Genomic DNA, 72,089 nt, shown 5'->3' with positions numbered 1-72,089 from the left:
AAGCTAGGCAGGAGAAAAATCCTGGTGAGTGAAGCCAGGTGAAAGACCTAGTGAGTGAAGCTAGGCAATTGGGAAAGTCCTGGTGAGTGAAGCCAGGCAAGAGAAATCCAGATGGGTCAAGGTTGACCAGACATCTGGTGAGAGTCCAAGTAGGTCAAAGGGATTGACCGGATACTTGGCACGAGGAAGAAAAGTCCAAGTAGGTCTTAGGGAGTGACCGGATACTTGACAAGAAGAGAAAAGTCCAAGTGGGTCAAAGGGATTGACCAGACACTTGGTGAGAGAGTCCTAGCTGGTCAAGGGTGACCGGATGCTAGATCTTACGTACCAACAAGTCATGGTTGACTAGATGTTGGTTTAGGGGGCTTTGGGCTTGGTTTTGGGCAAAAACCAAGATCTGGATTGATCGGATTGATCTAGCGGGTTTGGATTGATCCGTGGATTGATCCGGCAAGTTTGGATTGATCCGTGGATTGATCCGAGAGGTTTGGATCGATCCGTGGATCGATCCAGATCTGGATCGATCCACCGATCGATCCGGTGAGTCCTCGTAAGCCCTGGATCGATCCGTGGATCGATCGAGAGGTCAATCGATCGATGGATCGATTGGGGAGCCGTGCGATAAGCGCTGGATCGATCGTGGATCGATCCGGGCATTTTGACAGGGTGCTGCGGATCGATCCGTGGATCGATCCAAAGCCTCCCGATCGATTGGGAGCAATCCATCGATTAGGATTCGACCGTTGGCGTCGTTTATAGGCATTGGCGTGCGATTTCTTCGATAGAACTTGATTGATTTTCCACCTCCTCCCAGCCTCTCTAAGCTCCTCACCGGTTCTTGAAGGTTCTTGGAGGTTCATCCAAGTCAAGAGGCGAGTTGCAACGAGAAGAAGAAGAAGCTAGGGTTTTTACTACATCTCTTGTAAGCTTTTGCTTATTCTTTACTACCCTTTCTTCTACTTGTATTGAGAGTCTTGTAGGGCTTCTCCGCCTTCGGTAGTTACCGAAAAGGAGTGTTTATTAGTGGAGGTGTGTGTGTGTGCGTGGATCCTTGGACTAGTCACCTCTTGTGAGGTGGTACCAAGTAAAATCCTATTGTTAGCATTGTTGTAGTTTGTTTCTTTGTATTCCGCTGTGCATCACTTTGAAGAAACAAGCACGCGAAGCTATTCACCCCCCCCCCCCTCTAGCTACTTTTCGGTCCTAACAAGTGGTATCAGAGCGAGGCCACTCTTCACCGGAATCATCGCCGGAAGGGTCAAGCATAACAAGAAGAGCTAGAGGGTGAAGAAGTTGAAGCAAAGTTGTCAAAGTCAAAGAAATTCAAAAGCTCAACTTCTACAATGGAATTCCGAGATGGGCTCGGATTCGACACAAGGGTGGCTCCACCATATACTTCCACGAGCTTCGATTCTTGGAAATCAAGAATCAAAAATTTTCTTATGATGGAGATAGAGCAATGGTTTGCTCTTATGGAAGGCTTCAAGACTCCAACAAACTCAAAGGGCAATGTTCTCAAGAGGAGCAAGTGGAGCCAAGAGCAAATCCAAAGGTGCGAGGCCAATGACAAAGTGACCAAGCTTTTGGTCAATTTATTGCCAAGCACCATCCTTTGCAAAATTGGAGAATTTGAAGATGCAAAGGAATTGTGGAACAAATTGATCAAGCTCCATGAAGAGATCCCCTTCACTGTACAAGATCAAGAAAAATCCAAAGAGGGCGACTCATTGGAGCAAGATCAAGAGGAGGACTCCGAGGTTGAGAGATGCTCAACCTCTGAAGATGAAGTCCAAGAAGAAGCCTCATCTTCAAGGGAAAGCAATGAAGAGAACAAGGAGGGAGCATACTCCTTGTTCCATGAACAAGATGAAGATGAGGAAGCCTCCACCTCTAGGATTGAGGGGGAGAGATCTTCTTTGACCCCGGAGCAAGAAGAAGTATCCACATCCGGGTCAAGAGAAGAAGAGGATGAAGAAGCTTTCAACTCCACAAGTCAAGCCAAATCAAATGGAGAAGCTTCCACATCCGGAGCTAGTGCCATCCCTACACAAGAAGGTATAAATGTTTCAATTAAAAATAAAAATCATATAATATGTTTTGAGTGTAGGGAAAGTGGGCACTACAAGAGCAAGTGTCCCAACTTGGCCAAGAAGAAGGGTCAAGTGACACAAATGGGCAAGGAGAAGCCCAAGGAGACCACCCCCGGGACAAAGAAGAGCAAGGAGCACATTGTGTGCTTCTTGTGTCAACAAAAAGGGCATTACCGAAGTCAATGCCCCAAGGGGAAGAAGATGGTCAAGGCTCAAGGAGGCACTAGTCAAGGGGGACCCTCCAAGGTAAAGAAGAAGGTAACATTTATTGAGCCTACCCCTTTACGTTATGGTGAAAAGCATGATAGTTCAAATTTTTATCATTTTAATGCTATTTACCATAAGAATAGAGAGCATGGTAAAATTAAGGAAAATAATGTAGCTTACCATGCTAAAACTACCACACCTAGGATTAGGAAGGTAGATAAAAATCTAGGCAATCACACTAAGGACCTTAGCTACAAGTCTAGAAATAAAAATGCTCATAAATTTAATGGAAAACCAAAAACTAAGGACTTAGTGATAGAAAATCAAGTCTTGAGGTCAAGGCTTGATAAAATGGAAAAGACCCTAAAAAGGATGAAAAATATCCTAAAAGGGCAAAATGAGCATAGTCTAGGTCTAGGAGCACAAAGGTCATCTAATGGCCATAGGGGTTTGGGATACAAACCAAAGGCTAAGAAGGATGTAATCTCTTACCATAGGGTTCCATATAGTTATGGAACCAACCCTAGGTCTAGAGGTCAAGTCAAGGATACAAGGGAAGATATCCCTAGAAGTATCTTTGCAACCAAAGTGACTAAGACTTCTAAGAAGTCTAAGAAAGTCACTAACAAGGTCACAAGGGAGGCTATCCCTAGAGTTGACCTAGAAAATGTGACCAAGGCTTCTAAGAAGCCCAACAAGGTCACTAGGAAGGTATCTAGGGAAGTTATCCCTACTGAATACCTAGAGCATCCAAGGAGCACCAATAGGTGTTGGGTTCCTAGGAGCATTTTCTCTACCCCATAAATGGGTTAGAGAGTGTCAACTCTAAGTGAAAGGGTAGTTAACCCAATCATGAAGAAATTGACACTCAAGGAGCATTTTCAAGGTTTTTGTTAACCTTTGAAAATGAAATTGAATTATTATTTACTCCTTGAAAGAGTAAAATGTGCCTAATGGTGAAAAATTGATTTTATCTTAAAATGGCATAAATTGGGAAAACCTAGAGAAATACCAAGTTGGGATTTTGGATTCTCTTAGAAATTTAAGGCAATCCGGGCCTTGATTTATGTGATTATTCTTGAGGAAAAATGGAATATGCCAACATTTGAGGATATGCTTAATTTTAAGTGGCATAAACAAATCAAGAGAAATAGAAATGTCAATTTAGGTTTTGGCATTTCTTTGAAGCATTTAGGGCAATCTAGGTTTAACACTTTAAGTTAAAACAAGTGATATATTTTGGGTTAGCTAAGTGGTTAAGGATACTTAGATAGGTAATCTAAGTATATTTTATTTATGCTAAACCTTGCCATGATTATTTGCCCATCATATGTCATGACATCATGTCTATTTTTACATTTATGTTTTATTATGAAAAATCCAAAAATACCATGTCATGACATTCATACATCAAGTAGTTATAGGATATTTTCTTTTGAAAATTATTTCATCTTGATGTATGCCATAACATAATCATGCATTAAGTTTAAATTCCTTGAAATTAAGAACAAATGGCATTTAACATCACTTATTAACAAGTGACATCCTAGGTGGATGTTTAATATCTTTAAAATGCCTAGATAGATATGCATGATCCCTAGAATAGGGTAAAACCAAAATCTCACATCTCACAAGGACTATAAGGTGACTTGTATGTGTTTAAGTGCACATTAGATATAAGTGAGATGTTAGGAAGATGAACAAAACTCAAGATGTTGATTTAGTGCATTCTTCTGAGTTTTAGGTTCATCAAAACCCATAGTTATGTGTTTTCCCATCATTGGGAAAGCTAATGTACAAGTCATGTGCATTAAGCCCAAGGAACATGGTGGGATATTGGTTCTGAAAATGTTTTTAAAATGATTTTGGAAAACCTTAGTGAAGGCTATCTTTTGATAGTAATCACCATTGAATAGTTAGACACAAACTTGAAGAAAACACTAAAGTTTTTGCAAGTTCTCAAGTTTGTGTCAATCTTTGAAAAATATGATGTATTTTCATAGAAAACTATTTTTCCATGATAAATTATACCCTAAATAATGTTTACACAAATTTTTACGATTTTTGGAATTTTGTAGAATTTTCTAGGGGTTTCTGAAATTGGCTGAAATTGAATTTCAGCAATTTCAGGCCTCCAATCGATCAGTGGATCGATTGGAGTGCCTCAATCGATCAGCCGATCGATTGAGAAGGCATTTCTCGTGAGCAGAAGCTCGCTGGATCGATCAGCCGATCGATCCAAGAAGATTGAATCGATCAGTGGATCGATTCAGAAGGGTTCAATCGATTGGAACCCAACTCCAATCGATTGAAGATGCTGATTTTGGCTGGGAAAGCTTATTTTCAGCATTTTGAACCTATTTTAGTCTAGGTAACCATTCCAAACCCCTGAAAATACATTTGTATACATAAAAAGGGTGTTTTCGTGTGGAAAACAAGGATGGATTGGTTAAGGAAGGCTAAGTTGAAGTTTAGGTTGAGGTTTGTTTCAAATTTTGAATATTTGAACCTCAAAACTTCTAAAATTGGGTTTCCTAAAGTTTTGGGGATTCCAAGTCATTGTTGGTGCAATGACAGAAGTTACCACCATGTCTTTAGGGGGAGGGACTCTTTAAAGACATAAAAATTATTTTTCATGAACCTTGGAAGGTGGTTGACCTTCCGTTAAGAATATGCTCAAGGTTGAGCAGTTGAACTTTAATGGGGAGTGGATATCCTCATTGTTCAAGTGGTTTCAAGTGGATAATGCTCAAGGATGGGCATTTGCCTACATTAGGGGAGAATGTAGGGTTAAGGATAAATGAAGGGTATGGGACCTTCATTATCGTGTTGATCACAACGAGTGAAGTTGTGAACAACGATGAACAACTCTTCAGGGGAGAGTTTTCAACAAGTGAATTTGTTGATGTGTGCCCAAAAATGGGGCATGGTTTGATGTGTGCCAATAGGGGGAGAATGAAAGGGAGTAAGTTAGGCGTTTATTACCTAGAGGGAGTTTGCTCTCTTAGGGGGAGAATGAAGGGTTTAACTTATGTATTTATTACCTAGTGGCATGAAGAAGGTTTAGGCTATGGGATTAGCCTAACTTACATGTGGTATTGTAAGTGATAGTGTTGGTATTGTCAAACATCAAAAAGGGGGAGATTGTTGGTGCAACATTCCTTAGGTCAAGGTTGACCTGGTTGACCAAGCTTGAGTCTTGGTTTGGATTTCGATGTTTGACAATGCAAGGTTGATTGAAGAAGAGTCAAGTAGGTCAAGGATGACCGGATACTTGACTGGGAAGTCCTAACTGGGATGTTAGGCAGGAGGAAAATCCTGGTGAGTGAAGCCAGGTGAAAGACCTAGTGAGTGAAGCTAGGCAATTGGGAAGTCTAGTGGTGAAGAGGCAGGAAAATCCTGGTGAGTGAAGCCGGTGAAAGACCTAGTGAGTGAAGCTAGGCAATTGGGAAAGTCTGGTGAGTGAAGCCGGGCAAGAAATCCGGATGGGTCAAGGTTGACCGGACATCGGTGAGAGTCAAGTAGGTCGAAAGGATTGTGGGATACTTGCACGAGGAAGAAAAGTCCAAGTAGGTCTTAGGGAGTGACCGGATACTTGACAAGAAGAGAAAAGTCCAAGTGGGTCAAAGGGATTGACCAGACACTTGGTGAGAGAGTCCTAGCTGGTCAAGGGTGACCGGATGCTAGGTCTTACGTACCAACAAGTCATGGTTGACTAGATGTTGGTTTAGGGGCTTTGGGCTTGGTTTGGGCAAAACCAAGATCTGGATTGATTAGCCGATTGATCCGGGTTTGGATTGATCCGTGGATTGATCCGAGGGTTTGGATTGATCCGTGGATTGATCCGGAATATCGGATCGATCCACCGATCGATCCGGTGAGTCCCCACAGAACCCTTTGGATCGATCCGTGGATCGATCAGAGGTCCCAATCGATCAATGGATCGATTGGGGCGATGCGCGATAAGCGTGGATCGATCCGTAGATCGATCCGCAGTTTCGAGCAGAGGCGCTGCGGATCGATCCGTGGATCGATCCAAAGCCTCCCGATCGATTGGGAGCAATCCAATCGATTGGGATTCGGCCGTTAGCGTCGTTTATAGCCGGCGTCTTCTTCAGCAGAACTTCACCGATTGATTTCAGATTCATCACAGCTCCTCCCCAGCACTCTCTAAGCTCCTCACCGCCAGTTCTTGAAGGTTCTTGGAGGTTCATCCAAGTCAAGAGGCGAGTTGCAACGAGAAGAAGAAGAAGCTAGGGTTTTTACTGCATCTCTTGTAAGCTTTTGCTTATTCTTTACTACCCTTTCTTCTACTTGTATTGAGAGTCTTGTAGGGCTTCTCCGCCTTCGGTAGTTACCGAAAAGGAGTGTTTATTAGTGGAGGTGTGTGTGTGTGCGTGGATCCTTGGACTAGTCACCTCTTGTGAGGTGGATACCAAGTAAAATCCTATTGTTAGCATTGTTGTAGTTTGTTTCTTTGTATTCCGCTGCGCATCACTTTGAAGAAACAAGCAACGAAGCACGACGAGCACACGCGAAGCTATTCACCCCCCCTCTAGCTACTTTTCGGTCCTAACACATTCTAATTTTTAAACTTTTTTAGAGTTATGTGAAACACTCAAAGCCTTCCAAGAAAGTCCTTCCCTAAGGAAGACTATTGTTTATGAAGCTAAATTCAATCTAAATTTAAAATGCCAAAAGCTAAGCCTAACTTGTGCTAATTCTGCCAAGTATGGATGTCAATGTAAGCTACTCTATGTAAGTACTCTGAGTTAAGTTTTGATGTGATCAACAAAGTTATGTTAGGCTCTGTATTTTTGATGTCTTGTGTCTAAGTGTGCAGGGACTTAGGAACACAAGAAGTCGAGCGGAAGACACAGGTAACAAAAAAAGATGGCACAGGAAGCAAGTCGACGGGCTTAATGCATCCGAGAGACAAGGTGCTACGGAAGAGTACACCGACGGATGAGAAGGATGCGAGCAATGCTTCCGAGGGATAAGAAGACGGAGAGGAAGATTATCCGAGGAGAAGGCCGGAGTTGAATTTGGATGAGATCAACTCTGGACAACCGGAAGATCATCCTATTGGTTGATACTCGGAATATCGTACCAGTTCCCCTGTACAAAAATTTTGTACAAGTCCTGAACCATTCCTAACAACCTATTGTGTTCTTTAGAAATTAAATTTGGAATCATAAACGGAACTTAACATTATTGATTCCAAATTCAATCTATCTGTTCTTAGTGATTTAGACTTGGATCGTAAACTATGCTTAACATTATTGATCCAAATCCACCCATGTTACAAATTCAATTAAATATTAATTTTAGAGATCAGCTTCCAGATTAAACATGGCGAGGCACTAGGCCTTCTTGGGTATGGGAGCATCCATCACTTCTTAGACAAAGCCTTTCAACGAAATTTAATATTTAATTTCCTTATAGTAACCCTAGGTTTAACCAAAAAGAACAATCGAATCACAAGTTCGAAAAACAAAAGAAGCACAAAATCGAAAACATAAATTCGATTACCTAGATTCATTAGCTTCTTGTGTTTGGTATTTCATGATCTAAATAAAAGGATGAACTAGTTATGATGTAGAAACTAATAACTAGTTATACCTTTTATAGGTTATAGACCTCACAATCTTCTGATGTATTCCTCTTCTTATCTCGGACATCATGTGAGCAATAATCTACCGAGACGAGAATCCACCCAAGCCTCCTTCTTCTCCTTACAAGTTTCGGCCACCAAGAATCTCCTAGAGATGAAGGTCTTCGGCCACCAACCAAGCTCCAAGGGATGCAAAGAAACAAAGCCTCCTTTCTCTACTTCTTCTCCAAGCAAAATCCGACCACCAACAAGCTCCTTGAGAGTTGATGTCGCCGACCACCAAAGAAGAAGAAAAGGAGGAGAGGAAGAAGATGAGGGTCGGCCACCACAAGGAAGAGAAGAGAGGAATACTAGATGTATGTTCTTATGAGGTGAGGCACCTCTACCCTCTCTTTTATATTCCTTGGTCTTGTCAAATAAGGAAAGTTTTAATAAAAACTTCCTTATTTTCCTTGCCATTAAAAAGGAAAATTTTAACTAATTAAAAAATTCCTTTTCTCTATCAATATGGTCGGTCATATCTAATCCTCCAAGGAAGGAAAGTTTTAAACACAAAATTAAAACTTCCTAATTTGTTTCCCGAAATTTTTAAATAAAAATTTCTCTTTTAAAAATTCCCTTCATGGTTGGTCATAAAAGGAAAACTTTTATAAATTAAAATATCTCTATTAAAACATGTGGATGATTTACAAAAAGGAAAGTTTTCTCTAAAATTAAAATCTTCCTTTCAATCTACAAATAAGGAAAGATATCAAATCTTTTCTTAATCTTTTGTAGAAACTATAAAAGGAAAGATTTAAATTTTAAAACTCTCTTTTAAAATCATGAGGATGGTTACTGATTCGGTAGTAAGAGCGGGCCCCCCCTGCAAAGTCAACGCCAAGTGGAAGTCACCGGAGCAGCCGCCCATCCGGGGAGAGTGTGGTCCGACCGGACGGACGGCCGTAGACGGCCGGTCCGACCGGACTGCCGGCCGGCCGATGGAATCGAATACCCGGATGGGTCCGGCCGGCTCGCACTTATGGTTGGAAGGCACCCTATCAAATCGGGGTTCCGACGCTCAGTTGAAAATGTCATGGACCGAGCTGACCTTTTGACCGACCAAAGTCATAAAGCACCCCTGTTTATTAGTCTCCACAAAGCACAAGTAAACCGCTGCGGATGTCCGGCCGGATGTTGAGGGAGCTGTCCGCCCGGACGACAAGTTTGGAGCAAGGGAAAAGGACAGGGGACTTCTTTCTCTGACAACCAGTAGGCATGCTCCAAATCTTGTGACAGGGGATTCTGCTGTCCCATCAAGGGCATGCTTTGACTGTAGCGATATGGGTCAGGTAAGCTTTCTGACAGCCGCATACCTAGGAAAGGACAGAGGACACGTATGCACCTTGGTACACGTGCCCAAACCCTTCACAGCTCTATATAAAGAGCCTCAGACTTCGCCGGAGAGAGGATTTTCCAGGTATTCTGAGACTTTGGGAGCCACCTTGTTCATCGTAATTTACCTGACTTGAGCGTCGGAGGGTCGCCGCCGGGAACCCCCTTCCCGGCTCGACTTCTGTGCAGGTTAGCCGGAGCATCGCGCCACCAGTTGGAGATCTACATCAGCGAGTCGGAGAGCGCCACGTGCCCAGCGTCTGTTGACTTCTGGTTCAGACAGGATCAGTTACAAAAAAGGAAAGTTTTATCAAAAATTAAAATCTTCCTTTTAACTACAAATAAGGAAAGATATCACACCTTTCTCTTAATCTTTTGTAGAAAACTATAAAAGGAAATATTTAAATTTTAAACTCTCTTTTAAAACCATGGCTTCCACATAAGAAAGATTTTTAAAAAATAAAATCCTTTTAATTTATTGTGGTCGGCCACCTAAGCTTGGGTTCAAGCTAGGGTCGGCCACACTTCAACCCATCCAAGCCATGTCTTGGTCAGGCCTTGCTTGGGCTCCAAGCTTGGCTTGGCCGGCCACCTAAGGATGGATAAGAAGGTGGGTATAGGTGGGTATAATACTTTATAATTAAGAGACTACAACAGGGACCGAGAGGAGGAATTGGTTTTGGTCTCCCGATGAATTTGAGCTTCCCGTGTTCGCCCCGAACACCCAACTCGAGTTTATCAATAATATCTCATTCCACTAAAGAGTTATTATTGAACTACAGCACTAATCCCATATTAATATATGGGCTCCTTCTTATCACGAGTGTGTTAGTCTCCCTATGTTTAAGATATAGAATGTCCACTAATTAAATGAGCTACTAACAACTCACTTAATTAATATCTAGCTCCAAGAGTAGTACTACTCAACCTTATCGTCATGTCAGACTAAGTCCACCTGCAGGGTTTACATGACAATCCTTATGAGCTCCTCTTAGGGACATCATCAACCTAGATTACTAGGACATAGTTTCATTCTATAATCAATAACATACCATATAAATAATATCATTTCCCAACTTATCGGGCTTATTGATTTATCGAACTAAATCGCACCTTTTGATAAATTAAAGAAATGAATATTGAGTATATGTGCTTGTTATTATATCATGATTAAGAGCACACACTTCCATAATAACAAAGGTCTTGTTCTTTTATGTAGTCAGTATAAAAAGAACTTACCTTAAATGGTCCTGCTCAATACACTCAGAGTGCACTAGTATAATTTTATAGTTAAGATAAACTAATACCAAATTACACTATGACTATTCCAATGATTTGTTCCTTTCCATCTTAGTCGTGAGCTACTGTTTATAATTTATAAGAATTGATAACATGATCTTCTGTATGTGACATCACACACCATGTTATCTACAATATAAATTAATTGAACAACTACACTTAGCATATAAATGTAGTCATTTGACCAATGTGATTCTTTATTTCAAAATAAATGTTTACAAAAAGCTAAGCTTTTAGTATATACTCTAACACATCAAAGCGACCAAACAAGTCAGCACTAAGTTGACTATGTCCAGGCACCTAGACTCTCCCGCACTTCAAGCGCCCGAACCAAGTCCAGGTGCCCGGAGCAGTACCAAAGCCGTTGCGAAGAGGATCAGAGCTGGAGTCCACATCAGTAGACTCCAAGTGCCCAGATTGGGTCCAAGCACCTGGAAACAGATAAGTCATTGATGAAGTGTCATTACGGAGTGGATTGAGGTGACCACATCCAAGTGCCTAGATCGAATCCAAGCACTCAGGAGCTACCACATTAGCAAATGGTTAGTTTGACCAATGGGCTATAAATAGAGTCTTGGTATTCAAAGTTAGCAACAACACACTCGTTTTAATATCTATAATCTTCTATTTAGTTGCTAGTGCTTTCAATATTGTAAGGGATTTCTCCGCTTCCAAGAAAGGAGATCTTTAATGAGCTTTATTCTATCTTGGATTAGCAATCATCTAGATTGCAAACTAAGTAAAACCTCTACCTCTTACCTTTTTTATGAAAATTATCTCTACTTTTTAATTAGTATGTGTCCTTGCTAAAATAATAGCAAAAGAAGTGCTAACTTTAATTGTAGGCTATTCACCCTCCTCTAGATGACCTACACATGTGTAACAATTGGTATCAGAGCAAGATACGCTTTAGAAAGACTAACCGCCAATTGAAGCAATAAGATGGCTGGAGCGAGCATTCATCGACCAAAGTTCAAGGGGGATTTTGCAATCTAGAAAAAGATCATGGAGGTATTCTTTAAAATAGAATTTGATATATTGTTTATGTTAGTGCAGCGGGGCCGGTAAGAGGGGTGAATTGCCTGTAAAACAAGGTATACCCTCCTCAAGACTTTCAACTCAAAAAGATAGCAACAATAATAAAAGAAATAATAAGAAATAAAAGGGAGACTAGAAATTATCTTGCACTACAACAAAATCCCTCATAGACATCAGTGGAACAACAACGGTTTTAGGCTAAAACCGATGTCTTTGAGTATTTTACACCGGTTTTTCTAAAAATCGGTGTCTATGAGCGCAGATTTTAGCTCATAGACATCGATTTTTTAGGTGATGTCTATGACCGCCCTTTTTTTCGTTAATAGACACCGATTTTAACATCGGTTTTTAAAATCTGATGTTAATGAACCAAAATAAAATATTTTAATTTCCCCACAAGCCAAAATTTACAACATTTTACAAAGTTCCCTCCAAACCTAAACCAATATCGCGACCCTTCTCTCACCCTAAACCTAAACCTATACCTCTGCGTTCCAGGCGACGTCTGTTCTTTCTTCTTCTTATTTTCTTGTTAAGGTTTATTTCTGATCTTGTTTTCGCCTCTCACTCGGTTTGATTCGAGTTCCATGGTGAGAAAATTGTCGTTTTGTTTTCCTTCCATTATCGACTTCCTTGATATGACGAGAAGAAACAAACTTACAAATCGCCCCGTTATCGTTTTGATCTGCCTTTCACTCACGCGGTTTCATCGTGTTGATCTGCGTTTGATCTTCGATTGCTCTGTGATTTTTCTGGTAAGAACCCTAATCTGCTCGTGGTTTGTTTGATCTGTGATTTCTCTAGTAAGAATCCTATAATCTGTTAGTGGTTGATCTGCGATTTCTCTGGTAAGAAGCCTATAATCTGTTAGTGGTTGATCTACATCGTGTTGATCCGTTATTTCTTCGCTTGATCTGCGATTCGTGAGCTCACCGTGGTTGATCTGCGATTTCTCAGCGATTTTTTGGGTAAGAACCCTAATCTTTTCGTGGTTTCATCGTGTTAATCTGTGTTTGATCTGCGATTTATGTGATTTGTCTGGTAAGAACCCTCATCTGTTCGTGGTTGATCTGCTATTTCTCTTCGTGATCTGCGACTTCTCTGGTAAGATCTGCGTTTTCTCTGTGTGATTTGCGATTTCTCTGTAAGAATCTAATCTGTTCGTGGTTGATCTTCGATTTCTCTGCGTGATCTTCAATTTATCTGCACGATCTGTGATTTCTCTGGTAAGATCCCTAATCTGTTCAGGTTTCATTGTGTGCGATTTCTCTGTGTGATCTGCGATTTCTCTGGTAAGAACCCTAATATGTTTGTGGTTGATCTGCGTTTGATCTGTGATTGCTCTGGTAATAACCCTAATCTGTTCGTGGTTTCATCGTGTTGATCTGTGTTTGATCTGCGATTTCTCTGCGTGATCTTCGATTTCTCTAGTAAGAACCCTAATCTGTTCGTGGTTTATCTGCGTTTGATCTGCGATTTCTCTCTGTGATATGCGATTTCTCTGGTAAGAACCCTAATCTGTTCATGGTTGGTCTGCGATTTCTCTGCGCGATCTGTGATTCTATGGTAAGAACCCTAATCTCTTCGTGATTTCATTGTGTTGATCTGCCATTTCTCTACGTCATCTGCTATTTCTCTGTTCGTGCACCTTTTGTTATTTGTAAAATAATGGATTCAGAGATCTTGTTTATTTTATTATAGAAACAAGCAATGGGTTGGTGCACACATTGTAATGAGGAATGCGCCGCCATATATCGGGATCCTGACGACAATCATTTGTAAGTTTGTTTTGTATATATTCGTTTGTTTTGATCTTGATATGACTCGAGTTCTGCACATATCTTCAAGATTGTTACTTTGCCTTCTGTGCATCATCATTATCATATGTTCTGCACATGTTGTGTTTGTCAAAATTCCACACTCGTCGGTAACTTTGATTTGCTCTTCAATTAAATCGGATGGATTGTTCATTTAGTCGATGGATTCTTCCCCTTTTTGCCTCATTGGATTGCTAAGGCTCGTAATGTTGTTTTGCGGCATGGGCATTTAGGATTTATGCTCTCATGTTATGATGCTGAAGTTAGCTACGATGGCCGCACTGACACTTTTCTGGCAAGGTATGCGGACAATTGCTCTCATTTGAATTCAAAATATGTTCTCCTTTTGATGAAAAGTTAAGTTGTGTCTGTCAAAGTTATCACACTGGCTTCATATAACATGGCGTGCGTTATTCATTCTTCTCGACTTGTAGATATCCACCACATGGAAGAAGAACTGTGGTCATAGAAGAAGTTGGCCAAAATATATATATACTCTATGATCGTATGTATAAGAGACTTTCTTTAATGTATATGAAAATGCATATTATAAACGTTACTGTAAAATACCGGAAATAGGCGAATATGAATAAGGGAATTTTTCGGAATTTTTGGACATTTTTCGGAGCTCGTACGGACGAGTTGACGGGGATAAAAATGGGGTCCGGAAAAGCCTGTTTAGGTTACCCTGTTTTAATGAGGAAAAGATTTATTTTTCTTTTCCATTTTCTTTTTCTTTTTCTCTTATTTCTTTCCCGTGTCCTCACCCAAATCTCGCCAACTCTTCTTCTCCCCGCGCCTTCTCCCCCTCACGGCGAATTTGCCCTAACCGCAACCGCAAGGAGGCGGTTTCCTCACTTCCTTGCCGTGCCCTAGCCGTGCGCCGCCGACGCCTCCTTCTCACTGCCGCGCCTCCGACAGTCGTTCGTCCCCGCCGTACATCGCGATCTCGACGCCACTGTGCGCCCCTCAACGCCGGCGTCTCCTCGCTGGCACTCAGGCACAGCCGAGCAGAGGTCTTCCTCTACCCGACGCCGACATCTCTCCTTTTCCTCCTGAGCCGAACACCGACGCCTCTGCCTTAGCCATCTCGCGCCGCCACCACAGCCGGTCACCGCGACTCCTCTTGTGGGCTCGTGACACAGCCGACTCCCTGCTGCCGGTGCCCTATTTTGGGTTCACAGTCAGCCGAGCTCTCCTCACAGCAGTGCCGCAGACCTCCATCTCGTGTGCCCTAGGTTTGGATTGTGCCGCCGCTGAGTTTGCTTCGCCGACGCTGTGCCCTAACATTTTCGTCGGCCACAGGTTCGATCCATCACAGATTGTAGGCTCTGTACCCTAGCTTTGATTGGAATTGGGTTATTTTTGGTTGATTTTGGATTTTTTATTTTTCTTGATTTGTGGTCAGTGAAGTAATCAGCAAGGAGTTTGGGTTTGTGGATGATTTTGGGTTCCGGCAGCTATCCCATTTAGCAGCCTACTTAATTGTCAACAGCAACACACTGCGACCGGGAATCAAGAAACTACAGGCTGTGAATTGAGGTAAGGTTTAGGGTTTTGATCTTGTGGTAGATTATTGCTAGTGTGTTAGTAATAATTATTGATTTAGGTTTAGAAGTTGTATAACGGTGTAGTTGGGGTTAATGAAACTAACCCTAACTGGTCAGTGGATTAGAAATTAGTTTAGCTATTTGTTTATAATTAAATTAGCTAAACTGTGCGATTTAACACAGGACTTTGACGCGAGACGAGTATCTCGGAGTCAGATTGGACCTTTCTATTTCGGAGGCGGGTACTTTTGACTTTATGTCTTTGATATGCTTAGTAATGAAATTAACATATTGCATCAATTGTGTTTCTTATCTGTTTCGGTAAATCACTACCCAAATCTTGGTACGTGCTTGATTGATTGATTGATTTGCATCTCATGTATATTTTACCTATTTATACATGCTTATAGGGGGTAGTGATATACCATGCTTCACCATGTTCAGGACCTAGGTTTTTATACCTTCTCTGTACCTTTGATTCGATATGATTCGTTGACCTAGGGTGCACTTTTCTATATATATGGATTAGGTCAGGATGTTTCTATGGTTATTGCCATGCATCATTTGCATGATTGCATGCTGTGCGATAGTCCGCTCCATTATTGTTGAGCACATCGCCAGTTACATGGATCTGCACACACCACCACTCATGGGTTAGTGGTCGATTCAGGTAGAGTGTGTTGCAGCAGGGACTCTGTTAGGCACCGTTGGTCCGCTCATGGGTAGTGTGACACAACGTGTTATCCGGCAGGGATTCCTCCCCGTCATCGTGTACCGGGAGTTGAGAGCATTGCGCTCCCCCATTTATGATTTGGGGTAGGAGGATAGGTGTACTCCGACAACATCCCGTCCACTCGGTCACTCATCAGGAGTAGTGACGACAGAGTGCACGGTTGTCACAGCCCTACCCACTCGGCCTCACTATTGTGTGTGAGATGATCGACTGGCGTCAGGGGTGACCAGGACGCATCATTGGCATCATATGCATGATGCATTTATTGCTTGTGTTTGTGTTTGCTGCATTTATATGCTGCATATTGTTTGGATACCTATGTTTGACATGCATACAGGATTTCCTTATCCCTCGGACTGTTTGACCTTATACTCAGGACCTGGTTAGTACAGTATTCTCCTGTTTACTTCAGATGTATTTTTATCTTTCTTATCAGGAGACTGTACGCATGATTAGTGCTAGGTGTTGTTTCTTTACTTTGCATATCAATTGTACCTGCTGAGTGTTGGACTCACCCCGCCTCCATTGTTGTTATTTTCAGGTTAATGCTGTTCGGAGGGAGTTCCAGTCGCTAGTCCTCACTGCACGTAGTGCTGGTCCCTGCAGACCTCGAGGATATGTTTGGTTTTCTTTGGTTTCTTTTCTGTTCTAGACTGTTTTGAACATGATATGTTTTGGATTATTCTGCTTATGGATATTGTATGGATTTTATTATTGCGATGAATTTGGATTTGGATTTTATTCTACTACATGCCTGCTTGGATGGCAGAAGAGGTGAGTTCGTCCGATTTGAGCTTTACGAGTGTAGTGGAGTAGGGTGGATTTCGAATCAGAGTATTATTTTACTGTTTAATTATCTTAACTGCGTGGTTGTGACAGCCAGAGGCTGAATAGATTATATATAACTGCGTGGTGATGTTTTATTTTGTTGTTATTATTCCAGCCGCCTGTGGCTGAGGTATTTGTGAGATGTAGAAAAGTTTCAGATTGTCCACCGTACAGGGGAGATGCTGCCGAAATTTTCTCGGACAGGGACTCCTCTGGGGCGTGACAGTTACAGTCTTTGTTCAAATTAGTGCCTCTTTTACATTCTCAAAAAGACTCTTTCAGGCACAAGGAAGAAGAAGAGCTTCTGAATCTTTGTTTCTTCCAGGTTCAGACAGCTACAGAATCAGCTTTGGTAACTGCTATGGCTCGCATCATGGGCGAGAATGTGGCAATTCTCATCCGACGCAACAAGAATGTCAAGGAAATAACTGATATTGAAGAGAAGATGGAGAAGCTCAAGGAGTTGTTGCTGATTGTTAACATGGTGATCCAAGATGTCGAGTCCCGCCCTTTCACTTATGATGTGAAGATCTTGTCAAGGAAGCTCAGGTACTTGGTCTACGATCTCGAGGATGTTGTGGATTGCTATGACACTGAAGTCTTGCGCAAGCAGAGATCAAGAGCTTCTTTTAGGTCGGTGAATGATTTCTTCTCTTCTAATAACCAAATTTTGTTTAAGAGTAGGCTAGGCAGCATGATAAAAGCTGTAACAGATAGTCTGGATTCAATTTTACTTCAAAAGTCAAAGCTTTTGAATTTGTCACAAGGCAATTTTGTGATGGAAATCGACATTTAGATCAGTATAGGTTGATAAAACTTGATCAGTATAGGTTGATAAAACTTGAAAATATGGATATTAGTAGTGATATAGTCTTGCATAAATCTCAATGGAGATATAGATCAGTATAGGTTTAGGGTTTAGATACTGTGTTTTTTCACCTTGTTTGTTCGTCTCAAGGAGTTGGAGCTTTTCCCGGAGGTCAAATCATTGGAGAAAATACGACTATTTCATGATGACCTCTGCCACAGTTATTCTGTGAGGGATCAACTTTTGAAGGTACATCTTCTCCTTTTCTTTTCTTGCTAACCAGTTGTTTTATCTTATTCTAACTTGGTATTTCTTTAGTTAAAACGAGCTTATTGTCTTCCTAAAAGGTTTCTTATATGGAGGCATATAGCATCACTGACAAATTATATTTGATTTCATTTCCAATTTAATATGCTGAATGCCAATTAATTTGGATTAAATTATATGTTTTTTTTAGTCTTCGAAACCTTCACAAGAAGTTGATCTCAGGAGAGATTATTGAGAAAAAGATTAATGATATAGGACAGGTGTCTAAAAAAAACTTCTGGGATAATGATCCAGATGTTATTAGTGCGTTTGGATGCTTGTTGACCTGTGCAGCTCCAATGAAGAAAATGTTACGAGTGGAATGCTTGCAGATTTCATATCTCGGGTTAGTGGTGAACTTTTTTTTTTTTTAATTTTTTACCAATGACCTTCAAGATGTTTTAGATCTTCTACAATATGACATTTGACACCTGCTATTTTATAAAAGAAAATAATTGCTGCAGGCTGGTATAGGTGATCCTTGTCATGCTGTCTTTCATTTGCCAACTATGTCTACTGAAAGCCACACCATACATTTTGTTGGTTGATGTAGTTGGACTGATCTCTCTCTCTCTCTCTCCTGGTTGTCTATTTGTTGCTTTCTCCTGTTAGAATCATACAGTTCCATGCTATTAATTGCCCAATGACTTGATGTTGAACTTTGTGCTATTAAATAGTTTCCTGATTGTGAATACTTCATTACTTGTAAATTAACTAGATATACACTTTTCAATTGATCTGTTACAGTAAAAGCCAGCCTGCAGCACAGACACCCTACCAACCTGCTCCAGCAGTCCAGCCATCAAGTGCATTCTCATTTTCAAATTTTGGACAGATACAACCAGGTATATCTGATGAATTTTCCTGTCACATATTTGATTTTTCTAATTGGTTTCCTTGATTTGATTATTTACGTCAAGTTTCTTTTCTTTTCTTTTTCTTTTGAAAATTCAGCCTCTTCCAGTGGCTTTGGTGCTATGCCAAACATCTTCAGTCAAAGCAGCATTGGACATGTCGTATGTTCCTTTTCCTTTTTTGTTGTATTGTCTTTCCACCCGACATTTCTTCTTTTTTATATGCTAATGCTGCCAGCAATATGGTTCCTTGCAATATTCTGCAATCTAATTGTTAAAAGGTGACCTACACAGTTAGTCATCCTGCCATGTCAAAACAACTGAGCTTAGTTTTTATTAAAGAAAAAGGGACTAGATCTAGTACTAATCAATTATCCTAGTTTTTTCTCAGATCCGTGATCTTGTTCTTCTTTAGTCTTTTTTATATTGCAAAATGTAAACATGCTTTTAAGAGACAACAACAACCTCTGCTTGCTTGCAATATTATCATGTAAGACATGATAATATTGTAATAGATGCATCAATCTAATAATGGCATGTTCCATGCTCTATGAAAAGAAATTTTGTCAGCTAAGGAAACTTCTTGATGAATCACATATTGAGGAGTTAATGAGCCAATTGACTTGGAACTTAGTCTAATGGTTTCCATAACTGTTTTAACTTGAAATGATTTTTCTTTACAATAGTCGTTAACCAAGTTATGCCTTATTTAACAATAGTCGTTAACCAAGTTGCTGCAGTTCCACTTAATTAACACTTTCACTGCATATCAACCCACCTTGTGTTTGCCTGCTTCATTGATTGCGTGGTGATGGTGAATTTTATAGCTTTTGCTCCTTATTGTATTATGTCTATTAGCCATTTGTATACAAAGGGCACAGTTGCATTCTTGCTTATGAGATTTGGAAGATGGCATCAGAGGTAGTACAACAAATAGTATATCTCTTCATTTGCTTGTTAACTATGAACATTTTCTTTGTTCTTCTATGCTTCCTTCACTGTTATATTCGTTATCTTCCACAGTAGCCTTTAAAAACTCAGTATTCTATTTTATTTGATACATGCACACATCTGTTTTAGTTATTTGACATATGGTGGATTTATGTGTTTTTACAGTTTACAAATCTCAAGTACTCCAGAGTTGAAATTGATGAAGTGCGGTTCGAGTGGGCTGAATGCATGCTAGATTACATTTGAGACAATTGTACCTTGATGTGTTAACAGAATGTTATACTTTGATTTTGATATCTATTAGTTAGCTTTTGATGTAAAAAGAATGTTTGGGTATTTTATGGATATTGTTGTAAGAAGATTATTTATATAATTTGTGAATATTTGTGTATTTTATGGATATTATTGAATGAAGAATATTTGTACAATTTGTGAATATTTGTGTATTTTTTTTTGTTATTGTCGGTTTTAAAATCAAATCTGTGCTGTTAAAAAATATACATATTACATCGGTTTTCCACCGATGTAAAACCGGTGTTATAAAGTAATATTACATCGGTCATTTACCGCTGCCAAAACTGGTGTTATTAACATACAATATTACATCGGTTTTACACCATTGATGAAACGGTATCGTTAAGTGATACTACACCGGTTAATAACCGATTCGAAGACCGGTGTCGTTAAGTGATACTACACCGGTTTTAACCCGATGTCTAAAATGGCAGACTTTTAACATCGGCTTCATAGACATCGGTCGAAAATCAAATAGACACCGGTGGAAAACCGATGTCTATGAAGGTTTTTATTGTAGTGTTGGTTACAACCCAAGGGGTTGTTAATCCAAGGCGGTGGGAAAGTGCACTAGAAAAGGCTCATTCTCTGAAGGCGGAGAAGCCTTTTACACAATAAGAGAGCATAGAAGTTGCTAGGAAGTTGTTACAGAGTTGATTGATGAATTTCCTAGCTCCAGGGGTCTTTATATAGCTCCTAGAAATCTTATCTCGAGTGTTGAAGGCGCCTCCAAGAGGGTTGAGGGCGCCTCCAAGCAGTTTGACCGGATAAACTCTATCCGATTGCAAATGGTCAAGAAGACTGGATCTGAGGCACCTCCAATGCCCTTGAAGGCGGCTCGGACTGGTTTGAGGCGCCTTCAAGGTGATGGAGGCGCCTCGGACTGGTCTGAGGCGCCTGGGACTGGTCTGAGGCGCCTCGAATTGCATGGTATAAATAGTTTCTAGCTTATCTTTTTCTTCTTCTTCCGAAGCTCCGATCGCTTGGGTGATTTCGGCCAACCGAAATAGGGCTCACCCGAACCCAATTTCCAACCTTCTCCTCGAGCAGGCTTCCGACCCAGCTTCTCATCCCTTGAACACAGCGCACGTTCTTCTTGTCCACCGGTGTACTCTTCCGCAGCTCTTTTGTCCTTCGGACGCACCGAGCCCATCGGCTCCCTTCCCGTGCCGTCCTTCTCGCTAGCTGCGTCTTCCGCTCGACTTCCTGCGTTCCTAAGTTCCTGCACACTTAGACACAGGGATCAAATAACAAGAAGGATCTAACCTAACTTGGTTGATCACATCAAAATATCCACGGGGTCCAACAGTTTACTATTAAATATGATTTGGTAGCATCCATAGATTAGCACAGAGTTGAAAAAGAAGAGCACTTGTGGAGCATGAAGGAGCAAGCCAACTTTGTAGCAAATGATAAAGCATAGTTCCATCTGTTGAGTGTTCTTTCACCCTAAACAGTCAATCGGATCGGCAGCTATGACTCAGCTAAAGAACTTTAGGAGAAATTCCTAGAGCTGCATGAAGAGACCTTAGACTCTAAACTTGCAAGATGCGATCTACTTCGGAACCAACTCAGCAACCTACGGATAGAAAAGGAAGAGATAGTAGCTCATCTACATGAAAGAATCAAGGAGTTTAACACGGAACTAATGAATTTCGGAGAAATGGTAACAAATCAAGATTCACTAAGGTATGTGTTAAATGCGCTCCCGAGAATACTAGAATGGATGTATATGGTGGACTCCTTCTACATTTCTAAGGATCTTAAGGTATGTACTTTAGAGAATTTATTTTCTACTTTTGAATTACACAAATCAAAATGTGCAGATCTAAGAAAAGAAAAAGAGACAAGTCAAAACCTAATATTGAAAGCTAACCATGTAACATATCGGAAATAGGCGAATATTAATAAGGGAATTTTCTAAAATTTTTGGAAATTTTTCGAGAATTTTTCGGAGCTCCTACGGACGAATTAACGGGGATAAAAACGGGCCCTGGGAAAGCCTGTTTAGGCTACCCATTTAATTGAGGAAATGTTTTAATTTCCTTTTTAATTTCTTTTCTTTCTCATTTATTTCTTGTTCCCGTTTCTTTTCCCCCGATCCTCGCCGAACCTGCGCCGCACCCTTGCGGTTGTCTTCTCCCAAGCCAACCCGATCGCCCTTCTCCTTCTACTTCTTCCCTTCTCCTCTGTCCCTGCCCAAGCGCCGGTGAGCACGAGCCACCGCCGGCCGAGCCGCTTCTTTGCCCTAGCGTTGTCCTCCTCCCTCTTGTCTCTGCCCGACGACGCCACCGTGCCCTAGATCTCTCGTCGACGCCTCCGCTTCGGCGACACCCGAGCACTGCCCGATCACCGATGTGTCCTAGTTTCCTTGTCGATGGCGCCGACGCCCACAAAAGCTTCCTCTCCTCTGCCGACAGCCGCCCTCGCGGAGTGATCCCGACGCCACCATCTTGCGCCGAGCAGCAGTGTCGCCGGCCAATTTCTCCTTATCCCTAGCACCGTCGCCGGCTACTTCTCCGAGGAGTACCCTAGCGCCGGCCCTTTTGTTCTCCTTTTCAGAGCACCGGCACACGCGCTTCATTCCAGAGGTGCCCTAGCACCTGATTCGCCGCCATTCTCCCTGCTCGAGCCGTGATTGTGGCTACGAGGCCGAGCACCGATGCCTAAGTGTCGCCCTCTTCCCACACAGAGCAATGCTAACGTTGGTTGTCGCTTACCTACTCTTGGTCGTGGACACCGAGTACTCACAGGGAGCAGAGCCGATCACCTACTCACCACTGGTTATGCTGATATTCTTGCCCGTGGACCATTGTTCCTTTGATTCATTGCCACCACCTCTTTCATCGACCACAACCACAGTTCCTGGCGTACGTTGTCAGGTTAGGGATTATCTTCAACCTCTATGTAGGTAATTTTTCATTGATATGGACTCCAAGTGCGTGTTACTTGATCAGTCCACCTGTGCTCGAAGTTATGTCTGTGAGCAATGAGGTGTTAATTAACTCCTTCGTCTCTGGTTATGCAGGGGTTGGAGACATGAATGTGGTCGTTCGGTGTTTGAAGAAATGTGTAGGACATCCGACAGTCAATCACCTCTGTTCTAGCAATGAGGTAGAGGTAAGAGTAGTTCAATTAAGAAGTTATGACTTCATGATTAGTGTAATTGATTTATGTATGGATTATTATTTTAATGAGTGGATTTGGGATTAGGAAAACTAATTCTAATTAACCGTTAGATTTGATTTAGGTAGGTTGAGGATTATGGTTTAGGGTTTTGCCCTAAATAGTACTTAGGAATTTTATTTAGCTATTTATATAAATTGTAGCTAAATAAAATATATCTATATTGGTGACACAGGACTTTGACGCGAGACGTGTATCTCGACTACCAGTTTGGACTTTTCGATTTGGAGGCGGGTACTTTGACTTATGTCTTTTGATATGCATAATAATGTGTTTAACATATAGCAATGATTGTGTTTCTTCCATTTGTTTCGGTTGGTCACTACATGATCTATTACATGTTTGTTTGTTTACTTATTATGCACTGCATGTTATTATTTACCTGATCATTCATGCTTTTAGGTAGTGACACAACCATATGAGACATTATGTTCAGGACCTAGGGTTTATTTGATACCCTATCTGTTTGTGTACCTTCCATTTGATTCATTGTCTTGTGGTACACATTTTATATTTATGTATGGAGCATGCTATGCTATTCATGATATTGTCATGTTTAGTGTCATGCATCATCTTGCATGATTGCATGCTGTGCGATTGTCTGCTCCATTATTGTTGAGCACATCGCCAGTTACATGTATCTGTACACACCACCACTCATGGGTTAGTGGTATATCGAGCAAGGTGTGTGCAGTTTTGCTTGTCAGGGCTCCGCTGGTCCACTCATGGGTAGCGATGACTGCAGCATGGTAGCGGGCAAGGATCCCTCCTCTTGACTATGACACCGGGAGATGAGAGCTTAGGCTCCTCCACTATGTTTGGGTAGGAGGATATGTGTACTTTGACAGCATCCTGTCTACTCGGTCACTCAGGAGTAGTGATGACAGAGTGCATAGTTGTCATAGCCCTACCCACTCGATCTCACCATCGCATGTGAGGTGGCTGATTGGCGTCAGGGGTGGCCATGTTATTTGCATCTTATGCATGGTTGCATATATTGCTTGTGATTGCTGCATTTTGGATGATGCATTTTGGTGGTTGTATATGATTGATATGCATACAGGAGACATGAGGTATTTGGTCTGACGACCCTTATATCCGTATAGGAGGTCCTGGTGATTACAGTTTCTCGTTATTTACTTTATTATGATATCACCTGACTGTTGGTGTTGGACTCACACCCTCCTCCGCTGATATTTTCGCCGTTCCAGTCGCTAGTCCGCATTGCACGTAGTGCTAGTCCTCTGCTGATCTCGAGTTGTTATTTTTTTTATCTCTATCAGACTATGTCTTAGTCTTGTATTGGTTTTACTTATGGATCTTGTATGGATTCTTATCGTAAATGGATTTTGGTATGATTTGGTTTTGTTCTACTACATGCCTGCCTGGACGGCAGAAGAGGTGAGTTCGTCGGATCTGTGTTTTATGAGTGTAGTGGAGTAGGAAAAATCGGATTTGAGTTTTATGAGTGTAGTGGAGTAGGGTTGTTTTTGAGTCATGGTATTACTGATTTGTTTATTTCTTATTAAACTGCGTGGAATGCCTGTGTGTTGTATTTTATTATCGTTGTTATTCCAGCCGCATGTGGCTGAGGTATATGGATATGTAGAAAGTTTCAGATTGTCCGCCGTACAGGGGAGATGCTGTCGAAATTTCTTCGGACAGGGACTCCTCCGGGGTGTGACAATTAGTGTATGTCTTCGGACCGAAGCCATTGCGAAGAGGATCAAAGCCTCTTACTTTTCTTTTATGAAAATTATCTCTACTTTTTAATTAGTGTATGTCTTTGCTAAAACAATATCAAGATAATTGCTAAATTTAATTGCAGGTTATTCACCCCCCCCCCCCCCTCTCTAGCAGACTTATACGAGTCCAACATTTTATTCATTTTGAAAAACCAATGTTGACTTCGAAGCTTATACTGTCACCTCCTATAAAGGAAGACATATAACACCCTTTATTTTGATGGACTATGTGTAAGTACCCAGGGTTATTTTTGATGCGGTCAACTAAGTTAAGTTAGATCTTATGATTTTGATGCCTTGTGTCTGAGTGGGCAAGAATTTAGGAACACAAGAAGTCTAGTAGAAGATGCAGCTAGTGAGAAGGATGGCATGGAAAGAGAGTCGACGGGCTCAGTGCATCCGAGGAAGGAGGTGCTGTGGAAGAGTATGTTGGTGTGGTTAGCACTGGCGGTCTAACTCAGGTTTTGATGAATGACAAAATAAAGTTAAGTTAGTTTCAATATGATCTAATACTTTGAATAAGTGTGTAGGATAAGTCCAACTAGGTCGACGGGCTGACCTGATAGCTGACACGAAGACCAGCTAAGTCGACGGGCTGACCTGATAGCTGGCACAAAGCCTAGCTAGGTCGACGGGCTGACCTGATAGTTGGCACAAAGCCTAACTAGGTCGACGGACTGACCTGATAGCTGGCACGAAGTCTAGACTGGTCGACAGGCTGACCGGATATCTGGCACGAAGTCCAGCTAGGTCGACGGGCTGACCTGATAGCTGGCACGAAGTCCAGACGAGTCAACGGGCTAACTGGACGTCTAGCAGGTAAGTTAAGGTAAGTCACTGGAGGAGAGTGACTTTGTGAGAGCGTGTTCCCCATTCGAGGGAACAGTAGGCGTCGATCCAACTTAGAACCATTTTGGAAATCTAAGTTGAGATCGTGACTAGATTCCGATTTCAGTGAGACAGAATCTAATTACTACTATTTTACTATAATTGTGCTAACTTCTGTTTTGTAGGGTAGTTTAGCTGTTATTTTACCTTGGACTAACACTTTCTTGCAGAAGAAGGACTTTCTGGAGAAAGGTGGTCTGGGCGTCCAGAAGGCAAAAGTTATCCTGACAGTTATGCGAGCGCTGATTGGACGGTCGATGTCACGATCCAGGCGCCCTGAAGGGATCCGGACGCCCAGAGCATGCCTATAAAAGAAGGCCTCCACGGAGCATCAAAAACAACAACTTCTGCTAACAACTGCTCTGTTGCACTCTGCTCCTGTGACACTACGAAGTCTCTCCGACAACCTGTGGCTCAAGTTTTGTTTTCTTATTGTTGTCGGTATTTTCCTTATAATAGTTATTGTACTTACTATTGTAATCAATTTTTGAACTATTAGTGATTGCCCAACGAAAGCACTCGACGAGTACGGGTCTTGGAGTAGGAGTCGACCAAGGCTCCGAACCAAGTAAAACTGGTTCGTGCTAGCATTTGTTTGTACTTTTTCCGCTGCGTACTTAATCCAAAATTTGAAATCGCTATTCCCCCCCCCCCCCCCCCCCTCTAGCGAGCTCTACGATCTAACAAGTGATATCAAAGCAGGTACCGCTCTAATTTGGTGCAACCACCAATCAAACAAAAGGGGTGAATTTCTTTTTAAATTTCTTTTGGCTTTAAATTTTTTGAAATAATCCAAACTAGTATCGTTGCCTTTTTGGATCTTTTTTCATAGTAAATTAAATTGAATTGGTGCAACACCAATTCAGTCTTAAATTTCTTTCTTTCTCCCACACTGCTAATCCAAGACCAAGTCTTGAGATTTCTTTTTCCTTATTTTTTTTTGGTGCAAGGTAAAATGTCTCAAATCGAAGGTTTCAGTACAGTTCATCCCCCTCTATTCAACGATGATGATTTTCCCTACTGGAAGAAGCAAATGGAGGTCTATCTTAAGACCAACTTCGACCAGTGGTTTAACGTCACTAGAGGGTACAAGGCGCTGGTCGACAACTTTGAAAATCCACTGGACTCGGAACAGTGGAATCCGGACATGAAGAAGAAAGCCCACACAGATTTCAAAGCCCTAAACACATTGCAATGTGGGCTGATGAAGAAAGAGCTGAACTGCGTGGGCTCACACCAAAATGCGAAGGAACTATGGGACAAGCTAGTCGAACTACACAAAGGAATGAGCGACGCCAAGGTAACTAAATGTGATCTTTTTCTAAATAGATTATTTAATATTAAAATGAAATAAGGAGAGACGGCAAGTCAGCTCCATGTGAGGATCAAAGACATCCTCAACTAACTTCACGCTATAGGCCACCAAATGGAGAATCGCGATTTGATCAGGTACGCTCTAAACGCATTTCCTTGAAATGCATTATCGGCATCCATCGTGGATGCCTACAAGATTTCGAAGAATCTTTCTAAGTTAAAATTAGATGAGCCGTTTTGCAAACTTGAGCTACACGAGCAAACTAATTCCAGAACCGAGAAAGGTATCGCTTTGTCTGTAGGTTCCTCCAAGGAAAAGACAAACACTAAGTCTAAACCAGAAGATGAGTCTGACCAAGATTCAGAAGACGAAGAATATCTGGTGAACTTAGTAAGGAAGATGTTCACCAGAAGGAAGAAGAACTTCAGCAGAAAAGACCTGCAGAAGATCAACTCCACAACTGAACCAAGAAACATGACCTGCTTCGGGTGCAACAAGAAGGGTCACTACAAGCACGAGTGCCCAAAATTGAAGAACGATAAGTCAAAGATAACCAAGAAGAAGACACTTAAAGCAACGTGGGGCGACTCGCCTTCAGAGGAATCGGAGGTTGAAGAGCAAAAGCACCAAAGCCACCTCGCGTTGATGGCCCGCTGGTGTCGACCATTTTGCATGTCACAAGGCTCACCAAATTGATAAAAATTGGAACTCACATAAACTAAATGAAACACGTGTAGTAAGGAGTCCCAAGTCGTATTTTTCCAAGGTAAACTAGTGAATGTGTGTTAACCCTAGAATTGATTCCAATCAAATCCTTATTTCAACTTGAATATATCTAGTTCTTAAGAATGCACTAGAACAAAGTAAAATGGATTCAAAGAAATGTTGTTTTCATCTAAACATGATCGACTTAATCTCAACAAATTGGTATCAATTAAGTTCAGATTCTAATGCATCATTTAATCTAATAAATCAATTATCATCTCCTCAATTTACAAGCATAGCACTAATTAAACTCAAGGTTCAAACACACTTGTAGAATCCGGAACAAAATCCAATGAATAATCTCAATCAACTTCACAGTCAAGCTCAAACGTTCAGTCACAATAGCATTGAGCAGAGGTAGCAATCAATACATCAAAATAAGCATTCAACATAAAGGCATGGCACAATCATAGCATATCCAATGAACCGAACAAAAACTTTGCTAATTAAATAACCAAAACTAATAAACTAATGCTAACAAGAATGTCTAATGTCAAACACTAACTGGATTTCAAATTAATCAGTAGTTGAACAAGATTTGGATTGTTGTAATTCAAGAAATCAGAATGGTAAGCAAGAACTTAGAAACAAATTTGCAGAAAACATGAAACAAGAGAAATAGCAAGAAAATTGAATCAGATCTTAGGATCTGAGAAAATGTGAGAATAAATTAAAGACAAAGAAAATGAAAACTAAACCCTAACATTCCACAAATCCAAACTCGGATCAAATCTTCTTCATTCTGTCGAAAAGCAGAGTAACCTCTGAGAAACACCCTTCGGGTGACCACCAGCTACAAACCAAGCTTCCAACTAATCCAGATGAATGTTCATAGCCTCCGGAAAACATCCTTCGGGCTCACAACCGGCTGTAATCCTCAACACACAAGGAAACGGTGGCTGAATATGGAATTTGCGCACACTCGATCGGCTGATCAAATCTGTTTGAATGCAGCTGATGAAATGGGGGATGAAATGTAATCCGGAGCTACTGGGAACCTCCCTCGTCCTCCGGTTGCTAATGAAGATCGCATCACTTGGGAAACACCCTCAGCCTGGATCGCGGATGGAAATCAGATTCAACGCACGGACTGGGAAACACCCTCGACCACTCTCTGTGACCTAGGACGGAGATCGCCGGAGCTCGGGAATCGCCGGCGATGAAGAAGAATTGCTCACGGATCTGAAATGTGGAATGGGAGGCTGCGGCGTCACGGAGAAGAAGAAGACGCAGGAACAGTGGTCGCGAAAACGCCGAGCTCGAACTTACACTGTAGCTTCTCAAAGCCTTTATACTCCTTTCAAATCTGATCGGACGGTCCAGATTAAATCGAGCTCGATCAACAGTGGAGATATCTCAGATCATAATATGTAACGACCTAATTTTCCTTGTTTTAAGTTCCAAAAGTCCTTAAAAATATTTGGAAATGCTTTAGAAATATTCTAGAGATTTTTAGAAATTTTTAGAGTATTTTTACGTAATTTTTGAAGGTCGTTTAGTATGTTTACAAAAAGAAAGAAGTTTTGACCAAAAAAATTTGTACGAGCCGAGGTTCGAACCCGCGACCTAAGGCTCGTACAAGTCTTTAGCGGGTCGAGCTAGCCAAGTGGTCAGAAGAGTTTTTCTTGAAAAGGAAGGGGAACAAATATAGTTAAGTTATAATTGGAGCCAAAAATTTAAACCTAATTATAAAGGGATTAGGTTTTTCCTTCCTTGCCAAAAAAAATCAAAACTTTGCTTCTCGATCCTCTCCCGACGCGTGCGGCTGCTCCTCTCGGGAGGAAGCGACGTCGGACGTAGGGTTCCTCTCTGGCGGCCGACGAGGACTTCTTTTTGGAAGTCGTTCACAGATTCATGGTCTTCTCGTCAAGGAGAACACGCGGATAGGAAGGGATTGCCGAGATCTTCACCTCCTCCGAACCCTAAGTCGTCATCTTCTCGGTTGTAAGTCCAAGAACGCTAGGTAAGTTGCTACTCACCTGTGGTAGGAGTAGTTTCGAATTCTTCTTGATTTTCGAAGTAAGCCTTGAAGAGTGATGTTGTGTTTGAGTTTGCTACCGTGAATCACAAAGGAAGGAAGTAAATGGTATAGTTTAAGCATGTGATTTGGATTTCTTCAGACCTGGTAGATAGTAATTCAGTTTTGAGTTAGGTTGCAATTAATTGGGCATGTACAGTAGGTGTTAAGCATTTCAGATTCTTGCATCAAATATCTAGTTTCCTTTGAATTGCAGTTTATTTCCTTTAGCAGTGCAGAATTTTGCTGTTTTCTTTAAGTATCTACTTCTTTTTGTTTTGGCAGTAGGCGTGTACCATATTTAGTAGAAGTGTAGAATTTTAGATTCCTATAAGCATCTAGTTCTTTTCAATTTGCAGTTTAGCAAGTATAAGATTTAGTTTTTCTTACCGTGTAGTTTTAGTTTTCCTCTTCGTGCTCAAGTTTCAGATTTAGTTCTCTTTAGTTTTCCTTTTGTTAACCTTGTATCAAGGTATAAGATTTCAGTTTCAGATTTAGTTTCTTATGCTTTCTTAACTAGTTGGAACAACCCTTATATTTAGCATACAAGTTTAGATCTTTTTGTGCCATTAATGGGCACGAACAACCCTATGTTTAGCATTTTCTGTTTAGACCTTTTTGTGCTATTTAGAGGGCACGAACAACCTTTAATCTAAGTACATAGTATTAGTTTTCTTTGCTATTTTAACAAACATGATCAGCCCTATTATTAGCATTGCAGTTTTAGTTACTTCGTTACTTTAACAAGCATAAACAGCTACTCTCTAAGTGTATGCAGTTTTTTTTAAGAATGCAGATCTTTCTTTCTTTAATTTATGTTTACTATAGCATGCTTAGAGAGCTCAGATTTTCTTTCCTTTGATTTATGTTTATTGTAGCATGCTTAGAGAGTGCAGATTTGCTTTCCTTTAATTTATGTTTATTGTTGCATGCTTAAAGAAGTCAGATTTGCTTTCCTTTGATTTATTCTGTTGATACCTACTTAAAGAATCCTGTTGCTCTATAAAAACTCTAGGATCTGCTTGTAGGTGGAAAAGATAAGAGTTCTATTAAACCTTTTTAGAGGATTATGATAAGTTACGAGTAGAGAAAAGACCAAGGTCTAATTAGAAAAGATAACAAGTAATTTAAAGTATGAGGCTAGTACCTGACTTCCGAGGTTGTTGTTAAACAAGTCCAGGTGACCAATTCCGAGGTCTTGGCCCTGGTAAGACCGAGGTCTTTACCCTTATAGGACTGGAGGCTCGCTACCTCAGTCTCTATTAGAGAGCGCACATTTTTGGTACTAAGCCTGGGCCCAAGAAAGAGAAGAAGAAAGTTAAATCTTAATTTCAAGTATAAGGCTATAAGTAAATGAAACAAGTATCACCTATGTTTAGAACTAGCAAAGTTTAGCTTTTTTAATTCTAAACACACAGTATCAGTTTTCATTTGTTTTCCTTATGAGTTTATTGAGCATGATTAGTCTTATTTCTAGATGATTCCATCTTTATTCTTGTATAGCATGAGTAGCTTTACATGTTAGCATTTTAGTTAATTTGATTTATTGCTAATAGATGAGCATGAGTAGTTTTCTTCTTAAGCATTCAGCTTTAGCATGTTTCTTTTTGTTATATACATGTTTATCGAGTTTTTGTGAGTTAGATAGCGCTTACTAAGCAATTCGCTTATAGTTTGCATTTCCTCCTACTGCAGATAAAGGTAAAGGGAAGCTATAGTCAGAAAGAAGGCGACAAGGAGATGTGTGGTGGATGTGCGATGCTTGGACTATGGAAACCTTGGGACTAGAAAGGAGTTTCTTTTAGTTTTCTTTTCCTTTTGCTATGTTAGAAGTATTCGGGATGGTATATGTTATCTTGATGTTATTAGGACATAGTAGATGAATTGTGATCTTGTGTGATGATTTCTGGTATAGTTCTCTCTTGTTTTGGATTATTTACTGCATGAGTTGTTTGATATATGTTTCAGCCGCCTGTGGTTGATGTATATAGTGTTTGTATTTAAGATATTGTCACCTGTACAGGGGAGATGCTGTCGAAATTTTTTCGGTAGGGACTCCTCACGGGGCAGTTAAGTAGAGTTAGTAGTTAAGTAGCGTCCACCTTCAGAGAGTAGTAGTAGTGTAGAAGGTGGGTCGTTACATAATAGAAAGCTCTAGATCTTCATCAACGGTTGAGATGTACTTCTCATTAGGTTGGATTGACCAAATCTTCAATGGATGGCCCAGATCTGCTTGATCTTTAATGGACGGTCCAGAACACTTGAAGGCTTGATCGACTTGATTAGCCCTTGATTTAAGCCCAAGTATGACCTGATCTGATCGGGTCCATGACCCTTTTGATGCCTACAAAATCATAAGCAAATATTAGCATCACATATCATGATAATTGGCTAAATTGCAATTAAGTCCAAGATCACATGCAATTATGAAATATAATGTATATGTGAGATTAAGCTATGAATAAACCATCAAAAGCATGCATTATGAATCAAGATAATATAGCCAAAATCATGGTTATCAAATCCCCCACACTTAATCTTGGACGTCCCGTTCAAGTCAAGAAAAAACTAAAAATCATCTCCATAGTAATTCCCTAGCAATATCTAGAAAATGGTAAAAAGAATTTAATTAAGGTCATCTTAAAGATCACAAACAATCATGAATACAATCTAAACAATAATCAGTAGGTATGGTAGTTTCAATCCAATTGAAAAATTAAGCAAGTTGCAATCTCACAATGGATTTACCTATTCTAACTCTCGCACTCAAAAATGTGTATAAGTGGAGCTCACTCAATGTCACTCACAACATTTCACTACCATAAGCTTGCTTAGTTTCTAATTCTCCACCACCATAAACATATCATACATGAATCAAAAGGATTTTATCATCAAAAATTTAAAATGGAATCAAAAATAGCAATTTAAGTGGATGAAATGGCAAAAGAAAAGGCATTAATGAAAAATATGGAAAGATAAGAGTATTGGAGGAATATACTTGATGAGTTGACCAATTTGATGTAAAAAGAGATGAATACCATTTGTTATTACGACTTCAAAGTATCAAGCTAACCTCTCCTTCAATTTGAATGCAAACATAGAATCTTGATATTCTATCTCCAACTTTGATACTCTCTTGAATGTGCCATTTTTTTCTTTCTTCACTGTTTTTACTGTTTTTTTTCCCTTCATTCCATAACTTTGAAAGCTCAAATAATCTCAAATCAACTAATGGAGAAGAGCTCCCATCCCCACACTTAAACATTTGGCCATCTCGGACAATGCAACTCCTCATGGAATCAAAATGATTTATCATCTTCTAGTCAAGACTCTAAAGAATCAAGTACTAACAAACTGAAAAACAATCACTGGAACTTGTCACAAATCTTGCATAAACTTCCTTTTTCTTCATCTGACTTCCCACAAAACACTTGCTGCAAAATTTTTTAAAATTTTGGATAAAAACAGCAACCGAATTCTGCAACAGATTTTTACTGCAGCATCAACAATAGTTCAGATGTTCTTAGAATTGGTGCTAGTATCTAAGAATTCAGTAAATCAAAATCTGGAATCTGGCACAAACTTGCACATTTTCTGTATATTTTCTCACTGCTGCAGCCACCAGCTAGCATTTTCAGAAATCCAGAATTCTAGTCATAAGTTTCAGAAACATGATTCCAAGGTCAGAATTCTGCAATTCCCAGAATTCCGGGTTTCAAATCTTGATAGAAATAAAAAGAATGGACAATAGTAAGCAAGCAAGAAAACTTAGCCCCCAATCTGACTTCTTGAAGTCAGAATCCAATTCTGTAGGTTCTTAGTTGGCACACAATTTTTGGATTGTGTTTCAGAATTTACTTCAGAAATTGTTTTGCCCGAAGATTATATTTCCTCTTTGTATTCGATATGCAGCAAAGCTTTCCCACAATCTATTAAAATGGATAGAAATTCTGCTCGAATATAAACTTCAATAACTATAAATTCAGTAACTAAACACAATCTGCAGAATATATTACCAGTTTTCAGGTTCAACATATATTTCTGTCATGTATCAAATTCTCAGCCTAAAAATCTTGGAAACACTTATATAACCTAGATTAGCATTTAACAAGACTAGAACAATAGTTGGAATTCAATTTAACAGCGATTAGCTCACACAACCCCAAATAGCACAGCAACTGCAGAATGTCTGAAATTTTATACAGGTTCTGAACTTTAACAACTAATCATCATTTAGCCTCCAAAAATTCCAATTTCTTTACATCTGACTTCTTAAGATCCCAATCAAACCATCCTCCAAAGATTTCTAAATTTAAGCAACTTAAGCTTGCTATAACTCATTTTCCAAAATGCAGAAAAACTTCATTCAGTATCCAGCCAGCACAATGTAGAAGTATCAAATATTATCCTTCCCTTCCTTCTTTTCAGATTAAATGATTCTATCTTCTAGTACTTCATGAGTGTAAAGGTTCTTATCAGTCAAATTCTGAATTTTTATCCAATAGATCAGGTTACCAACAGATGCATTCACCTTGCTCAAAACAGTTCACAGTTTCAAATTCTGTTCACAGTATATTGTGAAAAGCTCCCAAGTCATTTTCTTTCGAAGCTTAAAGAAAGATATCCTTTAGTATTGAAACATTTTGGAACTCAAAACAATGCAAAATCTGAAACTCATCATGTATGATACAATGTCTCCACTGTTTTCTTGTCTTCATTCTGCAGATTGTTTCCTTTCTCTCTGTTTTCTGTGGTTTTTCTGGTAACTAGCAACACAACAGATTTTTAACATCAACAGATATCAACTCCTTGGACTGAATTTCAGGAACACTTTTGAAATTTATATCTCTTTGTGTGCCACCAAAATTTTTTTTTTTTGGATTCCTGTATTTAGCTCGACAGAGGTTGTTAAACTTTCATATCTGAATTATAACACAACCCAAAATTCACAGTAGTAACAGCACGTAATTCAATTCCTTGAGCTTATTGACAGAATTTCCAAGTTTGCAGCCTTGTATCAGACAACATGAAGCAAATTTGGAGCTGCTGTAACGAAAACTATCAAATTGCTCAGCTGTAAAATCATTACTGCATTTAGTCCCAACCTTGCTATCATAATACATATCAGAATTTCAGCAACTGATTCTATGATTTCCTTTTTCTTCTCTTCATTGATCAAAAAACATTATAAGAACTTAGCAAACACATCTTCAGAATCTGCCTTTCAGAAACTCAGCCTTTAATTCTAGAGTTTCAGAGTTGATAATCCAGGTAAATTCCAGCATTCTGCAGAACCACTACTGCTCCAACAGTAGCATAATTCAGATTCTCAACTCAAGTGTCATATTTCACTACACTTCAACATCAAAAATTAGCACCAGTTTCATACATTAACAGTTTTCAGTTCAGCATCTCGGAAATATGCTTTTAACTCTAATTTTGACCAATAACAACATGAAATTGTTTCCTTGTCAATTTCAGAATTTGGCACAATGCACTCAAAGGATAGCATTTTATATTAGGTAAACAAGATTTCTATTCGCAAATGTTATTGAAACTAAATTCTAAATTCTGGATGCAGGAAAAGAATATGTTTGTAACAGAATTAAAGCTTCCAAAGAAAGTTCCAGAAGCTCAGCAATCTAGTTCAGCATCAAACATGAAGTTACAACATTTCAAATGTCAAGTAGCACTCAAAGAATTCACTTGGTTATGACTTCTGGTTGATAATCTGTAATCAATTTGGCATAGAATTTTTGAACTGTCCTACTTGAGTATCAGCCAAACAAATTCATCTTTTCTTTTCTTCCAACAGAAACCTTGGATTCAAATGGAATTGCTTCAACTTTTGAATTCTGAAACACAATTCTGTTAAACACAATTCTACAACTTCTGCATTCAGGTTTTTATAACTGAATTTCTGCAATTCCGGAATCTTCATGAACTATGGCAATCAATTGCTCACTAACAATTAACTTGAATTCAATTCATTTGGCTAAAAACCATACTCCAAAAATTAGCACAGAATACTGCCTAAAGAATAGAATTCAGCAACTTCATTGAGTTTCCAGCAACTTGAGATTTTCAGAATTTAAGCTTCCCTTCTCTCTAATCAAGCCATTATCTTTAATTCTCATTTAGCTTCCAGTAAATGCAAGCTTGAATTCCATTGTTTCCTGATCAGATAGCTCCAACACAATGTTCAGATTCAGCATATTTTTTTTTTAAATCTTCTTCAACCTATGTCTTCAAATAGCTTGAATGTATCACCAAAGTAACAATTTCTAGAATTCAAGACTATTTAATCTTGCTCTATACATGAATAAACTCAAGGAATGATTAAGTTAAGCATTCAATCTAATGAACCATCAATTCACATCTTCCCTATTCAGAAAAGCATTCCACTCTAATCTCAAAATTCCCAATCTCATGAACTTTGATCATATGTAATTTCCTCCCCCACACTTAATTCTTTGTCCATCTAGTCGATTCAACTCACCAAGAATTCAACCAAAACTCTCAATGAAAGAATGACAAGCAAAGATACTAAAGAATTCGAATTCTAGATGAGAATGTTTCAAGAAAATTGTGGAGAAAAGAATTAGAATTTATGATGAAACAAAAATGATAAATATCCTTCATTTCATACATACATATGCTATTGTGATTTTGAAAAGAAGCAAAGCAAGTTCTAGAGTTTAATTTGCTATGAGTGCATACACACAAAATAAAATAGTGATTAGGCTTTAAGTGGTCCTCACTAGGTAATATTCATGCAATCAAACTCAAATAATCAAATTGGAATCCACTACCAAATTAACCAATATCATGTAAGAAAAGCATCCAATCATGCCAATGACCTAAAATTGATGATCAAATTTTAAAAAAAACTTTTACCATCTTAAAAATATTACTAGAAACTTCCATGGAGGATTTATTAAAAATAAAATGCTATGTACTAAACAAAATTGCAAAATATGAAAGCAAAGTGTGGAAGTAAAATGCAAATGTAAAGTATGTAACTAAAGAAATGCATAAAAAGAATTTCATTAATAAAACATGAATTAAAATGCAAAAGAAAACTAAATTAGAACCAACTCCCCTTTCATTCCGGTGGTCAAAGAAGATTTAGCAACAAAATTCACATCGGAAATGGAGTAATTGTTGTTCCACTAAAATTCTTTTTATTCTTCATTTTTCCTTTCAAAGCTTTTTCTGGAGGTCTTAGGCGGTTCAGTATAAGCATCCACTCCGAAAGCTTATGTTCTCCTACAACATCAATCAAAGAAAACGTCTCCCACACGCATGTAGGGTAAAAAGAAGATAGGAGAATATTAGTGTGAGTAAAAAATTTAGCAAAGAATGAATCACAACTAATAAAATCAATGATTGGTACCTCTATTAAATTTTCCGATAAATCACAAGAAAAACTCACCTTTTCTTGTTGAAAGGTACCTGGAGTGGTGATTGTTACCTCCTTTTCATCATGATATGGCTCAAGCTCTTGTTCTTGTGAATGTTCATCCTCATGTAGTGATTCTTGGGTGCTTGGCTCCATAGCACAAGTCCCTACATTTACATCTTCAACTCTTGGTGATTCTTGAGGTAATGCTTCTAGTAAACACTCCCCTACACTTAAATCATTTTCAAAAATATGTTCAGAACCTGAATCACTAACAATATCTTCAACAACAAAATCATTAGGATTAGAAATCTACATAATTACATAATCGTCACAAAAAATACTAAAAAAATCATGTGAATTAATGGAAGTAGGGTCAGGCCTGACAGAATCGCTACTTTCCATCTCTCCACTAGAGTTTTGTGCTTGCAACTGATTGATGGATGATGCAATCTAGTCTAACTGTAATTGTAGGTTCTGTATCCTTGAGATTTGTTTCTCTTGATGTTCATTCATTTGTTGCATAATCTCCCTGAGTTTCCATGTTGTCTCATCCATTAGAGGTTCGTTTTGTTGAAAAAGTTGTGGGGTAAAAGATGTTGAAACTTCTTGGAACCCATATGAACTCTGGTAGGCTGGATATAGCTCAACAAATTGTCCTTGTGCATTTTCACACCTAAAACATGAATGATCCACCCAATTAGAATTAAAACCATTTGAAAATGACTCATACCTATTTTGTTGATTCATGTATGGGTAATATTGATACTCAGGCTGAAAATGATAATTCTCCATTGCACCTCCAAAATTCTGAAAATATGGATCCATGCTTAAGAAATCTCCTGTTCTTCACTACAACACTAGCAAACAAAATTAGAAGATTCAAAAGCATAAAGTGTCAAACACATATAATACGAACAGAAAAAACATTTAAAAATTCAAGAACAAACCAACATGTAAATACAAAAAGAATAAGCAATCAAACCAATCAATATGCTAACAAATAAAATCAATCAATGATCAATCTAAAATAAACACACATTGCTAGTTGTTCCCGGGCAACGGCGCCAAAATTTGGTGTCGGCCATTTTGCATGTCACAAGGCTCACCAAATTGATAAAGATTGGAACTCACATAAACTAAATGAAACACGTGTAGTAAGGAGTCCCAAGTCGTATTTTTCCAAGGGCAAACTAGTGAATGTGTGTTAACCCTAGAATTGATTCCAATCAAATCCTTATTTCAACTTGAATATATCTAGTTCTTAAGAATGCACTAGAACAAAGTAAAATGGATTCAAAGAAATGTTGTTTTCATCTAAACATGATCCACTTAATCTCAACAAATTGGTATCAATTAAGTTTAGATTCTAATGCATCATTTAATCTAATAAATCAATTATCATCTCCTCAATTTACAAGCATAGCACTAATTAAACTCAAGGTTCAAACACACTTGTAGAATCCGGAACAAAATCCAATGAATAATCTCAATCAACTTCACAGTCAAGCTCAAACGTTCAGTCACAATAGCATTGAGCAAAGGTAGCAATCAATACATCAAAATAAGCATTCAACATAAAGGCATGGCACAATCATAGCATATCCAATGAACCGAACAAAAACTTTGCTAATTAAATAACCAAAACTAATAAACTAATGCTAACAAGAACGTCTAATGTCAAACACTAACTGGATTGCAAATTAATCAGTAGTTGAACAAGATTTGGATTGCTGTAATTCAATAAATCAGAATGGTAAGCAAGAACTTAGAAACAAATTTGCAGAAAACATGAAACAAGAGAAATAACAAGAAAATTGAATCAGATCTTAGGATCTGAGCAAATGTGAGAACAAATTAAAGATAAAGAAAATGAAAACTAAACCCTAACATTCCACAAATCCAAACCCGGATCAAATCTTCTTCATTCTGTCGAAAAGCAGAGTAACCTCTGAGAAACACCCTTCGGGTGACCACCAGCTACAAACCAAGCTTCCAACTAATCCAGATGAATGTTCATAGCCTCCGGAAAACATCCTTCGGGCTCACAACCGGCTGGAATCCTCAACGCACAAGGAAACAGTGGCTGAATTTGGAATTTGCGCACACTCGATTGGCTGATCAAATCCGTTTGAATGCAGCTGATGAAATGGGGGATGAAATGTAATCCGGAGCTACTGGGAACCGCCCTCGTCCTCCGGTTGCTAATGAAGATCGCATCACTTGGGAAACACCCTCAGCCTGGATCGCGGATGGAAATCAGATTCAACGCGCGGACTGGGAAACACCCTCGACTGCTCTCTGTGACCTAGGACGAAGATCGTCGGAGCTCGGGAATCGCCGGCGATGAAGAAGAATTGCTCACGGATCTGAAATGTGGAATGGGAGGTTGCGGCGTCGCGAAGAAGAAGAAGACGCAGGAACAGTGGTCGCGAAAACGCCGAGCTCGAACTTGCACTATAGCTTCTCAAAGCCTTTATACCCCTTTCAAATCTGATCGGACGGTCTAGATTAATTCGGGCTCGATCAACGGTGGAGATATCTCATATCAGAATAGAAAGCTCTAGATCTTCATCAACGGCTGAGATGTGCTTCTCATTAGGTTGAATTGACCAGATCTTCAACGGATGGCCCAGATCTGCTTGATCTTCAATGGACGGTCCAGAACACTCCAAGGCTTGATCGACTTGATTAGGCCTTGATTTAAGCCCAAGTATGACCTGATTTGATCGGGTCCATGACCCTTTTGATGCCTACAAAATCATAAGCAAATATTAGCATCACATACCATGATAATTGGCTAAATTGCAATTAAGTCCAAGATCACATGCAATTATGAAATATAATGTATATGTGAGATTAAGCTATGAATAAATCATCAAAAGCATGCATTATGAATCAAGATAATATAGCCAAAATCATAGTTATCACCCGCGAATCAGAATCAGAGGACGAATCAGAAGACGTGTCCGAACCCGAATCGAACCACGAGTTCGTACTCGTTTCCAAAGGTCCTGAGGAGGTATATCTTAATTTTAATAAGAAGTTTTTTAAATTTATTGCATGTTTAGATAGAAAGTTAACTACAATTGAAAATGAAAATAAAATGCTTCTTGAGAAAAACCAACACCTCAAGGAACAAATTACAAATTCTAATCCAAATATAGTTTTAACATTTAAGGAGGAAAATTCAACACTAAAAATTGAAATTATAAAACTAAAAGGGCTTTTAGAAAAATTTATAGATAGATCCAAAAATTTAAACCTTATATTAAATAATCAAAAATCTAATAAATTTGGACTTGGAAACAAGTCAAATATAAATAAGGCATTTATATCACTAATAACTCAACATAAACAACAAACTAAAGCTTGGATTTCGAAAGCGTACTTAACCACGCAAGTAGAAATTAACTAATATTACATACCCAAAGATAAAATATTTTATGTAAAATCAGATAAACCAAATCAAAAGTCAAAACACAATCCTAGACCAACTAAATCTAAATCAAACTATTTTATAACCTACCAAAAATCAGACTATCATCAAGCTAAATACAATTATAAAAGTAATCAACATAAACCCAAAACTAAAACCTAAATCGGATCAATAATTTAGGAGGAGGCTCCAGAATAGCTGACACCTACAAAACTAACCTACCCGGCAAGGTAACTATGATTAGTTAAAAAAGGGACTAAGTTTAACTTGACCTACGGTACTGGTGAAGTTTTGGATGATAGTAAGTTAGGGAAGCTCAGTCTATGCATGTCTAGGAAGATATGGCTTCGACCTCGTGCATTTGGCTGAGTAGAACTAACTGAAGCTACCCCTTACGGATTCTAACTAGTTAGACCAAAGTTTTGTACTAAGTTCAGTGGATAGGATTATTTGAAAAATCTTGAAGATATGGTTACTCTAATGATGTCTAAGTGACTCACCATAGCCCAGAAGCTTATCCAAAGAATGTTTATTTATTGAGCCCAAAGCAAAATCTGAATCTAACACAAAGTTAAACCAAATCCTAAAAATTGAACTTAACTTCATCTCACAAAAATTATAGGTTCCCCTGATTGAAAAAATAGATCAGGTGATATGACTAAGGACTTCAAATCAAATAAACTCAAATCCAACTGAATCGAATCGAATTGAAACGAATCGATTCGAATCAAATCGAATCGAATCAAGTAAAATCGAATCGAATCAAATCAAATCAAATTAAAATTAAATTAAATTAAACTAAATCAAATTTAATTTAATTAAAAATTCAATTACAAATTTTTTTGACTTAAAAATTATTTACAAATTATTTTAAAATTTAATTTAACTTAAAAATTATTTTAAAGAATTATTATAACTTAAAAATTATTTTAACTAAAAAAATATTTTTAAAATTATTTTCACTTAAAAATTATTTTAACTTAAAATTTATTTTTAAAATTTATTTTAACCTAAAAATTATTTTAAAAATTCATTTAATTTAAAATTACTTTAAAATTATCTTAACTTAAAAATTAATTTAAAAACTTAACTTAAAAATTATTTTAAAAAAACAATTTAACATAAAAATCAATTTAAAAACTTAACTTAAAAATTATTTAAAAATAATAATTTAACTTAAAAATTATTTTAAAAAATTAATTTAACTTAAAAATTATTTTAAAAACTTAACTTAAAAATTATTTGAAAAATTAACTTAACTTAAAAATTATTTTAGAAATTAATTTAACTTAAAAATTAATTTAACCTAAAAATTATTTTTAAAATTAATTTAACTTAAAAATTATTTTTAAAAATTAAATTAACATAAAAATTATTTTAAAAATTATCTTAACCTAAAAATTATTTTAATATTTATTTTAACTTAAAAATTATTCTAAAAATTAATTTAACTTAAAAATTACTTTAAAATTATCTTAACTTAAAAATTATTTTAAAAATTAATTTAACTTAAAAATTATTTTAGAAAATTAATTTAACATAAAAATTATTTCAAAAATTAACTTAAAAATATATTTTAAAAATTATTTTATAAATTAACTGAAAAATATATTTTAAAAAATTATTTTAAAATTAACTTAAAAATCTATTTTAAAAAATTAACGTAAAAATCTATTTTAAAAATTATTTTAACTTTAAAACTATCTTAAAAATTATTTTAAAGTAACTTAATCAAAACCAAAACTAAAAGTAAAAAATCAAATTTAAAATTAACTTAACTAAAAATTAAATTAAATTATATTAAATTTAAATTTTAATTAAATTAAACTAATTAAATTAAATTAAATTAATTAAATTATGTTAAACTTAAAACTTAAATTATGTTAAAAATTAAACTTTAAACTTAAAATAAAACTTAAAATAAAACTTAAAATTAAAAGTAAACTTTAAAGTTAAATTAAAATTAAATTTAAATTAAGTTAAACTTAAATTAAATATAAACTTAAAATTAAAATTAATTCCAATCTATGTTGCTTAACTTAAATTTCAACGTAATTTAACAACTTGAAATTTACAACTTATTTAATTTAGTTAATTCCTAATCTTAATTAAAAAAATTAACCTAACCTACTTATCTTCTAACTTATTTAACAGATTAATTAATCTATTAAAAAGTTATTTTAAAAATTATTTTAAATATCTTTTAAAAGTTGTTTTAAAAATCTTTTTAAAAAATTATTTTAAATCTCTTAAAAGTTATTTTAAAAAAAACCTTTAAAAATACTTTTAGTTACTTTAAAATTATTTTAAAAATTCCTTTAAAAATCATTTAAATCAAAATTCAATTAACCTAAACTTTAAAGTTAATTAAACAAAAAATAATAATAATTAAAATTTATTTATTTAGTCTAACCTTATTTAAGAACTTAGTTGACTTGATCAGTATCTTAATTTAACATAATTAAAGTATTAGCTCTAAGTCATTTTTAAATCAAATTTGACTATACATTAAAACGTAAATTTAAAATTAACTTAAGAAAAAATTAACTTAATCTAAAAACTTAAATTAAAATTCAAACCTTAGTGTTAACTTAAGGGGTGAGATAAATTAATGGAAAGCAATAAATTAAGGGGGAGCATCAAATGTAGGGAGAGATCAAAGTTTGTTTTTACTTAAAAAAATTAGTTCCTTAAGTTTTTTATTATAAATTCCTTAGGTTTTTTATTTCTTATCCAATCTCTCTTTAAAATCTCTTTTGAAAATCCTACCTCAATCTTTAAAAAAATAATACTTTGAGAATCTTACGTTAAATGTTAATGTTAGGTTCAGGAGAATGATTAATTCAAATTATTTTCATACTTATTATTTTCTCTTCTTTGAAAATATTTTTGCAAAATTATTTTTGAAAAGTATTTTTCAAAATACAACAACAACAACAACCAAGCCTTTTCCCACTAGGTGGAGTCGGCTGTATGAATCCTTTTACGCCATTGAGCTCTATCTCCTATTATATCATCATCTATATTTAAATAAATTTTATCTTGTTTTATTGTTGCTAACCAAGTCATTTTTGGTCTTCCTCTTCCTCGTTTGATATGCATGTTTATCATAGTTTCACATCGCCTAACTGGAGCATTTATTGGTCGTCTAAGTACATGTCCGTACCATCTTAAACGTGTCTCTCGGAGTTTATCCTCAATAGATGCAACTCCGACTTTCTCTCTAATGCTCTCATTCCTTATTTTGTCCATCTTCGTATGTCCACACATCCACCTTAACATCCTCCTCTCTGCAACTCTCATCTTATGCTCATGTGCTCGAGTCATAGCCCAACATTCAGCTCCATATAACATAGCAGGTCTAACCGCGGTTTTATAGAACTTACCTTTAAGTTTAAGAGGTACTTTACGGTCACATAAAACACCCGACGCTCCCCTCCATTTCACCCGTCCTGCTTGTATTCTATGTAAGACGTCTCTCTCAATTCCTCCATCATTTTGTAAAATACTTTAGCAAAATTCTTTTAATTTTTCAAACTTATTTTTGATAAATGTTTTGAAAAATTGTTTTAATTTTATAAACTTATTTTTGAACATTGGCTTTTATAAACATATTTTTGAAAATTGCATTAATTTTGCAAGCTTGCTTTTGAAAATAACTTTCAAAAACTTATGTTTTTTTGAAAATAACCTTTCAAAAACTTATTTTTGAAAATGGCTTTCAAAAATTTATTTTTGAAAAGGACTTTCATTAACTTATTTCTAAAAATTGGACTTATGTTTGAAAATTGGTTTAATTTTCCAAGCTGGTGTTTGAAAATTCGTTTAATTTTACAAAACTTATTTTTGAAATATACTCTGAAAATTACCTCAATTTTACAAACTTAATAGGTTTTTGCCTTAGTATTTCTGAAAAAAAAAAGTTAGATATTTACAAAAACTTAGCAATTTTGAAAAAGATAACTATTTATGATCTTTTTAAACTTTTTCAAATCTTCCTTTAACTTATTTTTTTTTAAGTTAACTCCCCTAGGTCAACCTGAATATTTTAATTCTCTAATGTTAAAATTTATTTCAAAGTTAACTTATTTTCCATTGTCAACCTGAAAATTATCTATGCTTGTCATTTTTTTTTATGAATGCCAAAGGGGGGGTTTGGTGGTTTAAGTTAGTTAGCAACAAAATACCAAACATAAAACATGACTAACTTAAAAATCATGTCTTACACTTGCTTATGTTTTTGCATATTTTTTTACTAACTTAACCCAGATTGTCATTGCATAAAAAAGGGGAAGATTGTTGGTGCGGTTAGCACTGACGGTCTAACTCAAGTTTTGATGAATGACAAAATAAGGTTAAGTTAATTTCAATGTGATCTAATACTTTGAATAAGTGTACAGAAGAAGTCCAGCTAGGTCGACGAGTTAACCTGATAGCTGGCACGAAGATCAGCTAGGTCGACGGGATGACCTGATAGCTGGCACGAAGCCCGGCTAGGTCGACGGGTTGACCCGATAGCTGGCACGAAGTCTAGACTGGTCGACGGGCTGATCGGATGTCTGACACGAAGTCCATCTAGGTCGACGAGCTGACTTGATAGCTGGGACAAAGTCCAAACGGGTCGACGGGCTGACCGGACATCTACAGGTAAGTTAAGGTAAGTCACTGGAGGAGAGTCATTTGGTGAGGATGCATTCCCCGTTCGAGGGAACAATAGGCATCGATCCAACTTAGAACTATTTCGGAATTCTAAATTAAGATCGTGACTAGATTCCGATTTCGGTGAGACAGAATCTAATTGCTACTCTTTTACTATAGTTGTGCTAACTTCTATTTTGTAGAATAGTTTAACTGTTATTTTACCTCGGACTAACACTTTCTTGCAAGAGAAAGACTTTCTGGAGAAAGGTGGTCCGGGCGCCCAAAATCAGTCTGAGCACCCGAAAGGCAGAAGTTATCCTGACAGCTAAGCGAGCGCTGATTGGACGGTCGACGTCACGGTCCAAGCGCCCGGAAGGGATCCGGGCGCCTGGAGCATGCCTATAAAAGAAGGTCTCCACGGAGCATCAAAAACAACTTCTGCTAACAACTGCTCTGTTGCACTCTGCTCCTGTGACACTACGAAGTCTCTCTGACAACCTGTGGCTCAAGTTTTGTTTTCTTATTGTTGTCGGTATTTTCCTTATAATAGTTCTTGTACTTACTATTGTAATCAATTTTTGAACTATTAGTGATTGCCCAACGAAAGCACTCGACGAGTACGGGCCTTGAAGTAGGAGTCGACCAAGGCTCTGAACCAAGTAAAACTAGTTCGTGCTAGCATTTGTTTATACTTTTTCCACTGCGTACTTAATCCAAAATTTGAAATCGCTATTCACCCCTCCCCCCCCCCCTCTAGCGAGCTCTACAATCTAACAGAGTACACCAGTAGAGGAGGAGGATATGCGTGGAGCATTAAAGGGACAAGAAGTTGGGAGGAAGCATGCTCAAGAAGAAGGCTAGAGTTGAGTTTGGATAAGTTCAACTCTGTATGACAAGAGCATCACCCATGTGAAGAAAGTCAACTTCGAACTGATTTTGGAATCTGCTACAGCTAGAGGCACCCTCGGGCCTAACTTGGAGGCACCTTTGCACCTAGCTTAGAGGCACCCTCATGGGATCCAGAGACGCCCTCGCGCCACTTAAAGGAGACACCCTGTTGGAGCTTAGAGGCACCCTCACGTCTCCCTTGGAAGCGCCCTGGAGCAACTGAGATGCCTCCATTCTTGCAAAGTCGTTGGTCGACCGTTGGAGTTTGAATAAATATTTATCCACACTGGAGGCACCCTGGACTTCTTTAGAGGCACCTCCAAATGATGAATACCAACGATTACTTCATCCTAGGAGGCTATAAAAAGCCCCTTAATTCTAAGAATAAAGCAATAACTTTTATATTCAATTCCTAATCTTTTCTTGAGCTATCAAAGTGTGTAATAGGTTTCTCCGCCTTCAATGAAGGAGATCTTTTAGTGCTTTCAACTGCCTTAAATTAACAACTACTTAAGTTATAACCAAGTAAACTTAGCCATCTTACTTATTATTTTAAAGTTGTTATTCTTTTAAATGTTAATTGCTTATGGCTAACTAATCTTGTGTCCTTACCTAGTTCAAAAAGCAAGAGAATTTCTCTAACTTATTTTTAGGGTTATTCACCCCCCCCCCCTTCTCTAGCCGATCGACCTCACCGGACCTACACTATGGTCTCTTTTACAGACTCTAGGTGCATGATCTATACTTAGTAAAGACTTTTCCAAAGAAATTGGGTACTATTATCTCTCTTGCCTTAGAAGAAGAAGAAGAAGAAGAAACGTTCATTGTTTGCACATTTGACAGATCTCCTCTAGAATGGATTGAACGTAAATTGAATATGTTAGACACTTGATCAAGATAGACATTAATGAAGTTAGAGGATATCAAGCAAAAATTGAAGACTATCCCTCTAATCCAGACATTGAGTTGGAAGCCCTCCCAACATTAGCCAATCAACTCAAACATTGGAGAGTTCCTATTCAAGGCACTAATTGGTCTTGGGACAGACTTGAAGATCCTAAAATCTATTGGCCCAAAGATATGGGTACCAGATTTTCCCATTCTAGTTACTACTCAACATATTACACTCTTCCAACATTATCAGAGAAAAATTGAACTACGTACTTAGCAACAAAAGATTAGCCAGCTCATTCCTTTCAGTCAGAGCTTACATGGAAGCCCTGTACTATACTCGTTCTGCCACCCAGGCCAATAGTTCTCAAGTTCCATCCTTAGACTCAACTAGTGAACACAACCTAGAAAATATGATGGACTATAAATTGATGTCAACTATGATGCCAAACTTATAAAGTGACAACAGACATGACATACAACTCCACTTTCTCCACTCAAAACATTATCTTCTCTACTCATGACAGTACTTTCTCCACTCACAACAGTACCTCCACTTCTTTCTTCCATGCACTGAACCACCTATCTTCTCTTCCAGACCCCCCTTCTTCTTTGCTCTCCAGCAAAAATTTCCTTCCTCTCTATGCTATACTTTTTATTCTTTGCTAAGCAACCTTCTTCTCCCTATAAAAGACCCTCAACTCTCTCCTTGCAAAGCATCTGACACAGTGTGCAAGTAATTTCCCCATATGCAAGTCTAGTGTGCAAGTTTCTCAGTTTGTAAGTTTCTAGTATTTTCACATGTAATTTTCACCTATTTGTATATTCTAAATGTAACTTCTTTCTATTTTGTCTCATTTCTATTATGTTTGGTCAGTAAATTTCTCTGTTTAATAAAAATCTTTTTATGATGAATTAGACTTGTTGCTAGGTCAGAGACGGCTTTGCCTTATTATTTCCCACCTCTACTTAATCTTATAAAATTTCCTCAGCCCTTTTCTAAATAACCAGGTGTGAATAGTTATTGTATAAAGAATTGCAAAATTTTGGCCAAATAAGTCTTGTGTAAGCTAAGGAAGGCACTGCCTAGATTATTGAACAATAGTCAGGGTATTGGTTCTTTGTGAGGTCCTTTACAAGACTCATTTGAAGAAAACCAAATAAAAATTAAGGTAGAAAAATAGAATAACCCATCTCTTAATCTAGTATCTCTTTTTCAACGATTTGGAACAAACCCTAAGTACCTCAAACCAATCTCCTGAGCATCTCAACTCATTCACAAGCCCCAAAACAACCAAAACTGGTTTTAATAAAACCACTCAAAATTTGAAAATACACCCTTACATCATAACTCCAATAGGAGCATACACCCTTATTACTCCAATAGGAGCATACACCTCCAAAAATTTTGGTATCAAAGCCTAAAATTGCTGTAGACCACAATGAAACTTTCTGGATAATGTACTTGTAATGGTTGTGGTCTAGAAGTACTATTACCTTTGGATTCAGCAGGATTCATAAGATTAACTTCTATAGTTATTTTGTGACAATAATATTGGGGGCATCATCAAAGTGTAATATCTAATTTGGTTTTAACTTTTGGTGTGTTTTATCAAAAACTTCTAATTCCAGTAGCTCCTCAGGAGTAAAGTATTGGGCAATTTCAGTTGGTATGTGTTTTGTGAGATTTCAGTATTTAAGATAGGAATATATTCAAGATTTATTAAATTTAGGTTATGATTAATAGGTTCGTCATATTCTTCTTGTGAAATGGAGGGTTTATAATTATGAAATATAATCATAGAGCTCTCATGTCTATCTTTATAAATAATATATTTCATTGGTTCCAATCTAATCTTGCTAATATGTCAGAAGAAAAGTTTTTTGGTTTGAGGAAATAAATACCTCATGTAGTAAGAGTTTCAAAAATATTGTTTATTTGTGCATTTAAACTATTATTGATATTGGTCATTGTTTTCTCTAGGAAAATTATATCAATTTATATATTATATTTTTGAAAGTCTCCATAGCCTCTTGCTTGGACAGAGATTTTAATATGTTCAATAAAATCCATAATAGTCATGTTGAAGTTTAGGCATAAATAAGTAATCCCTAGATTACTATTCATATCTACTTCGATTAAGCCAATAACTACTTTGTCAGTATCTGAAAATCGAGAATCATACAAAACTAAAAAAGACTTTAGCTCCTATACTTTTCCTTGTGAGTCCACAAAGACCAAACACAATTATTCCTAAATGGATATAATTATATTTGTATTGTAAGAGTATTCTTGCTAATTCTTAAGTTATGAGGGTAAACATTTCTTCTCCTTCATCAGATAGATGAAGAGGTTGTGTTCTGTGATGTGCATATAGTATTGTTGAAAAGGAAAAAGTCCTTGATTATATAAATGTCGTAGATTTAAGGAATTAAATTGTTCATTTGAAAAAATAACTAAATTTTATTATATATCTATTAGTTTTTCTAATTGGTATGTTGAAATGTTCTTTCATATATATCAGCATCACCATCGGTATTTTTTTAAAAAAAAAAATTAAACTCCAAATTATGCCAATAATATTTTGCTTTTACGTTGTATTTGGGAGGAGGTGAGGGAAGAGGAAGGATAAACAAGGGAAAGGAGAGAGTTGACTCTTGTTTGGGATGGAGTGATTAAGGAGGGGAAAGGGAGAGAAGGATAAGCTTTACCCCTACATGCGGGAATAGACGCAATTTCTTACACCCCAAATCGGAGTGAAAGGAAGGGGAAGGAAACTTGTTTCAATTTTATCCCTCCTTCAATCGAAGAGGTTTGCCTAGTCAACTTTGACGAACTTGGCATCCCAAGACTTGAGGTCCTCATTAGAGATCCCAGATCTAGCGGTGTCGTCGAACAAGGACTTGGAGACGGCAACATCAATGTGCTTCTTGTAGTACTCAACCACCTTGGCGAGGATCCTGGAGGAAATGTTGGGGAGGGGGATGTCATTGTCGGTACAATCATCCTCAATTATGTTCTTGATGGTCTATGACTCCATTATCACTATCTCCTCCACCTCGAACACCTCACAGTCTGAGCTCCTCAACGTGATCATCCTCGCCATGTCTTCGACTATCCAAGAACAAAATTGCATGAAAAGATTGAGGGAAGGAGAGATCAATAAAGAAAAAAAAAAGAGGTAAGAAAGTCATACACGTAGATAGGTGGGGGTCAAACGTGAAGATGTTGGGATTGATCGGCGATTCCTGTGTTGAGGTCTCCATCGCCATCACGACCGTCAGAGTTCACAACAAGAGTAAATCACAACAAGAGCAAATGCAGACTATTTTATAACTTTATATATTTAACCTTCATTACCTACCCTATTAACCTTCTCTCCCTACCCATTAACCTTCTCTCCCTCTCAAACTAGGAGAATATAAATATTTTTTTTATTAATTTAGTTTACATTACTTAAATTTTATTTAAAAAATTCTTTTAACATGACCAAAATTAATTCAGAATAATCATTGTAGCTATTATAATTCTGAATAATAGCTACTATAATAATATTGACTAGATCTTGATTAAATTAAAATTTAATTTTGATTAAGTTTAGATACTTTTGATTAAGTCATTTTAATCGAATAGCAATTTTATATATATATATATATATATTATCAAAATAATAGTACCTAATAAATGACGAGCATTCTTGATTTTTGTCCTATTTATTTTCTTTCATAATTGGCCCATTTAAATTTGTCTTGCCAATTTCACGTTGGCCCCCATAGAGTTTCCTGTGCTTTCTTTCATTCACCCCTGACTTCGTAAGTTACAATGCACCACTTAATTTTTATAACATTTACAATTTTACCACCAAGTTTGTTAGTCGAGGTCCTTTTATAACATAATCTCTTTTTTTTCACAAATACCCTTGAGTATCAAAATCATTAACTTGTCCATTCAAATTTTTTATCCCCTCATTATTTTTTTCAGAAATTGCTCATCTCAAACGGCTACTATCACCAAACCAACCATAACATACAGACAAATAAATCATATAATATACATTTTACCCCAGCGACCATTTACATAACGTTAAACACTCAATAAAATATTTTACCCCATTAAAAATTGATCTCAAGACTTATGAAGCAATGACCTATACCAATACCAATGACTTAACATTGAAGTTATAACCATGTTACATAATCAACATTATTAATGACAAGATCGAAGTGATAAGAGTTTAGAATTTTAATTGTCATTTTGACAATTTTGAAATTGTAAGATAATGATGTTAAAGAACCCATAAATTAATTGAAGATAGAATAACATAATTTATTCCTTTCCCTTTATTCTTTTGCCCTTTTGCGAACTATTTCATTTCCTTTTTATTTTTTTCTATTCAAGTAAACCCAACATTAGATAACCCAATTTTAAGAACCAACTAAATATCAACAGCCAAATTACTGAAAACTGAAAGAAAAAGAGGACCATTATTGCACTTGAGAGAATTTGAGACAGTTGCTAGGCTTCTCACATCACTATCTCAGGATTCAAGATGCTTGACTTGATTTCCTTGTGTGGAAGAATAACCCCTCCATTGCTGTATACCTCATCAGAAACATGCACGTCCTCGCCGAGGATGGTCATGTTATCAATCCGCGCCCATTGCCCCACTGTCGAGTGCCAACCGATAATGCTGCTGGAGACGCATGCGTGCTTCTTGATGCGGGTACCTTGCATCACCGTGCACCTTGACAACCTTACTCCTGCCTCGATCACGCATGCAGGACCAATGGCAACGTCTGGGCCAATGAGGCATCCCTCTCCTACCACAGCATTGTCATGGATCAGAACATTGCCGACGATATGGGGGCCTGCAGCTAACTTCGATGGTGCTTTTTTCCGCAATGAGTCCAGGTAGAGCCTTAAGCCTGTGATGTAGTCCTTTGGCTGGCCGATGTCCATCCAGAAACCTGGTAGGACCATGGAATAGAGTTGTTTCTCTGTTGCAATTTTTGGAAAAACTTCCTTCTCGATAGAGGTTGGCCTAAGCTGGATACGATCCAAGACGGATGGATTCAGCAAGTAAATCCCAGCATTGATCTTGTTCCCGACAAAAATTTTTGGCTTCTCCACAAACCTATCGACCCTTCCACTCTCTTCGTCCATGACCACGACACCATATTTGGATGGTTCATCAACCTATTAAGTAGGAATCGTCTAGTAACAGGAACAAGGCAAAAGAATGAACCACTAGAGATTTCTCTACTGTACCTTGGTCACCATAATGCTTGCCTCTCCACCATGTACTTTGTGAAACTGGATCAGTTCAGCAAAGGGGTATTCACTTATAACGTCACTGTTTAGGACGAAGAAGGGTTCACCTGAACCATCTATTAGTTTGTCTCTGGCTAAAGCCAGGGGACCAGCAGTTCCAAGTGGTTCAGTCTCTTGTGAGCAGATGATTTTAATTCCAAGCTTATCCTCAAAGTCCTTCAGAAAGTTGATCATAACCTATTTTAAAGGGCAAGGATGAGGGATTTCAGACCCTATAATGATGAGAATTTCTATTCGAGTATGAATATACAATAATGCACAAAGATGGATGCATCGTATCTCGTACCTCTGGCTGATAATTGATGGCCAAAATGACTTCAGTGACTCCAACATCCTTCAAAGCTTCAATCTGAAAAGATGTTTTTGAGATAGAAAATCAAATGCCATGCATGCACACACGCAGCAAACCATTGATTCCAACTAAAACAAAGACCATTGAAGTTTTTCATGCAAGATTCCTGGTGGACATGCATCAATTCACAAGAATGCGATTGTGTCTACAAGTAGAAGGCACAATCATTTTTTTAAAAAGGAATAAAATGGCAAACCTAGTTTTCAAGTAAACTAATAAAAAAAATAAAGATGCGGCAATAGTGCTGTTAATATGACTATTAACTGAACCAGCAAAAAAAAATTCAAAAAATAAATCTCAAGACATAAATGAAATTTTCCTAGTAAAGATCCAAACAGTGGATCAACTGATACTCAAGCTGTCATAAAATATCCAGTTACTTCCACTAGAGCATCAGAAAAAGTATAAGTTAGAACAATTGATTTGTAAGAAATTGATATTCGTAACCACTTAGCTGAATAGGAATATAGAGGGACTATTTGGCAAGTAAATCATTGTAAATTAATTCCTTTAGTGGATGAAAAATTAATATCCATCATGAGTATTCGAACACTATTTGAGTATTCGACTGATGAAGGATTGATCCGGTTTGATCAAATGAAGGCAGGGGTGTACAAAGCATGGTCCATGGATGCAAATGCACGAATGCAAAATCAAGTATACATAAGTGTTAATATTCACAGGACTAATAAGTGATGCACAATTGGTTAAGAAAATGGGATCAAAAAGTTGTGAACACAAATCAAATAATAAATCATATTTAATTGTGAATTAATTGATCTCTAAAACTGAAATTTAAATTATCTTAAGTAAATTTGTAGCCATTCCTCGTCATGCACCCCTAGAACAACCACAGATCACAACAAACAATGATGACAGAAACGAGGTGCAAATGGTTGAACATTGTCCGATGATGAGACACAACACTACGTCTCCTACCGAAAGCTAGCTAGATTGACGTTAACAAATTCCAACAACATCATTAGGCATCATCAATAGATTCAACACTCGATATCCTCATTAATGTAAGTAGTAATGTAGTAGAGTCATAAACAATACCTGATGAAGGATCATTGGTTTGTTAGCAAAATCAACAAGTGGCTTGGGGAAACTAAGAGTCAAAGGTCGAAGGCGGGTGCCAAATCCTCCAACAAGAATGAGTGCTTTCATGGTAAATAATTTCTTTTACCCTGTAAATAAGATGGAAGGTCTGAAGACCAAAAGACAAGCCAAATCTATTAAGCTTTGACAATAAAGAGCAAATACATGAATGTTGAAAGTTGAGGATATTCCAGAGAGAACATAAAAGGTAAAGCAAGTATCCATTGAGACATTGGGGGTTAAATTGATGTGCACTTACTCAGGATTATGATCTCGAACTAAGCATGAACTCACACCCTATTATGACAAGGGATGAAAATAAGATTATTCTCTTATATAAATAAAAAAGAATTAGTTAATTGATTTATTCCAGAACTCTTTTTTTCATATCTATCCAAACCTTTTATTTGCTTTCAACGTTTAGTTGAACTTTCTAAAACACTTCAATTTTATCCTACCAGCATTATGACATCTAATTCTAATATCCTTGGTGACATTCATGATTAGTAGATATTGCCAGCAAAACAACAAACACCTCTCGCCTAACAAACAGCTATTATTGTTGGACGCTTTAGTGTTAGGGATGAATAATAGCATCCATATGTTTGGAGAGGTGTAGTTTGCTATGTTGGCAGGACCTGCTGATCTTATATACCACCAAGAATAACAGGAATATAATGTTTTAAAGATGGGGCGATACAATTAATGCGTTTCAGAAAGTTCGGAAGATTTAAAGGATTTGGAAAGATACAGAAAAAAAAAAAGCTAAACTTGGATAAGTTAATTAATTATATTAACAATCAAGAAATTGATAGTACAAGAAAACTAAACCCCATACTAATTTTTCCGCAGTGAACATTTAATAAAATTTCACTCACCCTATCAAGCCTCAAATCCCTAATCACCGAAGAGATAAGAAGATCACAACCTAACCAAAGCGAATCTATCCTAAGAAACGAAAGAACAAGACTAAACTTGCACACTTCCAGCATTTAGAAAAACCACCACCCACATAAAAAGCTCACCGTGTAGAAGACCGAGAACTTACGGAGATCCGAACAAAGAACCAGCATGAAAAGCGAGGGGGCGAAACAAGGAAGATGCAAATGTAAGAACGACAGGATCTCACCAGAAGAAGATTTGTAGGAGAGATTACGGCTGCACGGCGCAAAGAATCCACAGAAGGAGAACCGATCTGTCCGCTTCCCGTGAGGAAGACGATGATGATGAGATTCCGACGCCTCCCGTTCTCTCCCCTTTTGTAGCTCCATTCACAATTCACTCATTTTATGACGTCGACAATCAAATGAAGAATTATTTAGGGAATTTTCCTACGTGGCACATTCCAATTTGTCTAAATTAATTTTTTACTAATTGAAGCTGCATTTCTTTGAAAAGGAAAATTACATATTTAATTTTATTTCAAAAACGAAAAAAGATGTTTTTATATATTTTTATAAAATTATTTGTGAGTTGAAAAATAATTTCGTGTTGATGGGTAAAAATAATTATTTTGGAAAAAATATCAATTACTTTTTTAGAGTCTAATACGTAATTGAGATTAATTGCTGACCAGTTTGTTACTAAAAATATAAGTGTAAAATTGTAATATACATATTTCCCCCGGATTAAACGAATTAGATTTTATTTTAGAATTTAGAAGTTATTATAATATTCAGTTAAAAAAATTTAAAATTAAAAAATTTTAGAAGGTCATGGGGTATATATTTAGGGTACCTAATAATATTTTTATTTTTGTAGCTCTAGGATTAAGCCAATTAGATTTTACCTCTAGGGTTAAAAAGTTGGTTATAGTGTTCCAAGCTAAAAAAATATAAACTAAAAAAAATTAGATATTGACGGGATATATTATATGTATTTAGGGTTAAAAAGTTAGAAAAATTAAAAAATCTCAAAAAAAAAATTAGGCACATGTATTTGATTAAAAAAAATGTCCAAGGCGCCTCTAATACATTGAAGGCACCTGGGGCACGTACATATCTATAGGAAACGACTTGCAATATATCAATTATATATAGAGAGAGAGAATATCTTTTAGCATAAACGACTTATGTGGCCAGTGTTCGTGAGTGGTTGAGATAATTAGTGGAAACGTTTATTTTTCCTTTATTTATTTATTTTTTATTTTTTTAAGCTCCTAGTTATGTCAATAAATTTTTACCTTTAGAATTTAAGGGTTGAGTTATAGTATTAAGTACCCAAAAAAATTTCAAATCGGAAAAAATGGATATATACTAGATGTGTAAGATTAGGTGCGTATAATATCAAAACTATATATATATTGGTATTATATTTATTTTATGATACTCATCTTATGAGCACCATGTGTATTTTTTTTTTAAAAAAAATAACTTTAATATTATAATAAATACTAAACTCTAAATTCTAAATCTTTTATATATATATATATATATATATATATATATATTTGGTGCTCACAAGATGAGCACCATAAGGTGAGTATATATAATGAGAAGTATATTATTAATTTTTTTTATTTTCTCTCCCCTTCTGCCTTCCATTCAAAAGTTTCACTCGACTTTCCAAAATCTTGTCCCTCACTCTCGCTCCTTCCTTCGCCGCACAATAGCTTCCGTCACTCCCGCTCTTGCCAACAACCCCCTTCTTCTCATTTGTCACAAGCTTCTTCTCGAATGGATTGAAAGCTTCCTGGCGCTCCTATCCCTCCATTCTTGATTGTAAGTCATTTCACTCCAGTGTTTGTTTTTCACTCCTTCCTTCCCCACACAGTAGCTTCCATCGCTCTCGCTCCTACCGGCAACCCCCTTCTTCTCGTCCGCCTCAAGCTTCTTCTCGAATAGGTCGTAAGCTCCCTGCCGCTCCCATCCCTCCATTCTCTATCATAAGTCCTTCCATGTAGGTCCCTTAGCGGCCGGTTAGAAAGAGGGGAGAGGGGGGTGAATAGCCTGCACAATAAAAACAAACAAAATCCCCTTTCTCGATCTTATAGCTTGATTAGAATAGACATTTGCATAAAAGAAATAAGAGACCGGTTAAAAAGAAGAGGCACAAAAGGGTTATTTGGTTTGCAATCAGGGGATTGCTAATCTAAGAAAGTTGAAGCTCACTAAACAATGTCCTTCAGGCGGAGAACCCTCTTACAACAGTTGAAGCACTTAATTACAAAACAAAACTAAAAAGGAATAATTTTCAAATGTTGTTCTGACATACTAGGATCAGGGTTATATTTATAGCCCTGGTCGGGGCGCCTGGAAGGGTTCAAGACGCTTGGAGGGGGATAAACTTTTATCCCCGTCGCAATGGAACGCTCCACGTCGAGTTTAGATGAAATTCCAGGTCTGGGCGCCCGGAGTCCGGGTCTTCCGCTCCGGTTCTGCTCACTTAGGTGATTTCCGCCATCCGGAATAGGGCTCACCTGAACCCATTTTCTAGCCTTTGAGCAATCTTCCACTCCGGCTTCTCGTCCCTTGGAAATGTCGTGCGCCTCCTTCTCGTCTGCCATGTACTCTTCCGTAGAGCCTCGTCTCTCGGACGCACCGAGCCTGTCTGCTCTCTCACGCATCGTCCTTTTCGCTAGCAGCGTCTTTCGCTTGACTTCCTGTGCTCATAAGTTTCTGCACATTTAGACATAAAGTATCAAAATAACAACATGACCTAACTTGACTTTGTTGATCACATTAAAACCATCATGGGGTACTCACATTCCATTCTAGTGCCAGTTTTTTGCTCCTTCCTTCGCCGCACAGTAGCTTCTGTCACTCTCGCTCCTGCCAACAACCCCTTCTTCTTGTCCATTGTAAGCTTCTTCTCGAATGGGCCGGAAGCTCCCTACCGCTCCCACCCCTCCATTCTCGATCATAACTGCTTCCACTTCAGTGTCTATTTTTCTCTCTATACATTATTTTTTATTAGGGTGTATACTATAACATACAAGCCATGGTTGCTACATGTTATAGTAGCTAGGGCTTGTACAAGTAGCTGACAATTAGCTACTACACGTTGTAGCAGCTACCTGTATGATAGCTACTACAATGTGTAGCAGTTACTTATACAGGTAGTTGCTACACATTATAGCAGCTAGAGCTTATACATTGTACATATGCGATAACTGCAACACATTGTAGTAGTTAGGGCTTGTACATTGTAGTATAAACCATAATAAAAAATATTAGCCAAACAATCTCTTCTTACAATGTTAAAATTACTATACATAGTAATTGCTACACATTGTAGCGGCTACTATCCAAGTAACTACTACACGTTGTAGCAACTACTGTCCAAGTAAGAATTGTTGTGCTTATTTTCGATGTTTATTAATTGCCCATCTTTTCAAAATCCCCCTTCTGTCTATAAGAAAGTCATACTGGTTTATTCTAAGTATTAAGATCCTAGTGAGTTTTATTTTTAGTTCCTCTAATGGCTTCTAAAAGAGATTTAATTTATCCGCTCCTATCAACGTAGAGAGATCAGTTAAATCGAAGAAGGCCCGACGATTGTCTACCCAACCTCAGCGACGATCTATACGACTTATGTTAAAGCCCAATTGTGCTTCTTTAACTTCTCATTCCTCTCCTATTTAACTATTTGAATATTCCTCCAATAAATTAGATGAGGTATATCATAGAACCTCTGTCTCCCCCTCTCCTTTGGACTTTATTTCTTTGATAATGGAATCTATGTGAGTTATTTTATGTTTTTTAGGAAACTAATATTTTTATCTTCTATATATGTTTTTTTTTCTTTTATATAGAAAACTAATTGGTCTTCCCCGAAGACAACAATACTTGTTGTTCCCTCAGGCCCCTCCTCTTCATCAACCAACATATATTTATCATGAATTTCTACTTCGCTTGATGACTGCCCAGCGAAAGCCCTAGAAAAGATGCATTTTTAGGTACACGAGGCCCTAGAAGAAGCACTTCAAAGGGAGAAAGCTTTCCATGCCAAACTGAACAGGCTGCATGATTTGATAAGAGCTTACTCATTAGAAAAATAGATTTTTAGTGTATATTAAGTGTTGCATGTTATTTTCTGGGATGCTGTATAACTTAATGGTTTTGCATGTTTTTACCATGTTTAAGATATTATGGTTTGAACCTATTCCCCCGCCCATTATAATTTCATTTTAGTAATCCTTGTCTTTACTCTTTGTCCTATCTTTTTACAGGTTTTGAGAAGTGTTTTGAGCATAATCAACAAGTCTTTTGATGACCCATTTTATAGTTTCAAAAAGGCAATTCAGTTTGAGTTGTCTTTATCAAGAGTGAATGCTATTAGAATCATTTTTCCTATAAATCATCTATCAACCTAACTCCTTTATGTTGCCTAGCTTTTCTTCCTCTTATACAGTGATTTTAGTTGAACTCTTAAAGGATCATGCCCTTCTTTAGCAGGAAGATGAAACCCATTGAGGGTGGTGTTAAAGAACCCCCTATTGATAAGGATTCAAACTCTGTCTTCTGCCTTTGAAAGACATCTCTATTAGTAAATTCCTCTGCTTCTCGATACATTTTATCTTTCTTCTATTATATCTTTCTTTTCCTTATTAATTTATGAATTTTATAAATTAATTCAAACACGTCTCTCAGTTAAGTCATAGATCATCATATAACTCATGCCTATATTAAGATTCTCACATAACACGAAACCAGGTGAGGAAGGAGTTGGATGCTACTATTTTAGGAGAGACAGAATCAAACTGAACTTATGCAACTGTGATGATAATTGTCCCAAGTTGATGTAGTATTATAAAATGCTATAAATCAAATAACTGAAGTCTAACTATAGCCCTTTCCAAGCTTTAGTATTTGTATTAACTTTTTGACTTAAGATTTTCTTATTTGTTCTCTGTTATTATCTTTATTTATGATATTAATATTATTCCCTTTATGTATCTCAACCCAATAAAAGTCTTCAACTCTTTCTTCATTTATGCTTTATAAGAAGTTACTCTTCATTTTCAGACAATAATAGATTAAATCAATCTTAGCTTTTTATCTAGATCTAATCAAGTAGTTGCTACACGTTATAAAATCTAGTAACCCTAAAGATATATCATTTAAATTAATCAAAATTACTTTAAACTTACAGTATACAATAGCTGCTACACGTTGTAGCAGCTACTATATGATAGCTACATAATGTGTAGCAACTGCTGCATGTGTTGTAGTTACTTGGGAAGATAGTTGCTACATGTTGTAAAATCTAGTAGCCCTAAAAATATTTTTGATATTTAAACTAACTTGGTAAAAAAATATTTTAAATCATTTTAAATTAGTCAAAACTATTTTAATATTACTGTAGACATAGCTACTATACGTTATAGCAGCTACTGTCTAAGTAGCTACTACAACGTGTAGCAGCTATTGTACGGTAGTAGCTACTTAATATTCCTAGATTGAATGGTCAATAAAATCAAACAATGAATTTATGGCGATTTATCAATTAATTAATGATGACCTACTTACTCTTGTTCATTGATTCATGTCTTTCACAAAATGACCACTCATACCTTCTATAAACCATGGTCCGCGAACACAGGCAAAATCTGACTTTGTTAGAAGGGCAATTATGAGCGTATGATACACCTTCTATTCCCAGATTTAATAGCGCCCCTATTTTAATTAAAAAAATGATGATGTCGCAGAGGGAGCTTTCTCATTTATCGCTTCTATTTCATTACTCTTTTACAAGCCTCCTCATTTTCTTCGGCAATCCTTTCATAACATTTATATATTAGTGAGTAGCATAACTATGGTGTCATCTTTCCGACACCACCTTCATCATTCCTTTCATGACATCCACTATCTTTATTCAAAATCTGGTAATGTGTCTTCCTCCCAAAATGGAAATGACAAAGCAGTTATGTTACCTTCCATAGAATATTGTAAGCTTTCATATGGTTGTACGCGACCTGTTTGGGGTTCAGAAAGGAATAGTTTTGCTACAAACATCATTCATATGCTATTGTTTCAACTTCCAGATTGTGTAGCTCTATAAATTTCAAGAAAGCTCTTCTGTTGATCAAGGTTGATCACTCATGTAGAACACTGTGGGCGATGATGGCCCAAACTTCTCCCAGCTACGACCAACTCACGCAAGGGAGATGGAAAAAGGTTATAAAGATTTCCTAATCATAAACTTCCCTTGTTGAAGATATTGTGCAGTAGAACAATGTGATATTAATATCTACAATGTCAGGTCCACGGTGTAGCAGTTGGAATATTGAGTAGCTGCTACATGTTGTAGTTGCTACTTTCAAGTAGTGGAATTACAACATGTAGCAGCTACTCAACATTGCAAGATTGAATGACTTGTATATCTTTATATCTTTAAGTTTTGTATTATGAAACAATGTAATAGAATATATTGTGTATGGAAGAAATTTTATTTTTACCAGTTTGATTGTGTTTCTAGCCAACACTTTTGACAAAGAGTATAAGAAAAGTTGACTTAAGTAAATAAAGTTGTTATGCTCCATGAGTACCTTCATAAATACATTGAATATTAGGATCATTGCATGTTATAGCAGCTACTCTCGATTAGCTGTTACAAATTGTAACAACGACTATAAACGTGTAGCTACTACATCATGCGATGTAGTAGCTATTGTCGAGCAGTTGCTACAATGTGAAAGTGATAGAGTAATTGCCCCTTTGGCCATATAGATTCCACTATAACCCATAATAGAGAAACATTTCAAGCCATCTTGCTTGGTTATCCCTCTCGTTCGTGACTATCGTTTAGTCTATTAACCTCATCATGATGCCTAGTTTTTGCCCCCGAATCTTCATCTCTATTGTAAGTTATTTAATTTGACTGTTTACCTTATGTTTAGGGTTTAGAGTTTTGGTTTTTTAGGATTTTCAATCGGCTTCCAAAATAGTGTAGTTGCTTTAACAAGACAAATTTAAAAGTCTATTCTTCATCACTAATTTATTCAAGAGTTAATACATCATGGAAGATTTTAAGCCAGAAGACTTATAAACACTATAACTTCAAATACCATATTTATTCTTTGTCACTAATTTACAAGGTAAAAGGATCAAGATATCAATCAACATGTAGTAGCTAGACCCGACCCCGGGCGGGGTCTAGCCCGGACCCGACCCGGGCCCGTAACCGGGTCAACGGGTCAGTTGCCCGTTGACCCGGTTCGCCGGTTCGAACCAGAACCGGCCCAGCAAGTTGCCGAGCCGGTTCCGGTTCATTCGTTGTAAAACCGGCGAACCGCTGGTTAACCGGCGGGTTGAACCGGTGATTTAGCCGTAATTTTTTTTTCCTTAAATGGCTTGAACCGCCGGTTAACCGGCGGTTCATAGTCGTTGGAACCACCGGTTAATCGGCGGTTCGTAGCCGTTAGGAGGATTTTTTGGGTATTTTTTTTCAACGGTTAGGATCATTTAACCATTTTTTGATCAATGGCTATGATTTAGTGTCTATTACTATCAAAACTCTATAAATAGAGAGCTCATTTCATCATTTTTCACACGCATCTTCTCTACTCTTAATCTCATTTTCGTATTCTCTAATCTCTACACGCTTTCGTTTCCAATTTTCAATTACAATGGAAGGAGGCCGCGGAGGTGCATCATCTCGAGCTCGGAAGGGAAAGCAAATAATGAATCCACGGGAGGAGGACCCCAATATTCAATCCACCGATGATGAGATCGAGCATCTTCCGAATCCGACACCCGAAACACAAGGAAGTACCGATGCAATTACTTCTAAGGTTCCGGAACTTCCTCCTCTAAAGTCTTCTATTTTCACTAAACATTTGAGAAGATCACTCTTCCGTCGGGAGAAATGCGTGCAAAATGTAAGCACTTCAATGCTTCTTACAAATTCCAAGCCGACGACGACTATGGGTCGTTGAAACGACATGTAGAAACGAAGCACCCGACGGAATATGGACTCGACCATTCTCAAACACAATTATCAAGATTTTCTTCAACTAGAGGTAGTACTGATTCCGGTTTATTTTTATATTCGGATAATAAATTAAGATAATCATTAGCTAAATTTGTTTCCGTAGAACATCTTTCTTTTAGTTTTGGATATAAATACACATTTGAAGATTTTTGTAAAGAATCTCTTAATCCATGTGCTAAACGTGTTCCTAGGACTACACTTACTCGTACAATTAAAAAATTAGTAAAACAAGGAAAAAAGAATTTAATTGATAAATTTAGTAAATTAGATAATAAAGTTTCTTTATGTTCCGATATTTGGAGTGATCATTGGCAAACAATTCGTATATGGGTGTGACTTGTCATTGGATCGATAACTCTTGGAACCTCCAAAAAAGATTATTAGCTTATAGAGTTTTGATGAATCACATAATGCTCATAATATCACACAATTATTATGTGTAATTTTAGAAGAATATGGTTTAACTCATAAAATATTTTCAATATCATTAGATAATGCTAGTTCCAATACCCTTGTATAGATGATCTAAAATTTGTTTGTCAACCTATTATTGGCAGTTTATTTTTTCATATTCGTTGTGTATGCCATCTTTTAAATTTATGTGTTCAAGATGGTTTAAAAATTTTAGAAAGTTATATTAAACCAATTAGAATTGCAATTTCTTATTTATGGTCTCATCCATCTGTAATGAAACAATGGGGTATGTTTTGTAAAATTAATGGAATGAGACCTAAAAAATTTTCACGTGATGTACCAACACGTTGGAATTCAACATACCAATTATTACAAGATTCATTTCAATATAAAGAATTATTATGTTCATTTTTTGCACAAAATACTAATACTAATATATATTTATTTTCACAACAATGGAATATTTGTAGTAGTATTTGTGAAATTTTAAAAGTATTTAATGATGCAACTGAACAACTTTCTGGTGTTTATTACCCCACTGCTCAATTAATTTTAGAAAAATTTTCTAATATAGTATTAGTTTTAAATGAACATATTAATAATGAATCTTTATCTTCTTACATCTTAGCTATGAAAACTAAATGGGAAAAATATTTTTATTTAATTGCATTCGCTTTAGATCCTAGATTTAAATTAGAAGTTTTATAAGAAATGTTAACTTTATATTATGATGCTTTAATTCCAATTAAAGATTCTTCTTCCCCTGATCTAGTTAATATTATATATAATATTAGAATTTATTTATATGATATTTATAATCAATATTATGCAAAATATAGAACACAAACTAATATTTCTGAAATACAACAAACTACTAGTAGTAATTTAAAACTTACAAAAGCACAACTCTTATTAAAAGAACGGACAAAACGTCCACGAGGATCCTCAAGTTTCACACAGGAACTTGAGAATTATTTTACGACTTCTTTTGATTTTAATGAAGCAGATAGCGAAAATTTCGATATCTTAAAGTGGTGGTCACAGAAGGCTCAAAGTTTTCCCGTCCTCTCTGTGATCGCCAGAGAAATATTAGCTTGTCCAGTGTCAACTGTTGCTGTGGAGCAGACGTTCAGTGCGGGCGGCAACATATTAGATGAGCGACGATCAACTTTATCTCCCGACTCATTAGAAGCTCAAGCATTACTGGATGATTGGACCAGAGCGGAGAAAAGAATCCAAGGGATGTAACTTTCAGATGACGAAGTTGAAATTTTGATACTGAAGGAACAAATACAACAGGAACAGGAAATGGAAGTGAGTGAAAATGTAAAAGGATAAAAATGTAAAAGAACTACATGAGCTTTGATTCCCCTAAAGAAATACGTAGGCAACTTAAATAAGTACAAGTCATTTTTCCAATAAATTTTAATTTCTAATTTGTAATTTGTAATATTTAATTTTTAATTTTTAATTTTTTAACATAATAATCTTGAACCGTGGCGAACCGTGATGAACCGTGAATCGAACCGTGAACCGGCGGTTCTGAACCGTGAACCGTAACCGTCTTGAGCGGTTAAGGTTAAGGGTCGACCTATCTGGAACCGTCGAACTGGCGGTTCTGAACCGTCGAACCGTCGGTTCCGAACCGTGGTCAGGTCTAGTAGTAACTATTGGACAGTAGCTGTTACATGTTGTAGCAACTACTTGGATACTAGTTGCAACAATGTGTGGCAATTACTGTCCATGTGACTACTACAACATATAACAGTTATTTAGACAATAAGGATTATTGTGCTTAGTTTTTATTTTTATTAATTTCTCGTCTTTTTGGAATCCCCCCTCTATGTATAAGAAAGTCATATTGTCGAGTATTTGCTACAACGTGTAGTAGCTAGGGCTTGCACGTTGTAACATAAACCCTAATAAAAAATATTATATAGAGAGAAAAATAGATACTGGAGGAAGGGCTTATGATCGAGAATGGAGGGGTGGGAGGGGTAGCATCGGCTTTGTTTGTGGCGGCAATTTGGGGAGCTTCCAGCCCGTTTGAGAAGAAACTTATGACACCTTTGATTAGCTTGCAACGGGCGAGCATAAGGGGAGTTGGCGACGACGAAGGGTTTAGAGCGAGTGTGTCTGAGTGTAGGAATGACTGAGAGGGAAAACATATTTGAAAAAGTGTTTTGAAGATTTTGAACGGAGGGTGGGTGGAGAAAGAGATTAATTAAAAAAGCGTCCGACTGAGAGAGAAAATAGATTTGTGAAAGTGTTATGAAGGTTTCCAGCCCATTTGTGCTTAGCTTGCGGCTATATTTTGTACTTAGATTGCAGTGTTTTTACTTTGCTTGTGACGGATAGGTTAGAAGGGGCATTGCCGGTAGGAGCAAGAGTGACGGAAGACGGCGGTTATGGAAAGAGCGAGAGCGAGGGAAATTTAAATATGGAAAAGTCGAGTGAAGGTTTTGAATGGAGGACAAAAGGGGAGAGAGAATATTTTTTTTTTAATAATATAAAAAAATTGAGTGAGCAACGCCACTGTTGATACCGTCTGACCTGGATGTTGTTTTGCTGTTGACACTGATTTAAGTTTGTATCAGATATTTAACTCAGATTAATTACTAATCTAGGTTGACTTGGTTGACCTGATTGAGGAAGTCCTAACTGGGATGTTAGGCATTTGGAAAGTCCTGGTGAGTGAAGCCAGGCAGATTGAAAGTCCTGGTGAGTGAAGCCAGGCAGATTGCAAATCCTGGTGAGTGAAGGCAGGTGAAAACCCTAGTGAGTGAAGTTAGGTGCAAGTCCTGGAGAGTGAAGCCAGGCAAGGGAAAATCCAGATGGATCAAGGGTGATCGGACATCTGGTGATGAAAAGTCCAAGAAGGAAGCTTGGCATGCAAAGTCAGAGAAGGCTCGGTAGCTCGTTCTCTAGGACCAGATGAAGTCGGAGAGGGCTAGGGAGCTCGTTTCTCCGGACTAGGTCAGAGAGGGCTCGACTCGGACTGAGTCAAGAAGCTGGATCGGTCGGCACCGATCGGTGAAACTGGACACCGATGCGTGCGGCCGATCGGGAATCGATCGATGGCTGCGGCGATTCATCGATCTGCGGATCGATCAAATCGATCGAGTTCATCTGTGATTTTACCGATCGGCCGGAGACCGATCGGCGTGCGTCAAGAGCGACATCTGATCGGTCTCGACCGATCGATTAGTTCTGATCGATCGGCGGCCGATCGAGAATCGATCGATGGCTCGGCGATTCGATCGATCTGCACCGATCGAAATCGATCGATGATCTCATCGTGATTTTACTGATCGGTCTGGAGACCGATCAGAAGCTGTGCGCATTTGAAAAAGCGACATCTGATCGGTCTCTACGACCGATCAGATTAGTTCCTGATCGGTCTGCCAGACCGATCAGCGATGATCCAGAAAGCGTGGATCGGTCTGCAGACCGACCCACGGTATTGTTTATTTTGCATGCACTTTTTCTGGTTGCCGTATTTGTTTTCACCCATCTGTTTTTAACCATCTGCTGTGAGTCTTTTTTTGCTTGCAGGTTGCAGGTCACACTCTCATGGTTAAATTCAAATTGAGCTTCATTAAGAGAAGAAGACAAGTGCTCTTTTCACTGTGATTTGCTGCAACAGATGCATTTGAGGCATCAACGTTCACTGACGAATCTGATTGCGATGAGGCTGCGCTCAGTTTGACCTCTACTTATTGGTTCGTATCTAGAGATGCCAGTGATTTCCATTGGCATGGGTTCAGAGAACCAGATGAGGAGGAGAGGTGATTGGCTACGCCTTGTTGGCAGCAGCGATTCTGCAGGCGGCGGTGATTCGAGCCAGTAAAGCAGAGAGAAATAAAAAGGAAGAAGAGAGGTTCAAAAAGGTATAGAACTCTCTGTTTTCCTTGCAATCAATCTTTTGAGAAAGCAAGTTGGTGAAGCTGTGAGCTCCTTGCGAAGAAGGTTGTAGTGCGCTCTCTGCTCTGTTTGCTTTCCTTCACGTGGCTGTAAGCTCATCTGATTATCCTTCTCAGCCACTGTAAGTCTTGTGCTTAATTCTATAATCATCTGAGACTCTGTTGAGAGGTTGCTCCACCGAGAAGGAGACATCTTTAGCCGGATTTTGTCCGGGGTGTGATCTACCGAAAGATCAAGGAGTCGTCCACCTTATGGACACGCCGAGGAGTAGGGGCAAGTTATCCCCGAACCTCGTAAATCTCTGAGTTAGTGTGTTGTGTTCTCTCTTTGTTTTAGTTTTCTAATTCCGCTGTGCTAACAAAGTTCGTGAAGAAATTTGTGTTTAGTATTGTTCAAAGAGGCTATTCACCCCCCCCTCTAGCCATCTAAGATCCCAACAAGTGATATCAGAGCAAGGGGCTCTTTGATTCGGATTAACACCCAAAAGAGCAAACAAGGATGGCTATGAAGGAAGGCTTTAGCACAAATCGACCACCCTACTTCGAAGGAGCAGATTTTCAATATTGGAAGGGTCACATGGAGTATTACCTCAAGACCGACATTGCCATGTGGTTCTCAGTCAAGGAGGGTTTCACACCACCAAAGGATGAAGAAGGTAAGGAACTCGATTCGTCAAGGTGGTCTACCGAACAACTCCGCAAAGCACAAGCCGATGCCAAGGCTATGGTCACCTTGCAATGTGGAATCGCCAAGGACCAACTCGTCAAGGTAGGTCCGTTCTCGAGTGCAAGAGACCTATGGAACAAACTCATCGAGCTCCAAGAGGGAACTCGAGATTCTCGGATTGCCAAGAGGGACCTATTCTTGAATCAGCTCCAAAATCTAACCATGAAGGACAATGAAACGGTAAGTGAACTTCATAGGAGATTCAAGGAGATCATCAACGGTCTACACTCTGTGGACGAACAAGTGGAGAATCGCGATCTAGTAAGGTACGCTCTTAAATCTTTTCCTAGGAATGCTTTATGGTCATCTATGGTAGATGCCTACAAGGTATCCAAGGATCTTTCCATTGTTAAACTAGATGAATTTTTCTGTGAGATGGAACTTCATGAGCTTGCTAACAAAGGTCAAAAAGAGAAGGGTATTGCTTTATTTGCAGGACCAAAGAGCAAGGATGGAAGAAGGAAGAAGGAAAAGAAGAAGGAAAGGGAGATTTCCTCATCCACCTCTTCCTCCGAATCCGATGATGAAAGTGGATCATCATCAAGTGAGATGGTGAACTTCGTAAGAAGGATTATGAGAAGAAGCCAAAGATACAAAGGAAAAGGTAAAACTAATGATCAAAATTTTGATAAATCTAATGTTATATGTTATGAGTGTAGCAAGAAAGGACACATTCGGAGCGAGTGTCTGAAATTAAAGAGGAAGGAGGAACGAGCCAAAAAGAAGGAGGAAAGAGTCAAGAAGAAGAAGGCTCTCAAGGCCACTTGGGATGAGTCCTCATCAAGCTCATCGGAGGAAGAAGAGAAGATTGAAAAAAGCACACGACAGTTAGCACTCATGGCAAGGGAGGTTTTGGACTCCGGAAGTGAGGGAGATTCGAGTGACGCTTCAACCGCGGCTTCATCATCGTCGGATGATGAAGAGGTAACCTCTTCTCATATAGAAAAGTGTTATAAGACTATCACTCACTTATCTACGTTGCTTAAAAAGTCAAAAACAGAAAATAAATTATTAAAAGAAGAAGTAAAAACCTTAAGGACCCTTAGGGAAGATGAGGTCGATGACCTACATCTAGAAGTCCTTGAGGATGAGAACAAGGCTTTAAAGGGTGAGGTTGAGAAACTCAAGAAAATGCTTGAGAAGTTCTCAACTAGCTCTAAGACTCTAGACATGATTCTAAATGCCCAAAGGGCAGTCTACAACAAGGTCGGGCTAGGGTATCAACCCAAGGATTCGAGTTTCATTTCTCTAATGTCTAGAACTCAAAATAGTAGATCACATGTTTCTAGGGCTCATGGAACTAGGAAAGGTATGACCAAGGCATAGATTCCTAGGTCTTTCGTTGTAGAAGCATTAGGTCCCAAGATTTGGGTACCTAAAACCTCTATCTTCCGTGTCTTGTAGGCATTGGTCGAGGGGGAGCATCTATCAACTTGGTTTGTTGATAGTGGATGCTCCAAGCACATGACCGGGGACAAATCACTGTTTACAACCATTCAAAATAAAAGTAGAGGTAATGTGTCTTTTGGTAATAATGGTAGCCTTAAGGTTGTAGGAGTTGGAGACATTCATATATCCGAATGTCTCCATATCAAGAATGTCCTTCTAGTTCAGGGGATGACTTTTAATCTCCTAAGTGTCAGTCAATTGTGTGATACGGGTTACACAGTTGAATTTCATTCAAGTCAATGTTTGGTTAAACACATTGACACACTTGACACGGTACTAGTAGGCACAAGGGTTGATAACATTTATCAAGTATCGTTTAAAAGTGCTACTAATGCTTTGATTAAGTGTTTCATGTCAAAAGAAGAAGAGTCTTGGCTATGGCATAGAAGGTTGGCACATGTAAACATGAAGAACATCCGGAAGTTGGCCAACCAAGGACTAGTGCGAGACTTACCCAACATCAAGTACCACAAGACCAAACTATGTGATGCATGTCAAAAGGGTAAGCAAACAAAAGTTGTTCATAAAGGTAAAAGCACTGTAAGTACATCTACTGCTTTAGATTTATTGCACATGGACCTATTTGATTGCAGTAGTGTAATATCATTGAATGGAAGTAGGTATTGCTTGGTAATCGTTGATGATTTTACTAGATACACATGGACTTTCTTCTTGAAACATAAGGACCAAACTATAGATATTTTTATTTCTTTTTGTAGAAGAACTGAAAATGAAAAATCGACAACAATTAAAACCATTAGAAGTGATCATGGTGGGGAATTTCAAAATCATAGGTTTTTAGAGTTTTGTCAAGAAAAGGGATATAGGCATGAGTTCTCTACTCCAAGGACCCCACAGCAAAATGGGGTTGTGGAGAGAAAGAACCGAGTCTTACAAGAGGTTGCACGAAGTATGCTCAATGAGTACTCACTACCGAGTTACTTATGGGCTGAAGCTGTAAATACAGCTTGCTATGTGCAAAATCGAATCCTGATACATAGGTTTTTAGGAAAGACTCCCCATGAACTTTGGTTTGGAAAACCCCCTACAATTAAACATCTTAGGGTGTTTGGTTGTAAGGTGTTTATTTTGAACACCAAGGACCATCTTGGAAAATTTTCGTCCAAAGCTGATGAAGGGATACTGGTCGGGTACTCCCTCACCAGCAAAGCCTATCGAGTCTACAATAATAGGACTAAATTGATTGAAGAGTCCTCTGATGTAGCTTTTGAAGAAATCCCTAACTTAAATGATCAATCAAGGGATGTAGGAGAAATTCAATTTGAACTTAGAAGGCTAAGTTTGAATGATCGAAACATAGAAAGAGTTGAAGTTGACTTTGATGTTGATGAACAAAGGCAACAAAGAACTCAATCTGATCCTTTGCCTCATATTGAGTCCTTGCCTGTGCCTAGTGAGGCCATTCATGAGGCACCACCAACACCAAGACAATCTAGGATAGCCACTAGTCATCCCCAAGACCAAATTGTGGGAGACATTCAACAAGGGGTTAGGACTAGGTCATTCTTTAGAAATGAGTCTAATGAAGTCGCATTGATTTCAGAGATTGAACCAAAATTAGTTGATGAGGCATTGCGCGATCCTGATTGGATCATAGCTATGCAAGATGAGTTAGGTCAATTTGAAAGGAGCCAAGTGTGGGACTTAGTTCCTAGACCTAAGAAGACCACCATTATTGGAACTAAATGAGTCTTCAAAAATAAGTTGAATCAAAAGGGAGAAGTTGTAAGAAACAAGGCAAGACTTGTAGCCAAGGGCTATAGTCAAGTCGAAGGTCTCGATTATGATGAGACTTATGCTCCCGTAGCCCGATTAGAGTCCATTCGTTTGATGCTAGCTTTTGTTGCACATAGAGGTTTCAAGCTCTATCAAATGGATGTTAAATCTGCCTTCTTAAATGGCTTTTATTAAAGAAGAGGTCTATGTTGAACAACCACCGGGGTTTGTGAGTACCGAAGCTCCAAACCACGTATACAAGATCAAGAAAGCTCTTTATGGGCTTAAACAAGCACCTCGAGCTTGGTACGAAAGGCTGTCAACTTATTTACTAGAGAAGGGATTTGTAAGAGGTCAAATAGACCCAACACTATTTCTACGTAGAGATGGTGAAAACATTTTTGTCGCCCAAGTATATGTCGATGACATAATTTGTGGCTCAAATAACAAGGGCTATTTGAATGAATTCATTTCTCACATGGAAAGTGAGTTTGAGATGAGTCTAGTAGGAGAGTTGACATTCTTCCTCGGACTTGAAATCAAACAAACTCGAGATGAAATTTATGTTCATCAGACAAAATACACTCAAGAGATGCTTAGAAAATTCAATATGAGTGACTCTAAGGAAGTGTCCACTCCAATGGCAACAAACACTCGCCTTGACAATGATGAGAGTGGAAAACCAATTGATCTAACGCAATATAGAAGCATGATTGGTAGTTTTCTATATCTCACAGCTAGTCGACCGGACATACTCTTTGCTGTGGGCATGTGCGCTAGGTATCAAGTCTGTGCCAAGGAATCTCACTTAATTGTAGTTAAGAGAATTCTGAGATACCTTAAAGGCACAATTAGAGTAGGTCTTTGGTACCCACGTACTGAGTCTTTTGACTTGATAGGTTATACCGACTCCGATTATGCTAGGTGCAAATTGGATCGGAAAAGTACTAGTGGGGGCTGCCAATTTTTAGGTTCATCTTTAGTTAGTTGGTCAAGTCGGAAGCAACATTGTGTTGCTCTCTCCACGACCGAGGCCGAATATATTGCCATGGGAGAGAGTGTATCACAGTTGCTGTGGATGATACACACCCTAGAGGAATATGGACTTTCTTATAAGGGTGTACAAGTGCTATGTGACAACATTAGCACGATCAACCTAACTAAAAATCCAGTCCATCAT

The 72,089-nt window shown here is 37.8% G+C and overlaps 2 protein-coding genes and 2 long non-coding RNA genes across 7 annotated transcripts; 2 read left to right on the top strand and 2 right to left on the bottom strand.

Annotated features, from left to right (window-relative positions):
- Window positions 1-14,506: 14,506 nt before the first annotated feature.
- Window positions 14,507-15,228, top strand: LOC122021637. The gene is made up of 3 exons (XR_006122593.1): window positions 14,507-14,744; window positions 14,848-14,981; window positions 15,173-15,228. It is a non-coding gene; the product is annotated as an uncharacterized LOC122021637 (long non-coding RNA).
- A 6,620-nt stretch (window positions 15,229-21,848) lies between these two features.
- On the top strand, window positions 21,849-23,184 carry LOC122020731. The gene is made up of 3 exons (XR_006122309.1): window positions 21,849-22,645; window positions 22,792-22,883; window positions 23,125-23,184. It is a non-coding gene; the product is annotated as an uncharacterized LOC122020731 (long non-coding RNA).
- Window positions 23,185-49,759: 26,575 nt separating this feature from the next.
- LOC122019084 (SKP1-like protein 1A) lies at window positions 49,760-50,213 on the bottom strand. Its single transcript, XM_042576594.1, has 3 exons — window positions 50,138-50,213; window positions 49,977-50,055; window positions 49,760-49,901 (listed from the first exon to the last, which is right to left on the bottom strand). The coding sequence occupies exons 1-3, from the start codon at window positions 50,211-50,213 to the stop codon at window positions 49,760-49,762; spliced, it is 297 nt and encodes a 98-aa protein (XP_042432528.1).
- A 1,126-nt stretch (window positions 50,214-51,339) lies between these two features.
- LOC122020949 (probable mannose-1-phosphate guanylyltransferase 1) lies at window positions 51,340-55,010 on the bottom strand. 4 transcript variants are annotated; one of them, XM_042579009.1, is made up of 6 exons: window positions 54,855-55,002; window positions 53,985-54,022; window positions 53,684-53,834; window positions 52,559-52,621; window positions 52,210-52,449; window positions 51,340-52,137 (listed from the first exon to the last, which is right to left on the bottom strand). In XM_042579009.1, the coding sequence occupies exons 3-6, from the start codon at window positions 53,792-53,794 to the stop codon at window positions 51,466-51,468; spliced, it is 1,086 nt and encodes a 361-aa protein (XP_042434943.1). In that variant the 5' UTR covers window positions 53,795-53,834; window positions 53,985-54,022; window positions 54,855-55,002; the 3' UTR covers window positions 51,340-51,465. The 4 variants fall into 4 exon arrangements, with proteins under 4 accessions (XP_042434943.1, XP_042434942.1, XP_042434940.1 ...); XM_042579008.1 differs by lacking the exon at window positions 53,985-54,022 and having other exon boundaries at window positions 54,855-55,010; XM_042579006.1 differs by lacking the exon at window positions 53,985-54,022 and having other exon boundaries at window positions 53,684-53,814; window positions 54,855-55,010.
- Between the last annotated feature and the right edge of the window lie 17,079 nt (window positions 55,011-72,089).

The sequence above is a fragment of the Zingiber officinale genome, chromosome 9A (assembly GCF_018446385.1).
Source record: "Zingiber officinale cultivar Zhangliang chromosome 9A, Zo_v1.1, whole genome shotgun sequence".
NCBI lineage: Eukaryota > Viridiplantae > Streptophyta > Magnoliopsida > Zingiberales > Zingiberaceae > Zingiber > Zingiber officinale.
Note: the sequence above shows the minus strand (reverse complement) of the source record. Positions and strands in the feature narration are given on the sequence as shown.

What these genes read in the sequence shown, in the direction of transcription:
- LOC122019084 (XM_042576594.1), bottom strand. Translation starts at nt 50,213, where the DNA reads ATGGCGATGGAGACCTCAACACAGGAATCGCCGATCAATCCCAACATC. An exon ending in TGACCCCCACCTATCTACGT is followed by an intron (nt 50,056 to 50,137) that starts GTATGACTTTCT and finishes GTTCTTGGATAG; the next exon opens with TCGAAGACATGGCGAGGATG. An exon ending in GAGGAGATAGTGATAATGGA is followed by an intron (nt 49,902 to 49,976) that starts GTCATAGACCAT and finishes CATTTCCTCCAG; the next exon opens with GATCCTCGCCAAGGTGGTTG.
- LOC122020949 (XM_042579008.1), bottom strand. Translation starts at nt 53,794, where the DNA reads ATGAAAGCACTCATTCTTGTTGGAGGATTTGGCACCCGCCTTCGACCT. An exon ending in AACCAATGATCCTTCATCAG is followed by an intron (nt 52,622 to 53,683) that starts GTATTGTTTATG and finishes ACATCTTTTCAG; the next exon opens with ATTGAAGCTTTGAAGGATGT. An exon ending in CCATCAATTATCAGCCAGAG is followed by an intron (nt 52,450 to 52,558) that starts GTACGAGATACG and finishes CCTTTAAAATAG; the next exon opens with GTTATGATCAACTTTCTGAA.